Source organism: Oncorhynchus clarkii, unplaced genomic scaffold (assembly GCF_045791955.1).
Source record: "Oncorhynchus clarkii lewisi isolate Uvic-CL-2024 unplaced genomic scaffold, UVic_Ocla_1.0 unplaced_contig_1599_pilon_pilon, whole genome shotgun sequence".
Lineage (NCBI taxonomy): Eukaryota > Metazoa > Chordata > Actinopteri > Salmoniformes > Salmonidae > Oncorhynchus > Oncorhynchus clarkii.
Genome location: NW_027260980.1, coordinates 1 through 56,972, shown reverse-complemented (window position 1 = coordinate 56,972; position 56,972 = coordinate 1). Strand labels below are relative to the sequence as shown.

The 56,972-nt window shown below is 44.6% G+C and overlaps 1 protein-coding gene across 1 annotated transcript; it reads left to right on the top strand.

Moving 5' to 3' along the window:
* Positions 1-22,719: 22,719 nt before the first annotated feature.
* Positions 22,720-55,269, top strand: LOC139402765 (immunoglobulin superfamily member 1-like). Its single transcript, XM_071146684.1, has 5 exons — positions 22,720-22,742; positions 28,417-28,739; positions 54,501-54,821; positions 54,940-55,013; positions 55,135-55,269. The coding sequence occupies exons 1-5, from the start codon at positions 22,720-22,722 to the stop codon at positions 55,267-55,269; spliced, it is 876 nt and encodes a 291-aa protein (XP_071002785.1).
* The last annotated feature ends 1,703 nt before the right edge of the window (positions 55,270-56,972 follow it).

Sequence of the window (56,972 nt, the reverse complement as noted above, 5' to 3'; positions counted from 1 at the left end):
TGTTTATATAGTACAGACACCTAGCACTATTGTTGGATTAGCAGCCTTTATATAGTACAGACACCTAGCACTATTGTTGGCTTAACAGTGTTTATGTAGTACAGGTACCTAAACTATTGTTGGATTAGCAGTGTTTATATAGTACAGACACCTAGCACTATTGTTGGATTAGCAGTGTTTATATAGTACAGACATCTAGCACTATTGTTGGATTAGCAGTGTTTATACAGTACAGACACCTAGCACTATTGTTGGATTAGCAGTGTTTATATAGTACAAACACCTAGCACTATTGTTGGATTAGCAGTGTTTATATAGTACAGACACCTAGCACTATTGTTGGAGTAGCAGTGTTTCTATAGTACAGACACCTAGCACTATTGTTGGATTAGCAGTGTTTATATTTATATAGTACAGACACCTAGCACTATTGTTGGATTAGCAGTGTTTATATTTATATAGTACAGACACCTAGCACTATTGTTGGATTAGCAGTGTTTATATTTATATAGTACAGACACCTAGCACTATTGTTGGATTAGCAGTGTTTATATTTATATAGTACAGACACCTAGCACTATTGTTGGATTAGCAGTGTTTATATTTATATAGTACAGACACCTAGCACTATTGTTGGATTAGCAGTGTTTATATAGTACAGACACCTAGCACTATTGTTGGATTAGCAGTATTTATATTTATATAGTACAGACACCTAGCACTATTGTTGTATTAGCAGTGTTTATATAGTACAGACACCTAGCACTATTGTTGGATTAGCAGTGTTTATATAGTACAGACACCTAGCACTATTGTTGGATTAGCAGTATTCATATAGTACAGACACCTAGCACTATTGTTGGATTAGCAGTGTTTATATAGTACAGACACCTAGCACTATTGTTGGATTAGCAGTGTTTATATTTATATAGTACAGACACCTAGCACTATTGTTGGATTAGCAGTGTTCATATAGTACAGACACCTAGCACTATTGTTGGATTAGCAGTGTTCATATAGTACAGACACCTAGCACTATTGTTGGATTAGCAGTGTTCATATAGTACAGACACCTAGCACTATTGTTGGATTAGCAGTGTTCATATAGTACAGACACCTAGCACTATTGTTGGATTAGCAGTGTTTATATAGTACAGACACCTAGCACTATTGTTGGATTAGCAGTGTTTATATAGTACAGACACCTAGCACTATTGTTGTATTAGCAGTGTTTATATAGTACAGAAATCTTGTGTTTATTTGACTCTGATGATAAAGAAATATAAAATATTCCTGTAAAGGACTGTGTTAAATATTTAGGAATACATCTGTCAAAAAACACTTAGTCAGACAACACATGAATTTCTCTCCTAAAATTAAGAATGTGTGTAGTTACCAAAAATATATGTAATAATTGTCTACAAAGAGATGTTTCTATACTTGGGAGAGAACTTCTGTCCAAGGCAGAGGGACTGTCTGGTTTTGTGTACCCCTCATTATCTTTATGTGTAAATCCTGCTACTTGTAAAGAGATCAACAAGACCTTTCTTGACTTCATCTGGAAAAATAAATCTCACAAACTAAAAGTGTCAGTCCTCTAATAAAAGAGCTGAAGGAGGTCTGGAAGTGTTGGACTTTGTGACATAAATAACACTTTCAAGATCAACTGGTTGAAAAGATGTTTGATCAATACTGATTCAATATGGTATTTCATTCACCCAGAGACTGGACCTACTTATCCACATCTACTGTGTCCCCATCCAGAGACTGGACCTACTTATCCACATCTACTGTGTCCCCATACAACAGCACACTTTCAAACATAACATCTACCGGCAGCCTAGAGGTGCGTCCGAACATCAAGAAGAAGGGTGGAAACCCAGTAGTCTCGCCCACCTAGTGTGCGATTCAGACGTTCTGCTTGGCCGTTGCCCATGGGATGGTAAGGTGTGGTGTGGGACTTTTCAACACCAGATAACTGAAGCAATTCTACACTAAGTAAACTCTCAAAGTCAGTTAGGTTTCACCAACAAGCTTTAATGGCCTGGAAAATATGTTTCCTGCACAATTCTCCCCCACATGATGTCCACATGTGTGGCTGGTTAAGGCCTTACAAATACTGTAGAACAAACAACGTTAAGGAAGGGCACTTTAACATGTTACATCAGATATATCCATGTAATTCTATGATGTCCACATGTGTGGCTGTTGATGATATCTGTGTTTTCTGAGAAAAAGGTGAGAATCTGTCCCACTTGTTCTTTGATGTAAATCTGTGTCATAATTTTGTGAAAACCTTGCAAGATACCTATTTACCATTATGAACACTGTCCATGTTTAACATGAATTATATAATATGTTACCATTATGAACACTGCCCATGTTTTACATGGAGGATATAATATGTTACCATTATGAACACTGCCCATGTTCTACATGGAGGATATAATATGTTACCATTATGAACACTGCCCATGTTTTACATGGAGGATATAATATGTTACCATTATGAACACTGCCCATGTTTTACATGGAGGATATAATATGTTACCATTATGAACACTGCCCATGTTTTACATGGAGGATATAATATGTTACCATTATGAACACTGCCCATGTTTTACATGGAGGATATAATATGTTACTATTGCAATGAAACCACTGAAATGATTGTGATTTTTTTTATTCTTGTTGCCAAATACTTTATACACAAACAAACATTCCAAAATTCTATACCAAAATTACACATTTTTCTGATTGAATTTAAATATTTTATTAAAACATTAACCCTAGTGAATAACAACAAGAATAACATTTTCCTGAATCATAGATTGTTTCAGAGTGATAACAACTACACTAAAATAGTTAATTTTTTATTACTTCATTGATATTTTGTGTGTTTTAGTATTTTCTAGTTGATACTAGTTCTGTTTTGTATGATGTAACAACGTAAATTGTTGGTCTGTATTTTGAATAAAAAAATAAATATATAAAATAAAACATAAAAAGACACATCGTCATCTGCTGACTGGAGGGGCAACACAGTTGAGGAACCAAAAGTTTATTTTCATTTATTTCATAAAAGTGTAATATTATATTAAGTCGTTCAAAGAGAAGCATGTGTTGATTGATTCGTGTTTAATGAGTGAGAATTTAAAACAAACTTTAGACCCACTACATATTTACATTGAACCATAGTTCTGACATGGATCATTTTGACCCACTACATATTTACATTGAACCATAGTTCTGACATGGATCATTTAGACCCACTACATATTTACATTGAACCATAGTTCTGACATGGATCATTTTGACCCCAGAGGCATATCTTTTTTCACAGCCAAAATGTGGTTTATTCCATTTTTCATGACTTTGTCAATCAACTTCTATTAATACATCTACATCCTGGTTTAGTGTTTCTGTATCAATATGGACTTTTAACACATTCACATCCTTTGTACTCCTACTACAATGTGAAAACATTCTACATTGTGACATCATTAAAATACTCCTACTACAATGTGAAAACATTCTACATTGTGACATCATTAAAATACTCCAACTACAATGTTAAAACATTCTACATTGTGACATCATTAAAATACTCCTTCTACAATGTTTAAACATTCTACATTGTGACATCATTAAAATACTCCTACTACAATGTGAAAACATTCTACATTGTGACATCATTAAAATACTCCTACTACAATGTTAAAACATTCTACATTGTGACATCATTAAAATACTCCTACTACGATGTTAAAACATTCTACATTGTGACATCATTAAAATACTCCTTCTACAATGTGAAAACATTCTACATTGTGACATCATTAAAATACTCCTTCTACAATGTTAAAACATTCTACATTGTGACATCATTAAAATACTCCTACTACAATGTTAAAACATTCTACATTGTGACATCATTAAAATACTCCTACTACAATGTGAAAACATTCTACATTGTGACATCATTAAAATACTCCTTCTACAATGTGAAAACATTCTACATTGTGACATCATTAAAATACTCCTTCTACAATGTTAAAACATTCTACATTGTGACATCATTAAAAAACTCCTACTACAATGTTAAAACATTCTACATTGTGACATTAATTCATTGATATCATGAAACAACTCCATCATTAATGTATTTTCTGATGTTTGATCAGAGATCTTTTATCAGAGTATCTCTTGTCACATTGATCACAGCTATGAGATTTCTCTCCTGTGTGTGTTCTCTGGTGTGATATCAGGCTACTTGACTGAAAAAAACTCTTCCCACATTGACTACAGCTGTAAGATTTCTCTCCTGTGTGTGTTCTCTGCTGTATAGTCAGATGCCTAGATGTAACAAAACTCTTCCCACATTGATCACAGCTATAAGGTTTCACTCCTGTGTGTGCTCTCAGGTGTACTATCAGCCAGCTTGAGTGATTAAACCTCTTCCCACATTGAGTACAGTTATAAGGTTTCTCTACTGTGTGTATTTTCTGGTGTGATTTTAGATCTGTTGAACTAACAAAACTCTTTCCACAGTCAGAGCAGTGGTAAGGTTTCTCTCCCTTGTGTGCTCTCAAGATGTACCATCAGGCAGCTTGAGTGAGTAAAACCTTTCCCACATTGATCACAGCTATAAGGTTTCTCTCCAGTGTGTATTCTCTGGTGAGTTTTCAGGCAGCTTGACTGAGTAAAACTCTTCCCACATTGATCACAGCTATAAGGTTTCTCTCCAGTGTGTATTCTCTGGTGAGTTTTCAGGCAGCTTGAATGAGTAAAACTCTTCCCACATTGATCACAGGTATAAGGTTTCTCTCCAGTATGAATTCTCATGTGTACTTTTAGTGATTCTGATCTTAAGTAACTCTCCCACAATCAAAACAGTGGTGAGATTTCTCTCCTGTGTGTACTCGCTGGTGTATTTTAAGTTCTGATGAAGATTTGCAACCTTTCCCACGGTCTGAGAAGCAATGAGATTTATTCCCTGTGGGTCTCTGCTGGTGATTCTTGAGGTGATATGATCTGGAGAGACTCTTCTCTGCCTCGTCAACTTAGTAGTCACATCTCTCTCCTGTGTAAACAACAAGTCAGACAGATGGTTAAAGGCCCACAACAGCAGAAATCCACTGTAAAAGGTGATGCCAACAGCGTAGCCATGATGTTGTACAACAATTGACGTCTGTAAAGAATGTTAAAATTACTTGACAATCGTCTGAAGACAGTCAAGTGAGCAACAAGTCATATTTAGTATTTTTTTCACATTAGTAGTAACATCAATGATTTTAGGCTAGAAAAAAGTAAAAGTTGTTGACATCCTAAGCAGTGTGCCAGATGACTTTTGGTCTTCTATATAGGCCCCTTTCTGTGTTTGCTAAAATTGCAACAAGGGCGATGCACATGCAATTTGGTTGCAGAAACCCCTCCCTTCTAATGCAGAAACCACTCCCTTCTAATGCAGAAACCCCTCCCTTCTAATGCAGAAACCACTCCCTTCTAATGCAGAAACCCCTCCCTTCTAATGCAGAAACCCCTCCCTTCTAATGCAGAAACCACTCCCTTCTAATGCAGAAACCCCTCCCTTCTAATGCAGAAACCACTCCCTTCTAATGCAGAAACCCCTCCCTTCTAATGCAGAAACAACTCCCTTCTAATGCAGAAACCCCTAGTTATGGATGTTGTATATCTGCCTGGAGCAAAAAGGTGAGCAGAGATTGTAGTTTTTCCACAATGTATTCTGAATATGACAACACACTATCAGTGTAAGATCAGGATGCTACTCAAGGAACCTCACATTAATTTCTGTGTCTATTCACTAATTCACCCCCGTGGGGGAAAACTCAGGGGACTTCTCATAGGCTGACAGCAGATATAGCCTCCATTTCCAGGTTGCTTATGAGTGCATTTCACACTACTTTGGATTATAATTGTAAGGTTCATTTGAATGTCCTGATTAATATAATGTTAGTTTTTGTCGAAAATGTACTACTTTATATTTAAAAACGACTTCAACCAGTAAAATGTTCTTTGGCTACTATTCTAAAATGGATGACATTTTTTTATTTATTATCTATCTTCAGACAATACCCCATAATGACATCACAATACCTCATAATGACATCACAGTACCCCATAATGACATCACAATACCCCATAATGACATCACAATACCCCATAATGACATCACAATACCTCATAATGACATCACAATACCCCATAATGACATCACAATACCCCATAATGACATCACAGTACCCCATAATGACATCACAATACCCCATGAAAGTGAATAAAAGTTTAGAAATGCTTGCATACCAGGGAACTTTTGGCTAAACCAACTATATCATACTACGACCAATAAGCATACTACAAACTCAATGTACGTCACAAATAGTACAGTTAGTATGAGTATTCCAACACAGCTCAGGTCTCTGGGCTGACATTTTGTTTCTGTTTAAAACCCAGGTTGCCCCTTTAAAAAAGCCACACAACAAACAACCAATTTGCAGTTGAAACAATAACAAAGCTGTCATTATTTTTTTACTCCAATGTTTAGAAACAAATGTCAGATTTCCCCTTTAACACCACACACATCAGTCCCACAACTGCTTCTGTTTTTAACACAGTAACGGTACCTACAGTTGAAGTCCAAAGTTTACATACACCTTAGCCAAATACATTTAATCTCATCACAATTCCTGCCATTTAATCCTAGTAAAAAATTCCCTGTCTTAGGTCAGTTAGGATCACCACTTTATTTTAAGAATGTGAAATGTCAGAATAATGGTAGAGAGAATTATTTATTTCAGCTTTCATTTCATCACATTCCCAGTGGGTCAGAAGTTTACATTCACTCAATTAGTATTTGGTAGCATTGCCTTTACATTGTTTAACTTGGGTCAAACGTTTCAGGTAGCCTTCCACAAGCTTCCCACAATAAGTTGGGTGCATTTTGTCCCATTCCTCCTGACAGAGCTGGTGTAACTGAGTCAGGTTTGTAGGCCTCCTTGCTCGCACACGCTTTTTCAGTTCTGCCCACTAATGTTCTATACGATTGAGGTCAGGGCTTTGTGATGGCCGCTCCAATACCAGCCACAATTGTACCCGAAGACAGGAAGTGCCTATTCCTCATCTCACCAAGGATAAACTTCAACTCAATCGCCAGTACTGGCGACATCGTGTGGAAGCTGTAGGCATTGTAAACTGGACGCTATCTGTTTTCCCTTGCCATAGACAATACAGAGACTGGCGGAGGGATATTTATATAACAGTTTTCCTTGGGATTTTGCCTCCTACACACATTCTGTTATAGTCACAGACATGATTTAACCAGTTTTAGAGACTTCAGAGTGTTTTCTATCCACACATACTAATCATATGCATATACTATATTCCTGGCATGAGTAGCAGGACGTTGACATTTTGCGCGATTTTTAACAAAAAGCTGCAAAAATTCGCAGCCTCTTTAATTAAGAGGTTTTAAAGAATCCCACGGAGAGTCTTCAGACACGCCCCCAACATCAGTCAAATGGTGGTGAGGTCTGATCTTCCACCAGAGCCACGTAGTGGAGGGGCAACACAGTTGAGGAACCAAAAGCTACAAGATTTCTCTCCTTTGTGTGTTCTCTGGTGTATAGTCAGATGGCTAGATGGAACAAAACTCTACATCAGAAAATACATACATGAAGGAGTTGTTTCATGATATCAATGAAATGATGTCACAATGTAGAATGTTTTAACATTGTAGAAGGAGTATTTTAATGATGTCACAATGTAGAATGTTTTAACATTGTAGTAGGAGTATTTTAATGATGTCACAATGTAGAATGTTTTAACATTGTAGAAGGAGTATTTTAATGATGTCACAATGTAGAACACTAAACGTTGGCCCCCTGTTCAATTGATTTCTGCATGATATGGATATTAGCCTCAGGGGGAAAATCCAGGCTCTGAATTGAAAGAGTGTTATTTATATGATATAACAGAAAGTGACTCACACAAAAAGAGCTGTGTTACACTTACAGCATTGGTGACCCACTTGAATCAAAATGTAGCTAGATGTTTTCTACAAGTTGTCCTCTAACCAGTGATGTACACATTATTCCCAGATTCCATGTGGTTTTTGAGCTGTTAGTTTTAACAGGACAAACTCATCTCCACACTCTCACACAAATGATTTCAACATGATATCGATGAGGGATGGAAAATAAGTGTTGTGTTCCTTTGTTTAACAACCTCTAAATGTAAATGCATCTCTCCAAAATGTAGCTGACTGTCTTCTGCAGGTTGTCCTCTAACCAGGGAGGTAAAATATATCTCCCATTTCCATGTGTTTTTAGTTGTGTTAGTTTCAACAGCACCAACAACCTGATTTGTCCTCTAACCAGGGAGGTAAAATATATCTCCCATTTCCATGTGTTTTTAGTTGTGTTAGTTTCAACAGCACCTACAACCTGATTTGTCCTCTAACCAGGGAGGTAAAATATATCTCCCATTTCCATGTGTTTTTAGTTGTGTTAGTTTCAACAGCACCAACAACCTGATTTGTCCTCTAACCAGGGAGGTAAAATATATCTCCCATTTCCATGTGTTTTTAGTTGTGTTAGTTTCAACAGCACCAACAACCTGATTTGTCCTCTAACCAGGGAGGTAAAATATATCTCCCATTTCCATGTGTTTTTAGTTGTGTTAGTTTCAACAGCACCAACAACCTGATTTGTCCTCTAACCAGGGAGGTCAAATATATCTCCCATTTCCATGTGTTTTTAGTTGTGTTAGTTTCAACAGCACCTACAACCTGATTTCCCCCCTAATTGATATCAGTGATTTATTGCTACTTGTCAAAACAACAGTGTTTCTGGTGCTGGTGCATTTTAAAAGGTGCTTGTTTCAGTAATATGATTATTGTTGCAGATGTTTGTGCAGATGGTACATTTTATGTTTAGGTTTTCAGTATCACAAATGGTTTCTGCATATTGGTTATTAATTTGGACACATTAAAGCTGTGTTTTGACATTGGGCTGTACCACCAAGCTAAATGTCATTGAAAAGACGTTGAAAAGAAGACGATACCCAACGTCCAATATACGTTTGGTTTTAGTTTAAGGTTTTAAATATTTATTTTCAGGTTGTTGTTAATAACGACTTGAAAACAACTTAATTTCAAAGTTCTTGCAGTTTAGACACATTGACTGTTGTTGAAAATATTGAATCAACTATTTCACCAGAACCTGTGAATTCAACTAGACTTTATTACAAACAGTAACAAAGCTGAACAATTCCATGGAAGAACTGACTCTTCATTCTTAGTACTTGGTTTTTATACAGTCTGACCCTGATATAACATTCTAACCACTACCCTGCTGCCCCAATAATACACTAGATACATGTAATATAGCCTATACAGTCTGATCCTTATATAACATTCTAACCACTACCCTGCTGCCCCAATACTACACTAAATACATGTAATATAGCCTATACAGTCTGATCCTTACATAACATTCTAACCACTAGGCTACCCTGCTGCCCCAATACTACACTAAATACATGTAATATAGCCTATACAGTCTGATCCTTATATAACATTCTAACCACTACCCTGCTGCCCCAATAATACACTATATACATGTAATATAGCCTATACAGTCTGATCCTTATATAACATTCTAACCACTACCCTGCTGCCCCAATACTACACTAAATACATGTAATATAGCCTATACAGTCTGATCCTTACATAACATTCTAACCACTAGGCTACCCTGCTGCCCCAATAATACACTATATACATGTAATATAGCCTATACAGTCTGATCCTTACATAACATTCTAACCACTACCCTGCTGCCCCAATAATACACTAAACACATGTAATATAGCCTATACAGTCTGATCCTTACATAACATTCTAACCACTAGGCTACCCTGCTGCCCCAATAATACACTAAACACATGTAATATAGCCTATACAGTCTGATCCTTACATAACATTCTAACCACTAGGCTACCCTGCTGCCCCAATAATACACTATATACATGTAATATAGCCTATACAGTCTGATCCTTACATAACATTCTAACCACTACCCTGCTGCCCCAATAATACACTAAACACATGTAATATAGCCTATACAGTCTGATCCTTACATAACATCATCACTCCACTTTATGAATCTAGTTGTCTTGCTTAGTTTCCATTCTCTTATTGGCTCAGACATTGGGGCATAGATTCTATTGGTGGTGACATGCACACTCCTACTGGGGCCTATAACTGATTATCTAATGTTCCTGTCCAAAGGTCTTCACAAGTTCAGACCGAGACACAAGTTCAGACTGATGTTGTCTGTGTGATTAACACATGTGTGTGTCCAGTATCCTTCACAAGTTCAGACCGATGTTGTCTGTGTGATTAACACATGTGTGTGTCCAGTATCCTTCACAAGTTCAGACTGATGTTGTCTGTGTGATTAACCCATGTGTGTGTCCAGTATCCTTCACCAGATCAGATATGGTTCAGACCAGTCACGTCTTGTTAGTCTACCTTTCCTCATCTACACAGATTCTGTTTATGTTCTGTTCTTTACATGTCTAATAGTTGACTCGATGTTGATCCAGCTTTGTACAGTCACATGGGCTCAGCCTTCATTCTGCTTACACATGTCTAGTAGTTAAACTCATATTGATTATTCTATCTACTTCAAAGAGAACAGCATAGTTACCAGATGTCTGGAAAATCCTCCCACACAGTCAGTTAGGAACAAATAGTTATTTACAATGACAACCAATCCCGGACAACGCTGGGCCCATTGTATATTACTTACTTACTTACTTACACACAGAACTACTAGTTACCCCTCCACTCTCTCCCTGAGTCCAGGCCCCAGACAGACAGACAGACAGACAGACAGACAGACAGACAGACAGACAGACAGACAGACAGAACTACTAGTTACCCCTCCACTCTCTCCCTGAGTCCAGGCCCCAGACAGACAGAACAGCAACACCGTCAGAACTATAGTCTTCATTCTGAAATGACTCTGGTCTTCTTCAGAAGTAGTGCAGTAGTCTACAGGGTTCAGAACTCACCTTTTTAAACACTTCTTATCACTCATATCATGAGGTTTCCCGAAGGCGCCAGGCTCCCCAGCATTATGCAGTCCTGCACAATCATTACGCACAAACTTTGAAAGTGTTTACTTATCAGACCCACATATATAATAAATATACTATAATATACTATATTCATATGCTTTTAGTACTCACACATGAATCATATCCTGTTTGCAGGTCATGTGTTGTTTTGAGCCAGCAGTAAAAACACACTGACAGGAGAGTTCCTCTTATGGCCACTAGGTGGAAATCTGGTGTCATAGACGCAGGACTGTAGACTAGAAAGAACGATTGTCCCAATTATCCTCCTTTCTCCTAAAGTGTGCACTTGTTCACTTCCATTCACTGAAATGACTGGTTTACTAAATATGGTGGAAACTCCCACTTGATAACAAAAGGTAGAGTCCTCTGAGTGGAACGGTGTGACAAACAGTACCTCCTCTCCTCTTCTCCCCTCTCCCTCTCCTCTCCCTCTCCTCTCCTCTCCCTCTCCTCTTCTCCCCTCTCCCTCTCCTCTCCTCTCCCTCTCCCCTTCTCCCAACCTCCTCCTCTCCTCTCCTCTCCTCTCCTCTCCTCTCCTCTCCTCTCCTCTCTTCTCCTCTCCTCTCCCTCTCCTCTTCTCCCCCCTCTCCTCCCCTCTCCCATCCTCCTCTTCTCCCCCCTCTCCCCTTCTCCCCTCTCCCTCTCCTTCTCCCCTCTCCCTCTCCTCTTCTCCCTCTCCCTCTCCTCTTCTCCAACTCTCCCTCTCCTCTTCTCCGCCCTCTCCCTCTCCTCTCCTCTCCCCTTCTCCCCTCTTCCTCTCCTCTTCTCCCCCCTCTTCTCCCCCTCTCCTCTTCTCTCCTCTTCTCCCCTCTCCTCTCCTCTTCTCCCCTCTCCCTCTCCTCTTCTCCCCTCTCCTCTTCTCCCCCCTCTCCTCTCCTCCCCTCTTCTCCCGTCTTCCTCTTCTCCCCCCTCCTCTCCTCTCCTCTCCTCTCGTCTCCTCTTCATCTTTTTGTCACTGACTTCTCACCAGTGATGTCATCATTAGCAGTAACCTTTTCCTCTCTTGTTCCAGCCTGACCCTGACATACAGCATCAGGCCTGTTGAGTTGACCTGGGTAACAGACCTCTAGCTCCTACACCACATCCCCCCTTCTCCTGCTCTAACATGAGACCTCATCAGTACTCATTTTGGGTGCTGGTACTGTTTATATTTAGGTGCTGGAACATTAAGCCAATATTCTATAAGAGGTGAACTCAAGCAGTAGAAAGTTAGAGGTGATATTATAGGACACACTATGTGTAACGTTGCTGCTCTGTCAGCAGTTTCCTGTGGAGTTTTTTTAACATATCAGTTTGCTGTAGTGTGTTCAACCACTGATCCAAGATAAGTTGCTAAGAAGTTAATCTCACATCATTGAAGTTATGACGTAATGAGAGAGAAGTCATATAGCCTAGCAGTATTTTCCACTCTTCAGTCCACTCTTTATGACAGCAGACTGTGGAGCCCCAGTTAGAGGCAGACATGATACCTGCAGTGGTACTGATGACCCTGTTGTGGAGCACAGGTATGATGCTGTTATACTGATATACACGTGTGACAGTTACTGAGATATGTTTTGATATTGTAAGATATATTATAATTTGCAGGGTTAGTAAAATAACATACAACTGGAAGCAGACAGTAAAAATGTGTCTCAAAGCAGGACAATGATGTGATCACCTGTAAATGTACTTTACTGTAGTCTAACTGTCCATCTGGGGACAGGCACTAATGTCAGTTAAGTTGTGATGGTGTCATGCATCTGACTGTTGTATATTCACTGTGTCAATGATTGATTGTATCTGTCTCTATGTAAATGAATGAGAGTATATATTATGTATTATATGTTATATTGGTGTTATGTTAGAGTAGGAGAAGGGAGGGGTGTAGGTGATATTGGGATGAATTGGAACGCTGACTGCAAGCCAGGCCTAATCGCCTGACCTCACTAATGCTCTTGGAATGGAAGCAAGTCCTCACAGCAATGTTCCAACATCTAGTGGAAAGCCTTCCCAGAAGAGTGGAGGCTGTTATAGCAGCAAATGGGGGGGACTAAATCCATGCAAATAACCATGATTGAGATGTTTAACGAGCAGGTGTCCACATACTTTTGTTGATTTCGTGTATATACTGCAGGCAGGCCCTCCTCTTCTCCCCCTCTTCTCCCCCCCCCCCCTCCTCTCCTCTTCTCCCCCTCTCCTCTCCTCTTCTCCCCCCTCCTCTCCTCTTCTCCCTTCTCTCCTCTCCTCTTCTCCCCCTCTCATCTCCTCTTCTCCCCCCTCTCCTCTCCTCTTCTCCCCTCTCCTCTTCTCCCTTCTCTCCTCTCCTCTTCTCCCCCTCTCCTCTCCTCTTCTCCCTTCTCTCCTCTCCTCTTCTCCCCCCTCTCTTCTCCTCTTCTCCCTTCTCTCCTCTCCTCTTCTCTCCCCTCTCCTCTTCTCCCTTCTCTCCTCTCCTCTTCTCCCTTCTCTCCTCTACTCCCTCCTCTCCTCTCCCTTCTCTCCTCTCCTCTTCTCTCCCCTCTCCTCTTCTCCCTTCTATCCTCTCCTCTCCTCTTCTCTCGCCTCTCCTCTTCTCCCTTCTCCCCTCTCCTCTTCTCCCTTCTCTCCTCTCCTCTTCTCCCTTCTCTCCTCTCCTCTTCTCCCTTCTCTCCTCTCCTCTTCTCCCCCTCTCCTCTTCTCCCTTCTCTCCTCTCCTCTTCTCCCTTCTCTCCTCTTCTCCCCCTCTCCTCTCCTCATCTCCCCCCTCTCCTCTCCTCATCTCCCCCCTCTCCTCTTCTCCCCCCTCTCCTCTCCTCTTCTGCCCCCTCTCCTCTCCTTTTCTCCCCCCTCCTCTCCTCTTCTCCCCCCTCTCCTCTTCTCCCCCTCTCCTCTTCTCCTCCCTCTCCTCTCCTCTTCTCCCCTTTCCCCTTCTTCTACCTCCCCTTACTTTATTTAATATAAATTAAAGGATGGGAGGGAGACAGAGAGGGGGAGGGGGAGGGAAGTAGGGTAGAGAGGGAGGAGGGGGGGAGAGAGAGAGAATATATTTTTTATCACTGTCTTCTCACCAGTGATGTCATCATAACCAGTAACCTGTTCCTCTCTTACTCATTTTGGGTGCTGGTACTGTTTCTATTTAGGTGCTGGAACATTAAGCCAATATTCTATAAGAGGTGAACTCAAGCAGTAGAAAGTTAGAGGTGATATTATAGGACACTATGTGTAACGTTGCTGCTCTGTCAGCAGTTTCCTGTGGAGTTTTTTTAACATATCAGTTTGCTGTAGTGTGTTCAACCACTGATCCAAGATAAGTTGCTAGGAAGTTAATCTCACATCATTGAAGTTAGGACGTAATGAGAGAGAAGTCATATAGCCTAGCAGTATTTTCCACTCTTCAGTCCACTCTTTATGACAGCAGACTGTGGAGCCCCAGTTAGAGGCAGATATGATACCTGCACTGATACTGATGACCCTGTTGTGGAGCAGAGGTATGATGCTGTTACACTGATATACACTTGTGACAGTTACTGAGATATGATTTGATATTATAAGATATATTATAATTTGCAGGGTTAGTAAAATAACATACAACTGGAAGCAGACAGTAAAAATGTGTCTCAAAGCAGGACAATGATGTGATCACCTGTAAATGTACTTTACTGTAGTCTAACTGTCCATCTGGGGACAGGCACTAATGTCAGTTAAGTTGTGATGGTGTCATGCATCTGACTGTTGTATATTCAGTGTGTCAATGATTGATTGTATCTGTCTCTATGTAAATGAATGAGAGTATATATTATGTATTATATATTATATTGGTGTTATGTTAGAGTAGGAGAAGGGAGGGGTGTAGATGATAGAGGTCTATGAGCTGAGTCAAGATCAACAGCTTCAACACTATACGTCACGAAGAGAGAGAGAACGAGAGAATGAGAGAGAGAATTGTGGAGGAGAGAGAGAAAGAGTTAGGGAAGGGCTCCACTAGGGCCCTCCACTAGGGCCCTCTCAGCCTGCCTGCTCCCCTAGGGCCCTCTCAGCCAGCCTGCTCCACTAGGGCCCTCTCAGCCTGCCTGCTCCCCTAGGGCCCTCTCAGCCAGCCTGCTCCACTAGGGCCCTCTCAGCCTGCCTGCTCCCCTAGGGCCCTCTCAGCCAGCCTGCTCCACTAGGGCCCTCTCAGCCATCCTGTTCCACTAGGGCCCTCTCAGCCAGCCTGCTCCTCTAGGGCCCTCTCAGCCAGCCTGCTCCATTAGGGCCCTCTCAGCCAGCCTGCTCCATTAGGGCCCTCTCAGCCAGCCTGCTCCACTACGGCCCTCTCAGCCACCTGGCTCCACTAGGGCCCTCTCAGCCAGCCTGCTCCATTAGGGCCCTCTCAGTCAGCCTGTTCCACTAGGGCCCTCTCAGCCAGCCTGCTCCACTAGGGCCCTCTCAGCCAGCCTGCTCCATTAGGGCCCTCTCAGCCAGCCTGCTCCACTAGGGCCCTCTCAGCCAGCCTGTTCCACTAGGGCCATATCAGCCACCTGGCTCCACTAGGGCCCTCTCAGCCAGCCTGTTCCACTAGGGCCCTCTCAGCCACCTGGCTCCACTAGGGCCCTCTCAGCCAGCCTGCTCCACTAGGGCCCTCTCAGCCAGCCTGCTCCACTAGGGCCCTCTCAGCCAGCCTGCTCCACTAGGGCCCTCTCAGCCATCCTGCTCCACTAGGGCCCTCTCAGCCAGCCTGTTCCACTAGGGCCCTCTCAGCCACCTGGCTCCACTAGGGCCCTCTCAGCCAGCCTGTTCCACTAGGGCCCTCTCAGCCACCTGGCTCCACTAGGGCCCTCTCAGCCAGCCTGCTCCACTAGGGCCCTCTCAGCCAGCCTGCTCCACTAGGGCCCTCTCAGCCAGCCTGCTCCACTAGGGCCCTCTCAGCCATCCTGCTCCACTAGGGCCCTCTCAGCCAGCCTGTTCCACTAGGGCCCTCTCAGCCAGCCTGCTCCACTAGGGACCTCTCAGCCAGCCGGCTCCACTAGGGCCCTCTCAGCCAGCCTGTTCCACTAGGGCCCTCTCAGCCAGCCTGCTCCACTAGGGCCCTCTCAGCCAGCCTGCTCCACTAGGGCCCTCTCAGCCAGCCTGTTCCACTAGTAAATATGTAATAATTGTGTAGTTCTAGATACTGTGTAGGTTTATTATATTTCTAGTCAGTAAATATTTAATAATTGTGTAGTTCTAGATACTGTGTGGGTTTATTATATTGTCACCCATAGCATTGGTGTCCTGTATGACAGAGTCATAGACATGTAAGATACATGAAAGAGGAGGATGGCGTTGATGTTTCTCTACAGGGGGAGTCAACAAGTGTTTTCTACCTGTCTACCTGTCTAGTACCCCCACCTGTCTAGTACAGAACTCAACCCTCTCCCTGACCCCCACCTGTCTAGTACAGAACTCAACCCTCTCCCTGACCCCCACCTGTCTAGTACAGAACTCAACCCTCTCCCTGACCCCCACCTGTCTAGTACAGAACTCAACCTTCGCTCCGACCCACACTGGTCTGTTATATAACTCAACTCTCTCCCAGACCCCCATCAGTCTGGTACATAACTCAACTCTCTCCCTGACCCCCACCAGTCAAGTACATAACTCAACTCTCTCCCTGACCCCCACCAGTCTAGTACAGAACTCAACCCTCTCCCTGACCCCCACCTGTCTAGTACAGAACTCAACCTTCGCTCCGACCCACACTGGTCTGTTATATAACTCAACTCTCTCCCAGACCCCCATCAGTCTGGTACATAACTCAACTCTCTCCCTGACCCCCACCAGTCAAGTACATAACTCAACTCTCTCCCTGACCCCCACCAGTCTAGTACATAACTCAACTCTCTCCCTGACCCCCACCAGTCTAGTACAAAACCCAACTCTCTCCCTGACCCCAACCAGTCAAGTACATAACTCAACTCTCTCCCTGACCCCCACCAGTCTAGTACAAAACCCAACTCTCTCCCTGACCCCAACCAGTCAAGTACATAACTCAACTCTCTCCCTGACCCCCACCAGTCTAGTACAAAACCCAACTCTATCCCTGACCCCAACCAGACAAGTACATGACTCAACTCTCTCCCTGATCCCAACCAGTCAAGTACATAACTCAACTCTCTCCCTGACCCCAAGTATTTCTACACACCCCATTTAGCCATACCCTAGGTTTAGCTGTATTTCTACACACCCCATTTAGCCATACCCTAGGTTTTTCTCTATTTCTACACACCCCATTTAGCCATACCCTAGGTTTATCTGTATTTATACACACCCCATTTAGCCATACCCTAGGTTTAGCTGTATTTATACACATCCCATTTAGCCATACCCTAGGTTTATCTGTATTTATACACATCCCATTTAGCCATACCCTAGGTTTATCTGTATTTCTACACACCCCATTTAGCCATACCCTAGGTTTATCTGTATTTCTACACACCCCATTTAGCCATACCCTAGGTTTATCTGTATTTATACACACCCCATTTAGCCATACCCTAGGTTTATCTGTATTTATACACACCCCATTTAGCCATACCCTAGGTTTATCTGTATTTCTACACACCCCATTTAGCCATACCCTAGGTTTATCTGTATTTCTACACACCCCATTTAGCCATACCCTAGGTTTATCTGTATTTATACACATCCCATTTAGCCATACCCTAGGTTTATCTGTATTTCTACACACCCCATTTAGCCATACCCTAGGTTTATCTGTATTTCTACACATCCCATTTAGCCACCTTTTACACAGCTAGGTAACTATACTGATACAGGTACCTTTTACACAGCTAGACAACTATACTGATGCAGGTACCTTTTACACAGCTAGGCAACTATACTGATGCAGGTACCTTTTACACAGCTAGACAACTATACTGATGCAGGTACCTTTTACACAGCTAGACAACTATACTGATGCAGGTACCTTTTACACAGCTAGACAACTATACTGATGCAGGTACCTTTTACACAGCTAGACAACTATACTGATGCAGGTACCTTTTACACAGCTAGGCAACTATACTGATGCAGGTACCTTTTACACAGCTAGGCACCTATACTGATGCAGGTACCTTTTACACAGCTAGACAACTATACTGATGCAGGTACCTTTTACACAGCTAGACAACTATACTGATGTAGGTACCTTTTACACAGCTAGGCAACTATACTGATGCAGATACCTTTTACACAGCTAGGCAACTATACTGATACAGGTACCTTTTACACAGCTAGGCAACTATACTGATGCAGGTACCTTTTACACAGCTAGGCAACTATACTGATGCAGGTACCTTTTACACAGCTAGGCAACTATACTGATGCAGGTACCTTTTACACAGCTAGGCAAATATACTGATGCAGGTACCTTTTACACAGCTAGACAACTATACTGATGCAGGTACCTTGTGCAGGTGGTCGTTTGCGGTTGGACACATGGAGGAGAGAATCATTTTCTCAGTTTCCTCAAAACCGTGTCTTTTTTAAACAACTACAGGGTTATGGGAGTCGGTAGTAGTTGGCTACCTGACCAAAGCCCCGGATAAACCTCCGGTAGTAGTTGGCTACCTGACCAAAGCCCCGGATAAACCTCCGTTAGTAGTTGGCTACCTGACCAAAGCCCCGGATAAACCTCCGGTAGTAGTTGGCTACCTGACCAAAGCCCCGGATAAACCTCCGGTAGTAGTTGGCTACCTGACCAAAGCCCCGGATAAACCTCCGGTAGTAGTTGGCTACCTGACCAAAAGCCCCGGATAAACCTCCGGTAGTAGTTGGCTACCTGACCAAAGCCCTGGATAAACCTCCGGTAGTAGTTGGCTACCTGACCAAAGCCCCGGATAAACCTCCAGTAGTAGTTGGCTACCTGACCAAAGCCCTGGATAAACCTCCGGTAGTAGTTGGCTACCTGACCAAAGCCCTGGATAAACCTCCAGTAGTAGTTGGCTACCTGACCAAAGCCCTGGATAAACCTCCGGTAGTAGTTGGCTACCTCACCAAAGCCCCGGATAAACCTCCGGTAGTAGTTGGCTACCTGACCAAAGCCCTGGATAAACCTCCGGTAGTAGTTGGCTACCTGACCAAAGCCCCGGATAAACCTCCAGTAGTAGTTGGCTACCTGACCAAAGCCCTGGATAAACCTCCGGTAGTAGTTGGCTACCTGACCAAAGCCCCGGATAAACCTCCAGTAGTAGTTGGCTACCTGACCAAAGCCCTGGATAAACCTCCGGTAGTAGTTGGCTACCTGACCAAAGCCCTGGATAAACCTCCAGTAGTAGTTGGCTACCTGACCAAAGCCCTGGATAAACCTCCGGTAGTAGTTGGCTACCTCACCAAAGCCCCGGATAAACCTCCGGTAGTAGTTGGCTACCTGACCAAAGCCCTGGATAAACCTCCGGTAGTAGTTGGCTACCTGACCAAAGCCCCGGATAAACCTCCGGTAGTAGTTGGCTACCTGACCAAAGCCCCGGATAAACCTCCGGTAGTAGTTGGCTACCTGACCAAAGCCCTGTATAAACCTCCAGTAGTAGTTGCCTACCTGACCAAAGCCCTGGATAAACCTCCAGTAGTAGTTGGCTACCTGACCAAAGCCCTGGATAAACCTCCGGTAGTAGATGGCTACCTGACCAAAGCCCTGGATAAACCTCCAGTAGTAGTTGGCTACCTGACCAAAGCCCTGGTTGGCTACCTGACCAAAGCCCTGGATAAACCTCCGGTAGTAGTTGGCTACCTGACCAAAGCCCTGGATAAACCTCCGGTAGTAGTTGGCTACCTAACCAAAGCCCTGGATAAACCTCCGGTAGTAGTTGGCTACCTGACCAAAGCCCCGGATAAACCTCCGGTAGTAGTTGGCTACCTGACCAAAGCCCTGGATAAACCTCCGGTAGTAGTTGGCTACCTGACCAAAGCCCCGGATAAACCTCCGTTAGTAGTTGGCTACCTGACCAAAGCCCCAGATAAACCTCCGGTAGTAGTTGGCTACCTGACCAAAGCCCCGGATAAACCTCCGGTAGTAGTTGGCTACCTGACCAAAGCCCTGGATAAACCTCCGGTAGTAGTTGGCTACCTGACCAAAGCCCCGGATAAACCTCCAGTAATAGTTGGCTACCTGACCAAAGCCCTGGATAAACCTCCGGTAGTAGTTGGCTACCTGACCAAAGCCCTGGATAAACCTCCAGTAGTAGTTGGCTACCTGACCAAAGCCCCGGATAAACCTCTGGTAGTAGTTGGCTACCTCACCAAAGCCCTGGATAAACCTCCAGTAGTAGTTGGCTACCTGACCAAAGCCCTGGATAAACCTCCAGTAGTAGTTGGCTACCTGACCAAAGCCCTGGATAAACCTCCGGTAGTAGTTGGCTACCTGACCAAAGCCCTGGATAAACCTCCAGTAGTAGTTGGCTACCTGACCAAAGCCCCAGATAAACCTCCAGTAGTAGTTGGCTCCCTGACCAAAGCCCTGGATAAACCTCCGGTAGTAGTTGGCTACCTCACCAAAGCCCCGGATAAACCTCCGGTAGTAGTTGGCTACCTGACCAAAGCCCCGGATAAACCTCCGGTAGTAGTTGGCTACCTGACCAAAGCCCCGGATAAACCTCCGGTAGTAGTTGGCTACCTGACCAAAAGCCCTGGATAAACCTCCGGTAGTAGTTGGCTACCTGACCAAAGCCCTGGATAAACCTCCGGTAGTAGTTGGCTACCTGACCAAAGCCCCGGATAAACCTCCGGTAGTAGTTGGCTACCTGACCAAAGCCCCGGATAAACCTCCGGTAGTAGTTGGCTACCTGACCAAATCCCTGGATAAACCTCCAGTAGTAGTTGCCTACCTGACCAAAGCCCTGGATAAACCTCCAGTAGTAGTTGGCTACCTGACCAAAGCCCTGGATAAACCTCCGGTAGTAGTTGGCTACCTGACCAAAGCCCTGGATAAACCTCCAGTAGTAGTTGGCTACCTGACCAAAGCCCTGGTTGGCTACCTGACCAAAGCCCTGGATAAACCTCCGGTAGTAGTTGGCTACCTGACCAAAGCCCTGGATAAACCTCCGGTAGTAGTTGGCTACCTGACCAAAGCCCTGGATAAACCTCCGGTAGTAGTTGGCTACCTGACCAAAGCCCTGGATAAACCTCCGGTATTAGTTGGCTACCTGACCAAAGCCCCGGATAAACCTCCGGTAGTAGTTGGCTACCTGACCAAAGCCCTGGATAAACCTCCGGTAGTAGTTGGCTACCTGACCAAAGCCCCGGATAAACCTCCGGTAGTAGTTGGCAAACCATAGAAACCGCTGCACCTCCTTTACCGTGGTGGTAGTCGCAAATTACGCACGGCTGAAATGCAGTCACTCTCCATCTCCACCCCTGAAGTGGAAATGCAGTCACTCTCCATCTCCACCCCTGAAGTGGAAATGCGTTACCCTAGGAAGGAGACGGACTGTTGGAAGAACAGACATTTCTCAGCCTTGACGTACAGATCAGGCTCCAACAGTCGACCAAGTACCTTGCACACCAGGGACACACACTTGGCACGTTTAGCGGAGTATATCAGAATGTGGTCGATATATACACCACTACACCCTGCCCGTGCAGGTCCCGGAAAATCTCGTCTACAAAGGCCTGGAAGACATCAACCTGTACGGCATGACAAGGTACTCATAGTGCCCTGAGGTGGTACTAAATGACGTCTTCCACTCGTCCCCCTCCCGGATACGCACCAGGTTGTAAACGCCCCTGAGATCCAATTTTGTGAAGAAGCCCTGTGCATTGACTCTATCGCACTGGATATGAGAGGCAGGGGGTAGCTGTACCTCACAGTGATTTGGTTGATACCTCGATAGTCAATGCACGGGCGCAGACCGCCATCCTTCTTCACCGCCAGAACAAGGACAGGGACCGACTTCTTCATCGCCAGAACAAGGACAGGGACCGACTTCTTCACCGCCAGAACAAGGACAGGGACCGACTTCTTCACCACCAGAACAAGGACAGGGACCGACTTCGGCGGAAGTCGTGACACCTACAACTGTCACCTTATGTAACAACTGATTTACTTAACTAAAGGCACATCTCAATATGTGGTCCAGGTGCCTTAGTGTTCCTATAGAAACCTGTGTCCAAACTCAGCATTAAATAGCATCTAATCAGAATAGTGTACAGAGATAAGTTATTACAGATATTTAAATGTAATGTGTTTTTTAGTGTTTAGTCTGTGTCATTAAAAAAATCACTGTTGCCTATTAGATCAATATCAGTGTGAACACGTCTGATTGGACTAGATCCATGTTGAGGTGAGACACGTCTGATTGGACTAGATCCATGTTGAGGTGAGACACATCTGATTGGACTAGATCCATATTGAGGTGAGACACGTCTGATTGGACTAGATCCATGTTGAGGTGAGACACGTCTGATTGGACTAGATCCATGTTGAGGTGAGGCACGTCTGATTGGACTAGATCCATGTTGAGGTGAGGCACGTCTGATTGGACTAGATCCATGTTGAGGTGAGACACGTCTGATTGGACTAGATCCATGTTGAGGTGAGACACATCTGATTGGACTAGATCCATGTTGAGGTGAGACCATTCCATGTCTTTATTGGTTTGTTTGAGAAGGCAGTTTGGGAGAAGGTGGTGGACCGTTTGAGGAGTCTACAGTTCCCCTGGTGGAGGTTCTTGGAACACTGATATTTAAGTCTGAGGTTGATGAAAACAAATTTGGTGCTGAAATGTTGTGTGTTATCTAGAATACCAGGCAGATGTTGGAGTACAGAATGAAATGGAGAGGAGAGGGGAAGAAGAGGAGAAGAGAGGGGGAGAAGAGGAGAGGAGAAGGGGAGGAGAGGAGAGGGGGAGAAGAGGAGAGGGGGAGATGAGGGGGAAGATAGGGGCAGAAGAGTAGATGATAGGCAGAATAGGACAAGAGAGGGGGAGAAGAGGAGAGAGAGGAGGGGAGGGATGGGAGGGGAGGGGAAGAAGAGAGAGGAGAAGAGAGAAGGGGAGAGAAGAGGAAAGGGGGATAAGAGTAGAGGGGGAGAAGAGAGGGGGAGAATAGGACAGGGGGAGGGCAGGGGAAGAAGAGGAGAACAGAGAGGGAGAAGGGGAGAAGAGGAAAGGGAGAGAAAAAGGAGAGGAGAGGGGAAGAAGAGTAGAGGGGGGAGAAGAGGAGAAGAGAGACTGGGAGAAAAGGAGAGGGGAGGGGGAGAATAGGGGAGGGGTAGGAGAAGAGAGACTGGTAAATGAGTAGAGGAGAATAGAGGGTCAGAAGAGGAGAGGGGGAGGAGAGGAGAGGGATAGAAGAGGGGGAGAAAAGGGGGGGTGAAGAGGAGAATAGAGACTGGGAGACGAAGAGAGGAGAAGAGGAAAGGGAGAGGGGAGGGGAGGAGAAGAGAGGGGGAGAAGAGGAGAAGAGAGGGTCAGAAGAGGAGAAGAGTGGGAGGGAGAAGAGGCTGGAGAAGAGGGGAGGGGAGAAGACGAGAGAGGGGAGGAGGAGAGAGGAGAAGGTGAGAAGAGGAGAGGAGAGGAGGAGGAGAAGAGAGGGGGAGATGAGGAGAAAAGGAGAGGAGAGGAAGAGAAAAGGAGAGGGGAGGGGAGAAGAGGAAAGGGGGAGAAGAGGAGAGGGGAGAAAAGGAGAGGAGAGGGGTAGAAGAGAAGAGGAGAGGGGGAGAAAAGGAGAAGAGGGGAGAAAAGGAGAAGAGAGGGGGGTGGAGGAGAGGAGAGGAGGAGGGGAGAGGAGGAGAGGAGAGGGGGAGAAGAGGAGAGAAGAGGAGAGAAGAGGGGTAGAATTGGGGAGAAGAGGAGAGAAGAGGGGGAAGAGAGGAGAAGAGAGGGAGAGAAGATGGAGAGAGAGGGGGAGAAGAGGGGAAGAGAGGGCGAGAAGAGTAGAGGGAGGAGAAGAGAGTGGGAGCAGGGAGGAGAAATGGAGAGGGGGAGAAGAGCAGAGGGGTGAGAAGAGGAGAGGGGAGGGGTAGAATTGGGGAGAAGAGTAGAAGAGAGGGGGGGAAGAGAGGGCGAGAAGAGTAGAGGGGGGAGAAGAGGAGAGGGGGAGAAGAGTAGGGGGGAGAAGAGGAGAGGGTGAGGGGAGGTGAAGAAGAGGAGAGGAGGGGGGAGGAGAGGGGGGGATAAGGTGAGAGAGAGAAGATGGGGAGAAAAGGAGAGGGGAGGGGAGAGGGGAGAAAAGGAGAAGAGAGGAGGAGAAGAGGGGAGAGGAGGAGAAGAGAGGGGAAAGGAGAGGGGAGAAAAGTAGAGGTAGGAGGGGAGGGGAAGAAGTGGAGAGGGGGAGAAGATCAGAGGTGGGGGGAAGAGGAGAAGAGAGGTGGAGAAGAGGAGAGGGGGAGGAGAGGGGAGGGGTAGAAGAGTAGAGGGGGGAGTTGAGGAGAAGAGAGGGAGAGAAGAGAGGGGGGAGGAGGGGAAGAAGATGAGAGGGGAGAAGAGGAGAGGGGGAGGAGAAGAGAGGGGGGAGAAGAGGAAAGGAGGGGAAAAGAGGAGAGGGGGAGGAGAAGAGAGGGGGGATAAGGCGAGTGGGGAGGAGAGAGGAGAGGAGGAGAAAAGGAGAGGAGAAGAGGAAAGGGGGAGAGGAGGAGAGGGGTGAAAAGGAGAAGAGAGGGGAGAAGAAGAGAGGGGAGAGGAGGATAAGATCAGAGGTGGGAGGGGGGGGAAGAAGGGGGAGGGGGAAGAGGTGGAGAGGGGGAGAGGGGGAGAAGAGAAGAGAGTGGGAGAAGAGGAGAGGGAGGGGTAGAATTGGGGAGAAGAGGAGAAGAGAGGAGGAGAGAATAGGGGGGAAGAGAGGAGAAGAGAGGGAGAGAAGATGGAGATAGAGGGGGAGAAGAGTAGAGGGGGGAAAAGAGGAGAGGGGGGAGTTGAGGAGAAGAGAAGAGAGAGGGGGAGAAGAGGAGAGGGGGGAGAAGAGGAGATGGGGGAGAAGATGAAGAGAGAGGGGGAGAAGGGGGAGAAGAGGAGAGGGGGGAGAAGGGGGAGAAGAGGAAGGGGGGGAGAAGATGAAGAGAGAGGGGGGAGAAGGGGGAGAAGAGGAGAGGGGGGAGAAGATGAAGAGAGAGGGGGGGAGAAGGGGGAGAAGAGGAGAGGGGGGATAAGATGAAGAGGAGAGGGGAGAAGAGGGGGTGGGTGAAGAGAAGGGAGAGGAGTAGAGGAGAGGGGCGAGGAGAGGGGAGGAGAGGGGGGCGAGAAGAGAGGAGAAGAGAGGGGTTGAAGAGGAGAAGAGGAGGGGAGAAGAGAGAGGTTGAAGAGGAGTAGAGAAGGGAGGAGAGGGGAGAAAAGAAGGAGAGAGGGGTTGAAGCGGAGGAGAGAGGTGGAGAGGGGCGAGGAGTGGAGAGGGGAGAAGAGGAGAGGAGAGGGGGAGAAGAGTAGAGGTGGGAGGAGAGGGGAGAAGAGTAGAGGAGAGGGGAGAAGAGGAGAAGAGAGGGGTTGAAGAGGAGGAGAGGGGGGAGAAGAGTAGAGGTGGGAGGAGAGGGGAGAAGAGGAGAAGAGTAGAGGAGAGGGGCGAAGAGGAGAGGAGAGGGGGAGTTTATTAACTCAATTCTACTGACAATGTTTGTCTATGGAGATTGCATGGCTGAGTGCTTGATTTTATACATCTGTCAGGAAGGGGTGTGGCTGAAATAGAGTCCACTAATTTGAAGGGGTGTCCACATACTTTTGTATATATAGTGTAAGTACACATGGGTGTTGTTGCACCATACCAACGATAAGCCTGTCTTCCACATCACATCATGAAAGGTCATGTTGATGTTCATTTAACCTCTGTCTCTCTCTTCCTCTGACTCCTCCCTTTCTCCTGTGTTTCTCTCTGTCTCTTTCTCTCTCTTTGTCCTGTCTATCTCTTTCTCCTCTGTCTCTCTCTTCCTCTGACTCCTCTCTTTCTTCTCTGTCTCTCTCTTTCTCCTCAGATCTCCAGGCTCAAAGCGTCAGTCCACCAGGTAGGTAGAGTATAAATCTACAGTGATTATAGCAGTTCAATATTAGTCAACTTTATTATCCCACATGGAGAAATTCATGTGTCCATACAAACCATTCTAAACCCCAATAACAAGTAGTGTTTAATGGAACTACTAATACTTGTCAACCACAAAGCATCACTGCTGTTAGAATAACAGAATCACTGTCATCATCTGTCCTCACCACTGTGTTTTCCTCTCTGCTGTTTACAGCTGAATACTCAGTCAGACTGGTGAATGGGACCACTTCCTGTTCTGGGACAGTGGAAGTCTTCCACAGAGGAGAGTGGACAGGTGTATGTTTTAGGTGGTGGGACATAATGAGACAGGTTAAGGTTGTGTGTAGAGAGCTGGACTGTGGGAATCCTGTAGCTGAATCTAGAGGACCTCTGTTTGAAGATGGAAGAGGAGGAGTCAGACTATATAGAAGTTGTAGTGGAGATGAGTCTTCTTTTAGACAGTGTGTCATCAGAGGAGACCCTGGTGTCTGTGATGGTGGATATTATCATCATGTGACCTGTTCAGGTAAGAGACTGGTCATATTGAGAGATTTATTTATACATTATACAATATTACCATGTATCATGTTTTATGTGTTTTTATTTCATTTAAATAGAGGGAGAGATGTCAGATGTATTTAAACATTATATTTGTGTTTGTCATATTGGTTTATGGGAGATGTTCATGGGCAGATCATTGTAGTTCAGATGGTACTGAAGTGAAGCTGCCTGATGGATGTCCAGCTGTTTATTTTCTATAAAGTGAAGTGAACTTATTCCTGTCTCCTGCCTGCATTATTCCCAACCCGATCCTGAGTGACTAAGAACCCATTTCTACCTCTTACAGTATCAAACATAGCAAACTACTATCTTTTATCCAACATATTTGTGTTTAGTCCTTGACAGTGTCATCAACAAAACTGATTGAATGTTCAACCAACTCTTATTCTCCAGAGTCTGTGCGGCTTGTGGGTGGAGCTGGTCTCTGCTCTGGGAGAGTGGAGGTGAAGTCCAATCAGTCCTGGGCCTCAGTGTGTGAAGCTGACTTTGACCGGCAGGATGCAGAGGTAGTCTGTAGGGATGTTGGCTGTGGGGCTCCTGCAGCTCTACAGGGGGGGCTCTATGGAGGAGGTGAGGGTCAGACCTGGGATAAAGAGTTCCAGTGTAAAGGCAAAGAGTCCCTTCTCCTGGACTGTGACACCTCAGACAGAGAGAACAACACCTGCCTACCTGGTAATGCTGTTGGACTCACCTGCTCAGGTAAGAAACAGTTTGTCACTCAGTCGACATTGTTTCTCACCTGGAGTGAAGAATATGAGAGACAATATAGGTGTGTTTTAGTGAGAAAATATTAAGATTACTGTCTCTCTCTCTTCTTTTCTCAGAGCCTGATGATGTGAGGCTGGTGGGAGGAGGCAGTCGCTGTGCTGGTGGAGTGGAGTGGTACGACCAGGGAGAGTGGAGGACTGTGGGAGCTGATAACTGGAACAAGGAGACTGTAGCTGCAGTAGTGTGTAGACAGCTGGGTTGTGGTTCCACTGTTTCAGTACCACCTGGAAACACCAATAGAGGGATTGGAGTTTTCTGTTCTGGGTCTGAGCCTGCACTGAGGGAGTGTTGGAGAAGTTATTATCTCCTTCCTGGACTCACAGTGATCTGCTCAGGTAATAACAAGATACACTATATGGCCAACAGTAAGTGGACATTAGGTGGCACGTCTAGGAGCAACAACGGCTCAGCTGCGAAGTGGTAGACCACAAAAACTCACAGAACGAACCTCAGAAGCGCATAAAGCGTAAAAATATATGATTGAAAAACTCACTGCTGAGTTCCACATACTTTAGTCCATGTATTATATCTCCTTCCTGGACTCACAGTGATCTGCTCAGGTAATAACAACATATTATAATTATATTCAACTGAGTTCCTTCATTCATACAAGTTCCTCTGCACCTCTCATGACAACTGTTTAACTTGTCAGTCTGCTTTACTAAATAGATCACTCAGTCAAGTAGGAATCAAATACAACTTAAATATCCCAGAATGCTTTGTATTTGAGTGTTATCTCAGTGAACGTCTCTACTCACTCCCACTGTCACATGTCATGTTATTGTCATATCTAAATGAGGAAAGTAGTTGAGGAGCTATGTTTTCTTTTTCTCTCCTCTTGTTCCAGATGTCCTGCTTAAGCCTGATATCAACATATGTTGTCTCAGTGACTGTAGGCCCACTACTCATGTTGCCCTGTGAGGGAGGGTGGCTGGCACTGTTACATGCTGATGTTATTGTCATATCTATAGGAAACTAGTTGAAGAGGTTTTTCTTGTTCTCTTTTATTGTCCTGGTCCAGCCTGATATCTTCCTGACTGACCCAATGGGAGGGGTCTTCAGGGGCCACCAGGGGCCCGAGATGTTCAGGGGCTACAACTTCACCATCACCTGCTCCACTCAGCCACAGTACCCAGGAGGCTCCTTCCTCCTCACATTCACCGGCTCCAACAGAACCCAGATCCAGCAAGCTGTCAATCACTCTGCTGCCTTCCTCTTCCCTGCTGCAGATGACTCCCACCAAGGGAACTACAGCTGTGTTTATGACAATTATGTTTTCTCTCATAACTTCTCCTCTGAGAGTGAGCTCCTCTCCCTCACCATCACAGGTAACTGAACAGGAACCAGACTTATAACTCTGTCATTGACAGATTTCCCACAGATCTATGTGATGTTGATCAGTCCCCTCATCAAAGGTGTTTCTGTTTGCAGCTTCTCCTCTGCCAGCCTTCATCATCAGACACGTTGTAGTGCTGCTGATCCTACTGACAACAATCACCACCTCCTACCTGTACTACAAGGTAAAGACATTTACTCAGACGTTACAAGTCATTTAAACTAGAGGGAGAGGGTGAGGGGGAGAGGGAGGGAGAGAGAATGTCTGACTGTTGGTGCTGTGTCTCCCTAGCCCACCAAGAGGCAGAAGAGAGTGAACAGGGTGAGCAACATGGATCTTTATGTCAATGCCATGGAGACGGTCTCTCTGAGCTCCAGAGCTGAAGCTGGACCGGGAGAGGAGAGAGCAGCCCAGGGGACGGAGTAGGAGTAGAATGAAGCTGACCCTACATGCTGATCTTAGGTCAGTTTTGTGTTTTAAATCGATGGTCAGCAGTGGACTGGTGTTTAAAATGTGGTGACAAACCTGAAGTGGTTCTAATTTTAATAACAAGTTCAGAATTAGTTTCTCTTTCTAGAACCTTGGAAGAAATCTAAAAGGAGTGACTGCAACCACCATTATTCATTTAGTTTGGTTTTTACCACCAGAGAAACATGGGGTTCTGGGTAACATGGGGTTTTGGGTAACATGGGGGTTTGGGGTAACATGGGGTTTGGTGTAACATGGGGTTTGGGGTAACATGGGGGTTTGGGGTAACATGGGGTTTGGGGTAACATGGGGGTTTGGGGTAACATGGGGTTTGGGGTAACATGGGGGTTTGGGGTAACATGGGGGTTTGGGGTAACATGGGGTTTGGGGTAACATGGGGGTTTGGGGTAACATGGGGTTTGGGGTAACATGGAGTTTGGGGTAACATGGAGTTTGGGGTAACATGGGGGTTTGGGGTAACATGGGGGTTTGGGGTAACATGGGGTTTGGTGTAACATGGGGTTTGGGGTAACATGGGGGTTTGGGGTAACATGGGGTTTGGGGTAACATGGAGTTTGGGGTAACATGGAGTTTGGGGTAACATGGAGGTTTGGGGTAACATGGGGGTTTGGGGTAAAATGGGGGTTTGGTATCATGGGGTTTTGATTATTTTAAGAGAGAAGCTCAGTAATGTCTGTTTTGTGTCCAGAATGATTTGCTTTTTGCTTTGTCTTCATGACTTCATTTTATTATCTTATTTAGTGTCTCTTAGATTCTTTATCTTATTTAGTGTCTCTTAGATTCTTTATCTTATTTAGTGTCTCTTAGAATCTTTATCTTATTTAGTGTCTCTTAGATTCTTTATCTTATTTAGTGTCTCTTAGATTCTTTACCTTATTTAGTGTCTCTTAGAATCTTTATCTTATTTAGTGTCTCTTAGATTCTTTATCTTATTTAGTGTCTCTTAGATTCTTTATCTTATTTAGTGTCTCTTAGAATCTTTATCTTATTTAGTGTCTCTTAGATTCTTTATCTTATTTAGTGTCTCTTAGATTCTTTGTCTTATTGAGTGTCTCTTAGATTCTTTATCTTATTTAGTGTCTCTTAGATTCTTTGTCTTATTGAGTGTCTCTTAGATTCTTTATCTTATTTAGTGTCTCTTAGATTCTTTATCTTATTTAGTGTCTCTTAGATTCTTTATCTTATTTAGTGTCTCTTAGATTCTTTATCTTATTTAGTGTCTCTTAGATTCTTTATCTTATTTAGTGTCTCTTAGATTCTTTATCTTGAAGTGTTTCCATTATTAGTCCAGGTATTATTATAATCATCTGTTCATTCTTTGTATTTTGAAACGTTTTTTAGTAAAGGGGTTTGTTGTTGTTTACCTCTCATGATGTTATTGATTATAAATGTTATGATATTGATTATGATGTAGATTATTGTTATGTTGTTAGTAGTATAGAGATAATGTTATTGATTATAAACGTTATGATATTGGTTATGATGTAGATTGTTGTTTTGATGTTGCTCTCTAAACTGCAATGTAATCAACTAAATGCTTTTAATAAAATTACAGGCTGTCAATCTTGTGTGATTTAATTATTAGACAGACTACAACATACAGTATGAATTAACTGAGATCAGTCTGTGTGATTCCCCTCTTGGACAGACTACAACATACAGTACGAATTAACTGGTCATACATTTGGCAGGAGGATAGGAAGTGCATCTCAGTTTCCACCTCATTTTGTGGGTTGTGTGCACATAGCCTGTCTTCTCTGGAGAGCCAGGTACTGACCTGTATATAGTCCTGCTATTGTTATTTTACTGCTGCTCTTTAATTACTTTTTACTCTTTAATTACTTGTTACAGGCCAACCCAAGTGGTACTGTTCAGTAGGATAATAGTAGACCAACCCAAGTGGTACTGTTCAGTAGGATAATAGTAGACCAACCCAAGTGGTACTGGTCAGTAGGATAATAGTAGACCAACCCAAGCTGTACTGTTCAGTAGGATAATAGTAGACCAACCCAAGCTGTACTGTTCAGTAGGATAATAGTAGACCAACCCAAGCTGTACTGTTCAGTAGGATAATAGTAGACCAACCCAAGCTGTACTGTTCAGTAGGATAATAGTAGACCAACCCAAGCTGTACTGTTCAGTAGGATAATAGTAGACCAACCCAAGCTGTACTTTTCAGCAGGATAATAGTAGACCAACCCAAACTGTACTGTTCAGTAGGATAATAGTAGACCAACCCAAGCTGTACTGTTCAGTAGGATAATAGTAGACCAACCCAAGCTGTTCTGTTCAGTAGGATAATAGTAGACCAACCCAAGCTGTACTGTTCAGTAGGATAATAGTAGACCAACCCAAGTGGTACTGTTCAGTAGGATAATAGTAGACCAACCCAAGCTGTACTGTTCAGGATAATAGTAGACCAACCCAAGTTGTACTGTTCAGTAGGATAATAGTAGACCAACCCAAGCTGTACTGTTCAGTAGGATAATAGTAGACCAACCCAAGCTGTACTGTTCAGTAGGATAATAGTAGACCAACCCAAGTGGTACTGTTCAGTAGGATAATAGTAGACCAACCCAAGTGGTACTGTTCAGTAGGATAATAGTAGACCAACCCAAGCTGTACTGTTCAGTAGGATAATAGTAGACCAACCCAAGCTGTACTGTTCAGTAGGATAATAGTAGACCAACCCAAGCTGTACTGTTCAGTAGGATAATAGTAGACCAACCCAAGCTGTACTGTTCAGTAGGATAATAGTAGACCAACCCAAGCTGTACTGTTCAGTAGGATAATAGTAGACCAATCCAAGCTGTACTGTTCAGTAGAATAATAGTAGACCAACCCAAGCTGTACTGTTCAGTAGGATAATAGTAGACCCACCCAAGCTGTACTGTTCAGTAGGATAATAGTAGACCCACCCAAGCTGTACTGTTCAGTAGGATAATAGTAGACCCACCCAAGCTGTACTGTTCAGTAGGATAATAGTAGACCAACCCAAGCTGTACTGTTCAGTAGGATAATAGTACACCAACCCAAGCTGTACTGTTCAGTAGGATAATAGTAGACCAACCCAAGCTGTACTGTTCAGTATGACAATAGTAGACCAACCCAAGCTGTACAGTTCAGTAGGATAATAGTAGACCAACCCAAGCTGTACTGTTCAGTAGGATAATAGTAGACCAACCCAAGCTGTGCTGTTCAGTAGGATAATAGTAGACCAACCCAAGCTGCACTGTTCAGTAGGATAATAGTAGACCAACCCAAGCTGTACTGTTCAGTAGGATAATAGTAGACAAACCCAATCTGTACTGTTCAGTAGGATAATAGTAGACCAACCCAAGCTGTACTGTTCAGTAATATAATAGCAACAGTCGTGATACATGGTTAGGTAGGACACAAGATATCTGTTAGATAGGAACAACAGTAGTGACACATGGTTAGGTAGGACACAAGATATCTGTTAGATAGGAACAACAGTAGTGACACATGGTTAGGTAGGACACAATATATATGTTAGATAGGAACAACAGTAGTGACACATGGTTAGGTAGGACACAATATATCTGTTAGATAGGAACAACAGTAGTGACACATGGTTAGGTAGGACACAAGATATATGTTAGATAGGAACAACAGTAGTGATACATGGTTAGGTAGGACACAAGATATCTGTTAGATAGGAACAACAGTAGTGACACATGGTTAGGTAGAACACAAGATATCTGTTAGATAGGAACAACAGTAACGTTATTGATACAAACCCTCAATGTGAAGTGATATTAATCCATAAATACAGAGCACAAGTACAACCCTTTTATATAAACCTTTTACGGTAGTAAGAAAATAAACATTAACTTAATATTTCAACAAGTCACCTGCTAGTAAATCACCTGCTGGTAATAACTAGCGTGACATTGTAGTGCAGAGACCAACGGTGCTCGTTAGCTCGTCATTAACACGGCTAGCTAAGACAGCAACAACTTGGTTAACTGGCTGAAATAGGTCTTCAATTCATGAACGGCTAAATAAATATCTACAGAGCCACATTCGCTATTGACTTTAGGATATATGAACCAGTTTTCCAAAACCACTATTGTGTTATACAGTTTGAAACAGTTTTTATGTACAGAGGAAGAGGACTCGAACCTGCTCTCAGAATATCTGTCAGACTGAGGAGCGGGCAGACCAACTTCCCAAATAGGGGAGAAGCACTCAAAACACACTAGTTGTTCTTTCAAAGAAAATTATACAAAAATGGTAAGTCCGAAGACCTCTCGTATTACCAACCTTACTACAATGGCAGCAAATATTTTAATGAATTCAGTAACACATAATGAAAGGAAACTTTAATTATGTCACCCCTTTTCCTGAGGTGAATGGTTTCACCCACTACTCTCCCGGAACTGAGGCTTTGACATCAACAGTTTCACTTTGTTCCACCTTTGGTGAGCAAAACAGCTAATAACGTAGCTAAATACTGACATTATCCTCCATCGAGATATCTGTTCATATCTAAATACATGGCTCTGCTTTGGTCTATTCCATTGATATTGTCAAACTGAACATTACATTGAACATGTGAGTCATTTAGCAGACGCTCTTATCCAGAGAGACTTACAGTAGTGACTGGATACATTTTCAGACGTTGCATTGGCAGGACAATTCCATTAGTAGTTGGGAGGAGAGCAGAAACAGCCTAACACCTCCACTGATACTGTGTAACCTGTCTGCAGTCAACCAGCCATCCAGACTGAAGTGAAGGCCTTGTTACAGAATGAAAACACCTTCTCTTTCGTCGGCATGACAACCTGTAAACATGTCAGTGGCGTCACAATGTTGCACAACAGCAGCAGAACATTGGATGGAGGGTCTTTGTATCATTTGACACAGTGTCCCTGTCTATTCTACTGTATTGGTACATGTGGTATTACAATACATTAGAAGATCTGTAGACGGCAGCATTGAAACAATTTACAACACATCGTCAACTAGCAACCTACTCTGTTTCAGTGCTGTTTAAATATCCCACTTATTTTATTCTGCTGTTAGAGGCCATCAGTAGAGACAGTCAGGAAAATAGTCTTTGTAGCAAGTTTTTTTCTGTCAAACCTGGGAAGTGTGTCTATATAGGTAAGTACATATACAATTAGGATTTTACTTTAAGGTCAAATGTACTGTAACTGTCTAGTTGTGAAGAGAATCTAAATATATTGTTTATTGACCTCTCCATTCTAGCACCATACATTCTGTTATTTGCTGAACTCCTCTCCATTCTAGCACCATACGTTCTGTTGTTTATTGTCCTCCTCCCCATTCTAGCATTCTAGGGCCATTCCCCCCAGAAATGTCTGGGAACTTGCCTTGGTGGAAGAGTGGGGTAACATCCCACAGCAATAACTGGTAAATCTGGTGCAGTCCATGAGGAAATGCACTGCAGTACTTAATGCAGCTGGTGGCCACACCTGATACTGCCTGTTCCTTTTGATTTTGACCCCCTCCCCCCTTTGTTCAGGGACACATATTACATTTCTGTTAGTCACATGTCTGTGGAACTTGTTCAGGTATGTCTTAGTTGTTGAATCTTGTTATGTTCATACAAATATTTACGCATGTTAAGTTTGCTGAAAATAAAGGCAGTTGACAGTGAGAGGACGTTTATTTTTTTGCTGAGTTTAGTTCTTACTGACAGACTGGGTTGGTAGAAGGAGACAGGGGAGGAGGGAGAGAGAGATGATAGAGAGAGAGAGAGAGAGAGAGAGAGAGAGAGAGAGAGATAGGACTTATTGACAGACTGAGTTGGTAGAAGGAGACAGGGGAGGAGGGAGAGAGAGATGAGAGAGAGAGATAGGACTTATTGACAGACTGAGTTGGTAGAAGGAGACAGGGGAGGAGGGAGAGAGAGATGAGAGAGAGAGAGAGATAGGACTTAATGACAGACTGAGTTGGTAGAAGGAGACAGGGGAGGAGGGAGAGAGAGATGAGAGAGAGATAGGACTTATTGACAGACTGAGTTGGTAGAAGGAGACAGGGGAGGAGGGAGACAAAGACTGACATTTAAATCAGCTGAATATATTTGTATCACTGACTTCTCACCAGTGATGTCATCATAACCAGTATCCTTTTCCTCTCTTGGTCCAGACCAGCCTGACCCTGACATATAGCATCAGGCCTGTTGAGTTGACTTGGGTAACAGACCTCTAGCTTCTACACCACATCCCCCCTTCTCCTGCTCTAACATGAGACCTCATCAGTACTCATTTTGGGTGCTGGTACTGTTTCTATTTAGGTGCTGGAACGTTAAGCCAATATTCTAGAAGAGGTGAACTCAAGCAGTAGAAAGTTAGAGGTGATATTATAGGACACTATGTGTAACTTTGCTGCTCTGTCAGCAGTTTCCTGTGGAGTTTTTCAAATGTCAGTGTTTCCTGTAGGTAGGTGTGTTTAACTGATCTTATCTGCTTAAAGGTTTGTCACATCATATTAGTAAGGAAGTAATGATATAGAAGTCATATAGCCTAGCAGTATTTCTCACTCTTCAGTCCTCTCTTCATGACAGTAGACTGTGGAGCCCCAGTTAGAGACAGATATGATACCTGCAGTGGTACTGATGACCCTGTTGTGGAGCACAGGTATGATGCTGTTATAATGATATACACTTGTGACAGTTACTGAGATATGATTTTATATTATAAGATATATTATAATTTGCAGGGTTAGTAAAATAACATACAACTGGAAGCAGACAGTAAAAATGTGTCTCAAAGCAGGACAATGATGTGATCACCTGTAAATGTACTTTACTGTAGTCTAACTGTCCATCTGGGGACAGGCACTAATGTCAGTTAAGTTGTGATGGTGTCATGCATCTGACTGTTGTATATTCAGTGTGTCAATGATTGATTGTATCTGTCTCTATGTAAATGAAGGAGAGTATATATTATATTTAATATTGGTCTTATGTTAGAGCAGGAGAAGGGGGGGGTGTCGATGGCAGAGGTCTGTGACCTGAGTCAAGCTCAACAGGCCTGATGCTATATGTCAGGAAGAGAGAGAGAACGAGAGAGTGAAAGGAGGGGGTGGGGAGGGCAGAGGAGAGAGTAGTGGAGAGAGAGAGTAGAGGAGAGAGTAGTGGAGAGAGAGAGGAGGGAAGGGGACAGGGGAGAGAGTAGTGGAGAGAGAGAGGAGGGGAGGGGACAGAGGAGAGAGTAGTGGAGAGAGAGAGGAGGGAAGGGGACAGAGGAGAGAGTTGTGGAGAGAGAGAGGAGGGGAGGGGACAGAGGAGAGAGTAGTGGAGAGAGAGAGGAGGGAAGGGGACAGAGGAGAGAGTAGTGGAGAGAGAGAGGAGGGAAGGGGACATAGGAGAGAGTAGTGGAGAGAGAGAGGAGTGAAGGGGACAGAGGAGAGAGTAGTGGAGAGAGAGAGGAGGGAAGAGGACAGAGGAGAGAGTAGTGGAGAGAGAGAGGAGGGGAGGGGACAGAGGAGAGAGTAGTGGAGAGAGAGAGGAGGGAAGGGGACAGAGGAGAGAGTAGTGGAGAGAGAGAGGAGGGGAGGGGACAGATTATAGCTGAGGGAAGTAGGTGTGATGAGGGTGCTGCAGTGACCCCAGAAAAATACAAAATAGTTTTTCTTTACTTTTTGGAAAACCATTTCCCCCCCTAGTAGTCCAGGACTGTATCAGTGGTTTGATATACCCTTCTGTAGCGAGCCCAAAATAAACTTCTTGCTCTGGGCCTACATCATCATCCTCTGTCATCCTAATCCCTACCTGTAGTCTACCTACCTCTGGTATAATGCATTTCCACCTCTCACTCCATCAGTGTTGGTCTGCCTGCATCCTAATCCCTACCTGTAGTCTACCTCCCTCTGGTATAATGCATTTCCACCTCTCACTCCATCAGTGTTGCTCTGTCTGCATCCTAATCCCTACCTGTAGTCTACCTCCCTCTGGTATAATGCATTTCTACCTCTCACTCCATCATCATCCTCTGTCTGCATCCTCATCCCTACCTGTAGTCTACCTACCTCTGGTATAATGCATTTCTACCTCTCACTCCATCAGTGTTGCTTGTCCACCTTCCTGAATTAACAGATGACCAGATCAATAATGCTGGCATAACGTCATTAAATATTGCTAAATTATTTAGCTATAGTGTGGATGTAGGGCTGTTTTTAGAGTATAATGAGCACCCAGTTACTGCATATTCAACACAATAACATCAGACAGACCAGCTGGCCTGGGGGAGAAAAAAATGTGTGCTGCCTCCGTGTTGACTACTATGTTGCAATGTGAGTTGTCTTGTTGATACAAAGTGTTTCAGTTTCTCCGGGCCGCCTTATTCGTTTAAACAATGTTTCAATATTATCAGAGCCACCTTGTTGATGCAATGCTTCAATATTATCAGAGCCACCTTGTTGATGCAATGCTTCAATATTATCAGAGCCACCTTGTTGATGCAATGCTTCAATATTATCAGAGCCACCTTGTTGATGCAATGCTTCAGTATTCACAGAATGCTTCCTTTCCAACATGAAGGGCACTTTTCAGCATTTGCCATATGATCAATGAGGATGACCATGTTGCAAATGTACTGTCCCTTACTGGACGTCCACGAGTTCCGCTGTTCCGGAAAATTCCACCAGATGGAGACTGGCTGCTTATTGCAAATGTACAAAACATCACCAATTTGACATGGCCATTTCTCCTAAATGGTAAAGACTTTGAAGATTAAACTCGGTATGCACGGGTTTGGCCAATTGGGCTATGAGCCCAGAAACAAGATGGCGTCGAGGCCTCATCGCTTTTTGAGTTATGGCCCATTTTCTGGGATTAAAGGTAAAAAACAGCGCTCATTTGACCGCTTCACGTCAAAGTACATGACCCTATGGTGTTAGGAAAAAGACAACAAGCCATTTATCTATCGTAATTTACGAGACATCGCACAATGTACAATTGATTATGGTTAAAGAACTGTATTTTTTTTCTTTAAAAAAGTGACAGATCCTGTTGCGGCGTGTTCAGACTAATCCGTTAAGGCGGGTTTCAGACTAATCCGTTAAGGCGGGTTTCGGAGCTCTACGTGATTTCTGTGACTTTCTGTGATTTTCTGAAATCACACACAGTCAATGGGAAGTGACACAGTGTGGGGCTGACAGACAGACAGAGCCTGCAATAGTTTCCTGCATTCGAACCACAAAGGACCATCAGACCTAGAGCTCTGAAACTTTAAATGCATGTTCTAGAGCTTAAGTCGATCGTGCACAGTGAGTTATGTGGCTCTAGAAGGTTCTCGGGCCCGAGAACCAGCCTTGCACATTTGCAATGACTTCAATTCATTTTGACCATCGCAAAAAATGACAACATTTACAAATGCCCCAGAGTCACAGGACTAGGTGCATTGAAACCGCCTCGGGACAATAAAGACGGACCCTAACGTTTCTGTCCGATATCTCATTCAAGGACCCCGTAGCAAATCCTGGAAAAAGTGGATTTTCAGCACCAATTAATGTCACTGTTCAGACTAATCCGTTAAGGCGGGTTTCGGAGCTGACTTATCAAGCCGAAACCCGGAATTCGGGGTCGCCTCAGCTAGGCCTAAACATAATGTCAGAACTGGACCCGCAACTAGAATGTAACTAATTGTTCTATTTTTTTATTATGGTTTAAACAGAAGGCGCTGTGAATTTTGGGCCTGCTCTGAAATATGTGATAGTTGGCTTTTAAACGAGTTGGACAAAGTGGGATTAGTGTCAGTTTGTATCAGTTTGGTGTCAGAATGATATCTTATTGACTGATGGTGTCATGTACTGTCATGTTGTGTCTTGTCTCTGTCCTTTCCCTTCACCCTGTCTCCCTCTGCTGGTCGTTGTTAGGTTACCTTTTCTCCCCCGCTTTCCCCCAGCTGTTCCTTGTCTCCTCTGACTACCCATTCACCCCGTTTCCCACCTGTTCCCTTTTTCCCTCTGATTAGGTCCCTATATCTCTCTCTGTTTCTGTTCCTGTCCTTGTCGGATTCTTGTTTGTTGTGTTTCATGCCTGAGCCAGACTATCGTCATGTTTGCTGTAACCTTGTCCTGTCCTGTCGGAATCTGCCGGTCTATCTGAGCCTACCTCTGTTTGGTTATTAAAGAAGCTCTGTTTAAGTTAGTTCGCTTTTGGGTCCTCATTCACTCACCATAACAGAAGAATCCGACCTAGAATGGACCCAGCGACTTCGGATCCTCTCCACTCAGCCGTCGGGATCCAGGGAGCGATGCTAGGCAGACACGAGCAGGAAGTGTCTGCTGCTCGACATGCCGTTGAGACCCTGGCCACCCAAGTCTCCAACCTCACAGAACAGGTTCACCATCTCCGCCTCGATCCACCGGCCACTTCCAGGGCTTTCGAATCTCCGGAGCCCAGAATCAATAACCCGCCGTGTTACTCTGGGGAGCCCACTGAATGCCGCTCGTTCCTCACCCAGTGTGATATTGTGTTTTCTCTCCAGCCCAACACTTACTCCAGGAGCACTGCTCGTGTCGCCTACGTCATATCTCTCCTTATTGGACGGGCTCGTGAGTGGGGCACGGCAATCTGGGAGGCAAGGGCTGAGTGTACTAACCAGTATCAGGACTTTAAGGAGGAGATGATACGGGTTTTTGATCGATCTGTTTTTGGGGAGGAGGCTTCCAGGGCCCTGTCTTCCCTATGTCAAGGCAATCGATCCATAACAGACTACTCTATTGAGTTTCGCACTCTTGCTGTCTCCAGTGGCTGGAACGAGCCGGCCTTGCTCGCTCGTCTTCTGGAGGGTTTCCGCGCAGAGGTAAAGGATGAGATTCTCTCCCGGGAGGTTCCTTCCAGCGTGGATTCCTTGATTGAACTCGCTATTCGCATTGAGCGACGGGTTGATCTTCGTCACCGAGCTCGTGGAAAGGAGCTCGCGCTCTCCGTCGCCTCCCTCTCCGCATCACTACCATCTTCCTCTGCTGGCTCGGGTGCTGAGCCCATGCAGCTGGGAGGTATCCGCATCTCGACTAAGGAGAGGGAACGGAGAATCACCAACCGCCTCTGTCTCTATTGCGGTTCCGCTGGTCATTTTGTCACTTCATGTCCAGTAAAAGGCCAGAGCTCGTCAGTAAGCGGAGGGCTACTGGTGAGCGCTACTACTCCTGTCTCTCCTTCAAGATCCTGCACTACCTTGTCGGTCCATCTACGCTGGACCGGTTCGTCAGCTTCCTGCAGTGCCTTAATAGACTCTGGGGCGGAGGGCTGTTTTATGGACGAGACCTGGGCTCGGGAACATGACATTCCTCTCAGACAGTTAAAGGAGCCCACGGCCTTGTTCGCCCTGGATGGTAGTCCTCTCCCCAGGATTCAGCGTGAGACGCTACCTTTAACCCTCACTGTTTCTGGTAATCATAGTGAAACCATTTCTTTTTTAATTTTTCGTTCACCTTTTACACCTGTTGTTTTGGGCCATCCCTGGCTAGTTTGTCATAATCCTTCCATTAATTGGTCTAGTAATTCTATCCTCTCCTGGAACGTCTCTTGTCATGTGAAATGTTTAATGTCTGCTATCCCTCCTGTTTCCTCTGTCTCTTCTTCACAGGAGGAGCCTGGTGATTTGACAGGGGTGCCGGAGGAATATCACGATCTGCGCACGGTGTTCAGTCGGTCCAGGGCCACCTCTCTTCCTCCACACCGGTCGTATGATTGTAGTATTGATCTCCTTCCGGGAACCACCCGCCCCCGGGGTAGACTATACTCTCTGTCGGCTCCCGAACGTAAGGCTCTCGAAGATTATTTGTCTGTAGCTCTTGACGCCGGTACCATAGTCCCCTCCTCCTCTCCCGCCGGAGCGGGGTTTTTTTTTGTCAAGAAGAAGGACGGGTCTCTGCGCCCCTGCATAGATTATCGAGGGCTGAATGACATAACAGTGAAGAATCGTTATCCGCTTCCTCTTATGTCTTCAGCCTTCGAGATCCTGCAGGGAGCCAGGTTTTTCACTAAGTTGGACCTTCGTAACGCTTACCATCTCGTGCGCATCAGGGAGGGGGACGAGTGGAAGACGGCGTTTAACACTCCGTTAGGGCACTTTGAATACCGGGTTCTTCCTTTCGGCCTCGCTAACGCTCCAGCTGTCTTTCAGGCATTAGTCAATGATGTCCTGAGAGACATGCTGAACATCTTTGTTTTCGTTTACCTTGACGATATCCTGATTTTTTCACCGTCACTCCAGATTCATGTTCAGCACGTTCGACGTGTCCTCCAGCGCCTTTTAGAGAATTGTCTTTTTGTGAAGGCTGAGAAGTGCACTTTTCATGCCTCCTCCGTCACATTTCTCGGTTCTGTTATTTCCGCTGAAGGCATTAAGATGGATCCCGCTAAGGTCCAAGCTGTCATTGATTGGCCCGTCCCTAAGTCACGCGTCGAGCTGCAGCGCTTTCTCGGCTTCGCGAACTTCTATCGTCGTTTCATCCGTAATTTCGGTCAGGTGGCAGCTCCTCTCACAGCCCTTACTTCTGTCAAGACGTGCTTTAAGTGGTCCGTTTCCGCCCAGGGAGCTTTTGATCTCCTCAAGAATCGTTTTACATCCGCTCCTATCCTTGTTACACCTGACGTCTCTAGACAGTTCGTTGTCGAGGTTGACGCGTCAGGGGTGGGCGTGGGAGCCATCCTTTCTCAGCGCTCCCTCTCTGACGACAAGGTCCACCCATGCGCATATTTTTCTCATCGCCTGTCGCCGTCGGAACGTAACTACGATGTGGGTAACCGCGAACTGCTCGCCATCCGGTTAGCCCTAGGCGAATGGCGACAGTGGTTGGAGGGGGCGACCGTTCCTTTTGTCGTTTGGACTGACCATAGGAACCTTGAGTACATCCGTTCTGCCAAACGACTTAATGCGCGTCAGGCGCGTTGGGCGCTGTTTTTCGCTCGTTTCGAGTTCGTGATTTCTTATCGTCCGGGCTCTAAGAACACCAAGCCTGATGCTTTGTCTCGTCTCTTCAGTTCTTCAGTAGCTTCCACTGACCCCGAGGGGATTCTCCCTGAGGGGCGTGTTGTCGGGTTGACTGTCTGGGGAATTGAGAGGCAGGTAAAACAAGCGCTCACTCACACTCCGTCGCCGCGCGCTTGTCCTAGGAACCTTCTTTTCGTTCCCGTTCCTACTCGTCTGGCCGTTCTTCAGTGGGCTCACTCTGCCAAGTTAGCCGGCCACCCTGGCGTTCGGGGTACGCTTGCTTCCATTCGCCAGCGTTTTTGGTGGCCCACCCGGGAGCATGACACGCGTTGTTTCGTGGCTGCTTGTTCGGTCTGCGCGCAGACTAAGTCCGGTAACTCTCCTCCTGCCGGCCGTCTCAGGCCGCTTCCTATTCCCTCTCGACCGTGGTCTCACATCGCCTTAGATTTTGTCACCGGACTGCCTTCGTCAGCGGGGAAGACTGTTATTCTTACGGTTGTCGATAGGTTCTCTAAGGCGGCTCATTTCATTCCCCTTGCTAAGCTTCCTTCTGCTAAAGAGACGGCACAAATCATCATCGAGAATGTTTTCAGAATTCATGGCCTTCCGTCAGACGTCGTTTCGGACAGAGGTCCGCAATTCACGTCTCAATTTTGGAGGGAGTTTTGCCGTTTGATTGGGGCTTCCGTCAGTCTCTCTTCCGGCTTTCACCCCCAGTCTAACGGTCAAGCAGAACGGGCCAATCAGACTATTGGTCGCATCTTACGCAGTCTTTCTTTTCGTAACCCTGCGTCTTGGTCAGAACAGCTCCCCTGGGCAGAATACGCCCACAACTCGCTTCCTTCGTCTGCGACCGGGCTATCTCCTTTTCAGAGTAGCCTCGGGTACCAGCCTCCGCTGTTCTCATCTCAGTTCACCGAGTCCAGCGTCCCCTCCGCTCAGGCTTTTGTCCAACGTTGCGAGCGCACCTGGAAGAGGGTCAGGTCTGCACTTTGCCGTTATAGGACGCAGACTGTGAGGGCTGCTAATAAGCGTAGAACTAAGAGTCCTAGATATTGTCGCGGTCAGAGAGTTTGGCTCTCCACTCAGAACCTTCCCCTTAAGACGGCTTCTCGCAAGTTGACCCCGCGGTTCATTGGTCCGTTCCGTATTTCTCGGGTCATTAATCCTGTCGCAGTTCGACTTCTTCTTCCGCGATACCTTCGTCGCGTCCACCCGGTCTTCCATGTCTCCTGCATCAAGCCCGTCCTTCGCGCCCCCGCTCGTCTTCCCCCCCCCCCCCCATCCTTGTCGAGGGCGCACCCATCTACAGGGTCCGTAGAATTTTGGACATGCGTCCTCGGGGCCGTGGTCACCAGTACCTCGTTGATTGGGAGGGGTACGGTCCTGAGGAGAGGAGTTGGGTTCCCTCTCGGGACGTGCTGGACCGTGCGCTGATCGAGGATTTCCTCCGTTGCCGCCAGGTTTCCTCCTCGAGTGCGCCAGGAGGCGCTCGGTGAGTGGGGGGGTACTGTCATGTACTGTCATGTTGTGTCTTGTCTCTGTCCTTTCCCTTCACCCTGTCTCCCTCTGCTGGTCGTTGTTAGGTTACCTTTTCTCCCCCGCTTTCCCCCAGCTGTTCCTTGTCTCCTCTGACTACCCATTCACCCCGTTTCCCACCTGTTCCCTTTTTCCCTCTGATTAGGTCCCTATATCTCTCTCTGTTTCTGTTCCTGTCCTTGTCGGATTCTTGTTTGTTGTGTTTCATGCCTGAGCCAGACTATCGTCATGTTTGCTGTAACCTTGTCCTGTCCTGTCGGAATCTGCCGGTCTATCTGAGCCTACCTCTGTTTGGTTATTAAAGAAGCTCTGTTTAAGTTAGTTCGCTTTTGGGTCCTCATTCACTCACCATAACAGATGGACGCTGACTTGCTGGCTGACTTTTGTACATTTGCAATAAGTTTAAACAGTGAACAACCATCATCAAAATTACAGACTGAAGTCAACACTAAAAGTTTTGGAAAATGGCATCACTGTAGTCTTTAGGCCGTGCCAAGTTCATGGAGATGCCCCATTTGACCGTAGCTCGCTCTGTCTGACCGTAGCGACCGTGCAAATAACAGGCCCGGAATGAAGCCTGACTAGTAGGGATTTAATGATGTTTTGGACATATTGTGGCATCTGGGTTACACAGAGACACGCCGTTTTCAATGGGCTTATCGGGGGGAGGTTGGGGTGGACTAGCCACAGAGTTATTCTGGCTGCGTGCACCGGTTTATGTAGCCTGACACATCCAAGTTTATCCCTAAGGATAACATGGGTGTACAGGTTATCCTCTAACTCTGCTTTTGTGCAGGTCATTTTCAAAATTCCTTTTGCCATGTATTCAGGGTCACATGTGCCTCTACAGATATCAACATGAAAATGTTGTTGTCACCTTCATATCCCAAAGGGGAAATGTGAACTTTACCATCAAATAGTGCTGAAATGCCCAAATGGAGAGGCTTGAATCATCATAGAAAGGGAAAAAATGGCATCACCAGTCTCTAGGCCGAGTTCAAGGAGACGCCCCATTTGACCATAGCTCACTCAGTCTGACCGCAGCGACCGTGCAAATAAGAAGGCCCAAAATGAAGCCTGGCCTAAATTTCAGGTGCTTTTGGGTGACGGTGGTAGAACCGTTAGGGTTAGAAGAAGCACAAGTCAACCTCAGGAACGTTCCTAAGGTCTTCCCGATCTGTGCAAGCCTAACCGTGACCGTGTGGCATTAACCCTTAACAGTGAAAAGAGGGTGTTTACATCAAACAGTTTGCAATGACTTCTCTCCCCATTGGAATACATTGCCTGCTCCCCTAAATTCAACCTGAAGCCTATGTGGGTTATCAATGCCTTATGAACCTGTTTTCGATGACCATCCATCAGGCCACTATGAGGTCTACCTGTGTTGATTCTAAGCTTCCTGGAGCAACCGGACGTGATTAAATTCACCCTAAAGGTGTTTTGATATACCCATCCTGCAATTTGTGAAGACACTGCATTCAACCCTCTGTAAATCAGTCAGTTCTTAACGTAAAGACTTAAAACTCAGGATTCTGTAAAAGCCTACGCCAATGAGGATATGTGTTTACTTTAAGCTTCCTGTGCCAACCGTAAGTGCCTTAAATTGGGGTCATAGGGGCTGTTTTGAAGGGTTCAGAAAGTCACATCTTTCCAAAACTTCAATTGTGTGATTAGGCAACCCTCATGAACTGTAAATCAGTCATTTCTCCCATCAAATTTCCAATAAAAACTCACACACACACACACAGCAATGATGGTGTGACAGTGAGGGGCTTAGAGACACACAGAGCCTGCAATAGTTCTCTTCGTTCGAACTATCAAAGAACCGTCAGACCTAGAGCTCTGAAACTTTAGAACCCTTTTCTAGAGGTTAAGTCGATAGTGCACTGTGAGTTATGTGGCTCTATTAGGTTCTCAGACCGAGACACAGCCTTGTACATTTGCAATAACTTCAAATCATTTTGACCAATGCGAAAATGACAACATTTACAAAAGTCCCAGAGTCACAGGACTAGGTGCATTGAACCCACCTCGGCTCATACAGACGGACCGTAGCAAAGCCCGGAAAAAGTGGATTTTCAGCACCAATTAAGGTCGCTGCTCAGGCTCCGAATGACCCATCGAGCCGAAACTTGGGATTCGGGGGCACCTCAGCTAGGCCTACACATAGTGTTGGAACTGGACCCGCAGCTAGAATGTAACTACGTGTTTTACGTTTAACCTCTCTAAGGGATGTGGGACGCAACCGTCCCACCTGGCCATCATCCAGTGAAATTGCAGAGCGCCAAATTCAAAAACAGAAATACTCATCATAAACATTCATAAAACATACAGGTGTTATACATCGGTTTAAGATGAACTTCTTGTTAATCCAAACACGGTGTCAGATTTCAAAAAGGCTTTACGGCGTAAGCATACCATGCCAAATAGAGGAGTTCCTGGCGACAGTTCCCAGTCCAGAGCTTCCGGCGACAGTTCCCAGCCCAGAGCTTCCGGCGACAGTTTCCAGTCCAGAGCTTCTCCAGCGACGTTCTGCGGTCCGGAGCCTCCAGCGGTGGTTCCTAGTTCAGAGCCTCCAGCGGTGGTTCCTAGTTCAGAGCCTCCAGCGGTGGTTCCTAGTTCAGAGCCTCCAGCGGTGGTTCCTAGTTCAGAGCCTCCAGCGGTGGTTCCTAGTTCAGAGCCTCCAGCGGTGGTTCCTAGTTCAGAGCCTCCAGCGGTGGTTCCTAGTTCAGAGCCTCCAGCGGTGGTTCCTAGTTCAGAGCCTCCAGCGGTGGTTCCTAGTTCAGAGCCTCCAGTGGTGGTTCCTAGTTCAGAGCCTCCAGCGGTGGTTCCTAGTTCAGAGCCTCCAGCGGTGGTTCCTAGTTCAGAGCCACTGGCGATGATCCACGGTCCAGTTCAACAGAAGCGGAGGGATCAGCGTAGGGAGCGGGGGCTACACCCCGAACCGGAGCCACCACCGAGGGTAGATGCCCACCCGGACCCTCCCCCTATAGGTTCAGGTTTGCAGTGGGGAGTCCGCACCTTTGGAGGAGGGGTACTGTCACGCCCTGACCTCTGATTTTCCCATGGTGCCACAGGTTAATGAGTTAATAATTGCCTGATTCATTTAATCACTCAATTATAACCTGTTAATCATTCGATGAGCAGCAGTCGCCACATTAACTAATACAACGTCACAACAGACAATAATTCCTTCATATATACTGTAGTTTAAGGTTATTTTAGTGTCATAAAAAGTGTTAGTTTAAACAAATCAGGATATTTAATTTAAATATGAAAACAATTTAGAAAATGTTGGAGTTCAGAATGAAATGGTGGAACCTGAACAGGTTGAACTTGTTGAATTCACTCTTAGAAAAAAGGGTTTCCGACAGGGTTCTTCAGCTGTTATGGGGTATTGTGATGTCATTATGGGGTATTGTGATGTCACTCTTAGAAAAAAGGGTTTCCAACAGGGTTCTTCAGCTGTTATGGGGTATTGTGATGTCATTATGGGGTGTTGTGATGTCATTGTGGGGTATTGTGATGTCACTTAGAAAAAAGGGTTTCCAACAGGGTTCTTCAGCTGTTATGGGTATTGTGATGTCATTATGGGGTATTGTGATGTCATTATGGGGTATTGTGATGTCACTCTTAGAAAAAAGGGTTTCCAACAGGGTTCTTCTTTCATAAAAGGAGGATGGATTCAAATTATTTAAAATGGAAGAATATAACTTCCTGTAGCCTATATAATGTAACAATGACAATAATCCCATCATATATACTGTAGTTGAAGGTTATTTTAGTGTCATAAAAAGTGTTCATTAAAACAAATCAGGATGTTTGTTGGATGGATTCAGTGTAGGTGTTCTGCTGTGTATCGAGGTGTTTATATGAAAGTGGTAGATTTGTAATTCTTTACAAGAGAAAGTTCTGAATTACTTGTCTTTGGGTGACCTCGGGCTACGGTCTTTGACAATTCAGCTACTTTGTTAACAGTCTTACAACTGTCACATTATGTGACAACTGATATACTTAACAAAAGGCACATCTCAATATGTGGTCCAGGTGCCTTAGTGTTCCTATAGAAACCTGTGTCCAAACTCAGCATTAAATAGCATCTAATCAGAATAGTGTACAGAGAGATAAGTTATTACAGCTATTTAAATGTGATGTGTTTTTTAGTGTTTATTCTGTTGCAGCCTGTTCAGGGGCAGAACAACAGATTTGTACCTTGTCAGCTCTGGGATTTGAACTTGCAACCTTCTGGTTACTAGTCCAACGCTCTAACCATTAGTCTAACCTGCCGCCCCTATGCTCCATCACCGACATCACTATTCCCCATAATAACAAACAAAAAAATGATTTTTAGAAATGTTTGCAAATGTATTAAAAATAAACAACAGATATATAATACTTGACTTGCCAGGCTTCCTCCAGACATGATGCTCATCATTCAGTTCAGTTCTCATGGTCTGAGATTCTTTATGTGCCTTTTGTCAAACTCCAAGCGGCTGCCATGTGGCTTTTACTGAGGTGTGGCTTCCATCTGGCCACTCTACCATAATGACCTAATTGGTGGAGTGCTGCAAAGATGATTGTCCTTCTGGAAGGTTCTCACATCTCCACAGAGGAACACTGGAGCTCTGTCAGGGTGACGATCGGGTTCTTGGTCATCTCACTGACCAGGGCCCTTCTCCCCCGATTGCTCAGTTTGGCCGGGCAGCCAGCTCTAGGAAGTGTCTTGGTGGTTCCACACTTCTTCCATTTAACAATGATGGAGTCACTTAAATGGGGACTTTTCAATGCTGCAGACATTTTTTGGTTCCCTTCCCCAGATCCGTGTCTCAACACAATCATTTCTCAGAGCTCCACGGACAATTCCTTCAACCTCATGGCTTGATTTTTACTCTGACATGCACTGTGAACTGTGGGACCTTATATAGACAGGTGTGTGCCTTTCCAAATCATGGATGATCAATGGAAACAAGATGCATCTGAGCTCAATTTCGAGTCTCATAGCAAAGGGTCTGAATACTTATGTTAATAAGATATTTCTGTTTTTTACATTTAATAAATGAGCAATTATGGGGTATTGGGGTATTGTCATTATGGGGTATTGTGTGTAGCTTGATATAATTAATTTTAGAATAAGGCTGTAAAACAAAGGGTCTGAATGCACGTGTACATGAAGGCAGGGTAAAGTGACTGGACATCAGGATAGATAATAATAATAAGGTATTTGAGGTAGATATGTACATGAAGGCAGGGTAAAGTGACTGGACATCAGGATAGATAATAATAATAAGGTATTTGAGGTAGATATGTACATGAAGGCAGGGTAAAGTGACTAGACATCAGGATAGATAATAATAAGGTATTTGAGGTAGATGTGTACATGAAGGCAGGGTAAAGTGACTAGATATCAGGATAGATAATAATAAGGTATTTGAGGTAGATATGTACATGAAGGCAGGGTAAAGTGACTAGACATCAGGATAGATAATAATAAGGTATTTGAGGTAGATATGTACATGAAGAACAGAGCAGAATAAGTAAATTGTCAATGTAAAAGTGTGTGTGTGTGTGTGTGTGTGTGTGTGTGTGTGTGTGTGTGTGTGTGTGTTGTCGTGTCTTTGGCTATGTCGGAATAATTGCTATGACATGCTATTCTATAAAATAATTTATCCGTAATTAATATCACCTGATTGAGCTAATCATGTATATAAGTAATTAACTAAAAAAAGTTTTGAGAATGACACAAATATGAATTTTCACAAAGTCTGCTGCCTCAGTTTGTATGATGGCAATTTGCATATACTCCAGAATGTTATGAAGCGTGACCAGATGATTTCCAATTAATTAAATTCCCTCTTTGCCATGCAAATGAATCCCAAAACAACATTTCCACTGCATTTCAGCCCTGCCACAAAAGGACCAGCTGACATCATGTCAGTGATTCTCTCGTTAACACAGGTGTGTGTTGATGAGGACAAGGCTGGAGATCACTCTGTCATGCTGATTGAGTTCAAATAACAGCCTGGAAGCTTCAAAAGGAGGGTGGTGCTTGGAATCATTGTTCTTCCTCTGTCAACCATGGTTACCTGCAAGGAAACACGCGCCGTCATCGTTGCTTTGCAGAAAAAGAGGCAAGATATTGCTGCCAGTAAGATTGCACCTAAATAAATCATTTATCAGATCATCAAGAACTTCAAGGAGAGCGGTTCAATTATGTGTTTCTACCATATTTAGTATACCAGTCATTTCAGTGAAGGGACCAAGTGCACACATTAGGAGAAAGGAGAGATAATTGGGACAATGCTTCTTTCTGGTCTACAGTCCTGCGTCTGTGACACCAGATTACCACCTAGTGGCCATAAGAGGAACTGTCCTGTCAGTGTGTTTTTACTGCTGGCTTAAAACAACACATGACCTGAAAACAGCATATGATTCATGTGTGAGTACTAAAAATATATATTTTTTATCAAATTGTTTGCTGTAGCGTTAAGAACCATGAAAAACATCCTCAAACCATGATTCGTCCTCCACCAAACTTTACAGTTGGCACTACGCATTCGGGCAGGTAGTTTTCTCCTGGCATTAGCCAAACCCAGATTTGTCTGTCAGACTGCCAGGTGGTGAAGCATGATTCATCACTCCAGAGAACATGTGGTCAAAGCTCCGGAGTCCAATGTCGGAGATCTTTACACCACTCCAACTGACGCTTGGCGTTTCCCATTTGTATCTAAGGCTTGTGTGAGGCTGGTCGGCCATGGAAACCCATTTCATGAAGCTCCCAATGAACAGTTCTTGTGCTGGCGTTGCTTCCAGAGGCAGTTTTGAAACTCGTTAGTGAGTGTTGCAACAGAGGAAAGCCGGTGTTGCTCCTAGACGTTTCCACTTCACAATAACAGCACTTACAGCTAACCGGGGCAAATCTATCAGGGGAGACATTTGACCATCTGACTTGGAAAGGTGGCATCCTATGATGTTGCCATGTTGAAAGTCACTGAGCTCTTCATTAAGGCCATTTTACTGCCAATGTTTGTCTATGGAGATTGCATGGCTGAGTGCTTGATTTTATGCATCTGGCAGGAAGGGGTGTGGTTGAAATAGTATCCACTAATTTGAAGGGGTGTCCACATACTTTTGTATATATAGTGTATGTACACATGGGTGTTGTTGCACCATACCAACGATAAGCCTGTCTTCCCCATCACATCATGAAAGGTCATGTTGATGTTCATTTAACCTCTGTCTCTCTCTTCCTCTGACTCCTCTCTTCCTCCTTTGTTTCTCTCTCTCTCTCTGTCTCTTTCTCTCTCTTTCTCCTCTGTCTCTCTCTTTCTCCTCAGATCTCCAGGCTCAAAGCGTCAGTCCACCAGGTAGGTAGAATATAAATCTACAGTGATTATAGCAGTTCAATATTAGTCAACTTTATTATCCCACATGGAGAAATTCATGTGTCCATACAAACCATTCTAAACCCCAATAACAAGTAGTGTTTTATGGAACTACTAATACTTGTCAACCACAAAGCATTACTGCTGTTAGAATAACAGAATCACTGTCATCATCTGTCCTCACCACTGTGTTTTCCTCTCTGCTGTTTACAGCTGAACTCTCAGTCAGACTGGTGAATGGAACCACTTCCTGTTCTGGGACAGTGGAAGTCTTCAATGAAGGAGAGTGGTCAGGTCTATGTTCTAGTTTGTGGGACATGAAAGATGTTAATGTTGTGTGTAGAGACCTGAGTTGTGGGAATCCTGTAGCTGAATCTAGAGGACCTCTGTTTGAAGATGGAAGAAGAGGAGTCAGACTATATAGTAGTTGCTATGGAAATGAGTCTTCTATTAGACAGTGTGACATCATAGGTGGACGTGGTGTCTGTGATGGTGGATATTATCATCATGTGACCTGTTCAGGTAAGAGACGGGTCATATTGAGAGATTTATTTATACATTATACAATATTACCATGTATCATGTTTTATGTGTTTTTATTTCATTTAAATACAGGGAGAGATGTCAGATGTATTTAAACATTATATTTGTGTTTGTCATATTGGTTTATGGGAGATGTTCATGGGCAGATCATTGTAGTTCAGATGGTACTGAAGTGAAGCTGCCTGATGGATGTCCAGCTGTTTATTTTCTATAAAGTGAAGTGAACTTATTCCTGTCTCCTGCCTGCATTATTCCCAACCCGATCCTGAGTGACTAAGAACCCATTTCTACCTCTTACAGTATCAAACATAGCAAACTACAATCTTTTATCCAACATATTTGTGTTTAGTCCTTGACAGTGTCATCAACAAAACTGATTGAATGTTCAACCAACTCTTTTTCTCCAGAGTCTGTGCGGCTTGTGGATGTAGCTGGTCTCTGCTCTGGGAGAGTGGAGGTGAAGTCCAATCAGTCCTGGGCCTCAGTGTGTGAAGCTGACTTTGACCGGCAGGATGCAGAGGTAGTCTGTAGGGAGCTTGGCTGTGGGGCTCCTGCAGCTCTACAGGGGGGGCTCTATGGAGAAGGTGAGGGTCAGACCTGGGATAAAGAGTTCCAGTGTAAAGGCAAAGAGTCCCTTCTCCTGGACTGTGACACCTCAGACAGAGAGAACAACACCTGCCTACCTGGTAATGCTGTTGGACTCACCTGCTCAGGTAAGAAACAGTTTGTCACTCAATCAACATTGTTTCTCACCTGGAGTGAAGAATATGAGAGACAATATAGGTGTGTTTTAGTGAGAAATAGTAAGATTACTGTCTCTCTCTTTTCTTTTCTCAGAGCCTGATGATGTGAGGCTGGTGGGAGGAGGCAGTCGCTGTGCTGGTGGAGTGGAGTGGTACCACCAGGGAGAGTGGAGGACTGTGGGAACTGCTGACTGGCACCAGAGGAATGTAGCTGAAGTAGTGTGCAGACAGCTGGGTTGTGGCTCCACTGTTTCAGTACTACCTGGAAACACCACTAGAGGGTTTGGAGTTACATGTTATGGGTCTCAGTCTTCACTGAGGGAGTGTTGGAGAAGTTATGATCTCCTTCCTGGACTCACAGTGATCTGCTCAGGTAATAACAACATATTATAATTATATTCAACTGATTTCCTTCATTCATACAACTTCCTCTGCACCTCTCATGATGACTGTTTAACTTGTAAGTCTGCTTTACTAAATAGATCACTCAGTCAAGTAGGAATCAAATACAACTTAAATATCCCAGAATGCTTTTGTATGTGAGTGTTATCTCAGTGAATGTCTCTACTCACTACCACTGTCACATGTCATGTTATTGTCATACAGTGCCTTGCGAAAGTATTCGGCCCCCTTGAACTCTGAGACCTTTTGCCACATTTCAGGCTTCAAACATAAAGATATAAAACTGTATTTTTTTGTGAAGAATCAACAACAAGTGGGACACAATCATGAAGTGGAACGACATTTATTGGATATTTCAAACTTTTTTAACAAATCAAAAACTGAAAAATTGGGCGTGCAAAATTATTCAGCCCCTTTACTTTCAGTGCAGCAAACTCTCTCCAGAAGTTCAGTGAGGATCTCTGAATGATCCAATGTTGACCTAAATGACTAATGATGATAAATACAATCCACCTGTGTGTAATCAAGTCTCTGTATAAATGCACCTGCACTGTGATAGTCTCAGAGGTCCGTTAAAAGCGCAGAGAGCATCATGAAGAACAAGGAACACACCAGGCAGGTCCGAGATACTGTTGTGAAGAAGTTTAAAGCCGGATTTGGATACAAAAAGATTTCCCAAGCTTTAAACATCCCAAGGAGCACTGTGCAAGCGATAATATTGAAATGGAAGGAGTATCAGACCACTGCAAATCTACCAAGACCTGGCCGTCCCTCTAAACTTTCAGCTCATACAAGGAGAAGACTGATCAGAGATGCAGCCAAGAGGCCCATGATCACTCTGGATGAACTGCAGAGATCTACAGCTGAGGTGGGAGACTCTGTCCATAGGACAACAATCAATCGTGTATTGCACAAATCTGGCCTTTATGGAAGAGTGGCAAGAAGAATGCCATTTCTTAAAGCTATCCATAAAAAGTGTTGTTTAAAGTTTGCCACAAGCCACCTGGGAGACACACCAAACATGTGGAAGAAGGTGCTCTGGTCAGATGAAACCAAAATTGAACTTTTTGGCAACAATGCAAAACGTTATGTTTGGCGTAAAAGCAACACTGCTCATCACCCTGAACACACCATCCCCACTGTCAAACATGGTGGTGGCAGCATCATGGTTTGGGCCTGCTTTTCTTCAGCAGGGACAGGGAAGATGGTTAAAATTGATGGGAAGATGGATAGAGCCAAATACAGGACCATTCTGGAAGAAAACCTAATGGAGTCTGCAAAAGACCTGAGACTGGGACGGAGATTTGTCTTCCAACAAGACAATGATCCAAAACATAAAGCAAAATCTACAATGGAATGGGAAAAAATGTCAGTCTCTCGATGTGCAAAACTGATAGACATACCCCAAGCGACTTACAGCTGTAATCGCAGCAAAAGGTGGCGCTACAAAGTATTAACTTAAGGGGGCCGAATACTTTCGCAAGGCACTGTATTTAAATGAGGAAAGTAGTTGAGGAGCTACGTTTTCTTTTTCTCTCCTCTTGTTCCAGATGTCCTGCTTCAGCCTGATATCAACATATGTTGTCTCAGTGACTGTAGGCCCACTTCATGTTGCCCTGTGAGGGAGGGTGGCTGGCACTGTTACATGCTGATGTTATTGTCATATCTATAGGAAACTAGTTGAGGAGGTTTTTCTTGTTCTCTTTTATTGTTACAGATCTCCTGGTCCAGCCTGATATCTCCCTGACTGACTCAATGGGAGGGGTCTCCAGGGGCCACCAGGGGCCCGACGTGTTCAGGGGCTACAGCTTCACCATCACCTGCTCCACTCAGCCACAGTACCCAGGAGGGTCCTTCCTCCTCACGTTCACCGGCTCCAACATACAGCAGATCCAGCCAGCTGTCAATCACTCTGCTGCCTTCCTCTTCCCTGCTGCAGATGACTCCCACCAAGGGAACTACAGCTGTGTTTATGACAATTATGTTTTCTTTCATAGCTTCTCCTCTGAGAGTGAGCTCCTCTCCCTCACCATCACAGGTAACTGAAAATGAACCAGACTTATGACTTTATCATTGACAGATTTCCCACAGATCTATGTGATGATGATCAGTCCCCTCATCAAAGGTGTTTCTGTTTGCAGCCTCTCCTCTTCCAGCATTCATCATCAGACACGTTGTAGTGCTGCTGATCCTACTGACAGCCATCACCACCTCCTACCTGTACTACAAGGTAAAGACATTTACTCAAACGTTACAAGTCATTTAAACTAGAGGGAGAGGGTGAGGGGGAGGGAGAGAGAATGGAGAAACGAGAGAGTAAATGTCTGACTGTTGGTGCTGTGTCTCCCTAGCCCACCAGGAGGCAGAAGAGAGTGAACAGGGTGAGCAGCATGGATCTTTATGTCAATGCCATGGAGATGGTCTCTCTGAGCTCCAGAGCTGAAGCTGAACCGGGAGAGGAGAGAGCAGCCCAGGGGACGGAGTAGGAGTAGAATGAAGCTGACCCTACATTCTGATCTTAGGTCAGTTTTGTGTTTTAAATCGATGGTCAGCAGTGGACTGGTGTTTAAAATGTGGTGACAAACCTGAAGTGGTTCTAATTTTAATAACACGTTCAGAATTAGTTTCTCTTTCTAGAACCTTGAAAGAAATCTAAAAGGAGTGACTGCAACCACCATTATTCATTTATTTTGGTTTTTACTACCAGAGAAACATGGGGTTCTGGGTAACATGGGGTTCTGGGGTAACATGGGGTTCTGGGGTAACATGGGGTTCTGGGGTAACATGGGGTTTGGGGTAACTTGGGGTAACATGGGGTTTTGGGGTAACATGGGGTTTTGGGGTAACATGGGGTTTTGGGGTAACATGGGGTTTTGGGGTAACATGGGGTTTTGGGGTAACATGGGGTTTTGGGGTAACATGGGGTTTTGGGGTAACATGGGGTTCTGGGTAACATGGGATTTTGGTAACAATCGGTTTTTAATTATTTTAAGAGAGTAGCTCAATTTCGTCTTTCATGTTCCAGTATTGCTTCTTATCTTTCTTTTTTTGTCTTATTTAGTGTCTCTTAGATTCTTTATCTTATTTAGTGTCTCTTAGATTCTTTATCTTGAAGTGTTTCCATTATTAGTCCAGGTATTATTATAATCATCTGTTCATTCTTTGTATTTTGAATTTTTTTTTAGTAAAGGGGTTTGTTGTTGTTTACCTCTCATGATGTTATTGATTATAAATGTTATGATATTGATTGATGTAGATTAGTGTTATGATGTTAGTAGTATAGAGATAATGTTATTGATTATAAATGTTATGATATTGATTATGAAGTAGATTATTGTCATGATGTTGCTCTCTAAACTGCCATGTAATCAACTGAATGTTTTTAATAAAATTACAGGCTGTCAGTCTTGTGTGATTTAATTATTAGACAGACTACAACATACAGTATGAATTAACTGAGATCAGTCTGTGTGATTCCGCTCTTGGACAGACTACAACATACAGTATGAATTAACTGAGATCAGTCTGTGTGATTCCCCTCTTGGACAGACTACAGCATACAGTATGAATTAACTGGTCATACATTTGGCAGGAGGATAGGAAGTGCATCTCAGTTTCCACCTCATTTTGTGGGTTGTGTGCACATAGCCTGTCTTCTCTGGAGAGCCAGGTACTGACCTGTGTATATAGTCCTGCTATTGTTATTTTACTGCTGCTATTTAATTACTTTTTACTCTTTAATTACTTGTTACGGGCCAACCCAAGCTGTACTGTTCAGTAGGATAATAGTAGACCAACCCAAGTGGTACTGTTCGGTAGGATAATAGTAGACCAACCCAAGTGGTACTGTTCAGTAGGATAATAGTAGACCAACCCAAGCTGTACTGTTCAGTAGGATAATAGTAGACCAACCCAAGCTGTACTGTTTAGTAGGATGATAGTAGACCAACCCAAGCTGTACTGTTCAGTAGGATAATAGTAGACCAACCCAAGTGGTACTGTTCAGTAGGATAATAGTAGACCAACCCAAGCTGTACTGTTCAGTAGGATAATAGTAGACCAACCCAAGTGGTACTGTTCAGTAGGATAATAGTAGACCAACCCAAGCTGTACTGTTTAGTAGGATAATAGTAGACCAACCCAAGCTGTACTGTTCAGTAATATAATAGCAACAGTAGTGATACATGGT

Excerpts from the sequence above, each read along its gene's own strand:
- LOC139402765 (XM_071146684.1), top strand. The coding sequence starts at position 22,720 with ATGTCTTTATTGGTTTGTTTGAG. Across the intron at positions 54,822-54,939 it reads CCTCTCCCTCACCATCACAG|CATTCATCATCAGACACGTT; the intron begins GTAACTGAAAAT and ends CTCCTCTTCCAG. Across the intron at positions 55,014-55,134 it reads CCTCCTACCTGTACTACAAG|CCCACCAGGAGGCAGAAGAG; the intron begins GTAAAGACATTT and ends GTGTCTCCCTAG.